This window comes from Peromyscus leucopus, chromosome 1, assembly GCF_004664715.2.
Source record: "Peromyscus leucopus breed LL Stock chromosome 1, UCI_PerLeu_2.1, whole genome shotgun sequence".
Lineage (NCBI taxonomy): Eukaryota > Metazoa > Chordata > Mammalia > Rodentia > Cricetidae > Peromyscus > Peromyscus leucopus.
Window position 1 is genome coordinate 119163672 of NC_051063.1, and position 72089 is coordinate 119235760.

The 72089-nt window shown below is 37.2% G+C and overlaps 1 pseudogene; it reads left to right on the forward strand.

The window, feature by feature from the left end:
• The first annotated feature begins 11989 nt into the window (after positions 1–11989).
• On the forward strand, positions 11990–32958 carry LOC114686831 (annotated as a pseudogene).
• Positions 32959–72089: the final 39131 nt, after the last annotated feature.

Here is a 72089-nt window from a genome sequence, read left to right on the forward strand (position 1 = left end):
AACAACAGACATTGAGGAAATCCAGAGAATCATCAGGTCATATTTCAAAAACCTCTACTCCACAAAACTGGAAAACCTAAAAGAAATGGATAATTTTCTGGATAGGTACCACATACCTAAGTTAATCAAGACCAGATGAACTATATAATAGTCCAATAACCGTTAAGGAAATAGAAACAGTCATTAAAAGTCTCCCAACCAAAAAAGCCCAGGACCAGATGGTTTCAGTGCAGAATTCTACCAGATCTTCAAAGAAGAGTTAATACCAATATTCTCTAAATTGTTCCACATAATAGAAACAGAAGGAACATTACCAAACTCCTTCTATTAGGCTGCAATAACCCTGATTTCCAAACCAAACAGGGATACAACAAAGAAAGAGAACTACAGACCGATCTCCCTCATGAACATTGATGCAAAAATACTCAATAAAATACTGGCAAAAAGACTCCAAGAAAACATCAGAACAATTATCCACCATGATCAAGTAGGCTTCATCCCAGGGATGCAAGGGTGGTTCAACATATGAATGTCCATCAGTGTAATACACCATATAAATAAACTCAAAGAAAAAAACCACATTATCATCTCACTAGATGCAGAAAAGGCATTTGACAAAATCCAACAACCCTTCAAAATAAAAGTTCTTGGAAAGATCAGGAATACAGGGAACATACCTAAACATAATAAAGGCAATTTACAGCAAGCCAACAGCCAACATCAAATTAAATGGAGAGAAACTCAAAGCAATTCCACTAAAATCAGGAACGAGGCAAGGCTATCCACTCTCCCCATACTTATTCAATATAGTACTTGAAGTTCTAACCAGAGCAATAAGACAACATAAGGAGATTAAGGGGATACAAATTGGAAAGGAAGAAGTCAAGCTTTCCCTATTTGCAGATGACATGATAGTATACTTGAGTGACCCCAAAGATTCCACACAGGAATTGATAAAGCTTATAAACACCTTCAGCAACATAGCAGGATACAAGATCAACTCAAAAAAAATCAGTAGCCCTCCTATTTACCATGGTCAAAGAAGCTGATAAGGAAATCAGAGATATATCACCCTTTACCATAGCCACAAATGACATAAAATACCTTGGGGTAACACTAACCAAGCAAGTGAAGGACCTATATGACAAGAACTTTAAGTCCCTGAAAAAAGAAATTGAAGAAGATGTCAGAAAATGGAAAGATCTCCCATGCTCATGGATAGGCAGGGTTAACATAGTAAAAATGACAATCTTACCAAAAGCAATTTACAGATTCAATGCAATCCCCATCAAAATACCAACACAATTCTTCACAGACCTGGAAAGAATAATACTCAACTTCATATGGAAAAACAAAAAACCCAGGATAGCCAAAAGAGTCCTGTAAAATAAAACAACCTCTGGAGGCATCACAATCCCTGACTTCAAGCTCCACTGTAGAGCTACAGTAATAAAAACAGCATGGTATTGGCATAAAAACTGACATGTGGACCAATGGAATCGAATTGAAGACCCTGACATTAACCCACACACCTATGGACATATAATTTTTGACAAAGAAGCCAAAAGTGTACAATGGAAGAAAGAAAGCATCTTCAACAAATGGTGCTGGCATAACTGGATATCAGCATGTATAAGGCTGCAAATAGATCCACATCTGTCACCATTCACAAAACTTAAGTCCAAGTGGATCAAGGATCTCAACATAAATCCAGCTACTCTGAACCTGCTAGAAGAGAAAGTAGGAAGGAGTCTTGAACGCATTGGCATAGGAGATCACTTCCTAAATATAATACCAGTAGCACAGACACTGAGAGAAACAATCAATCAATGGGACCTCTTGAAACTGAGAAGCTTTTGTAGAGCAAAGGATACGGTCAACAAGGCAAAGCGACAGCCTGCAGAATGGGAAAAGATCTTCACCAACCCCACTTCTGACAGAGGACTGATATCCAGAATATATAAGGAACTCAAGAAATTAGACATCAAAACGACCAACAGTCCAGATGAGAAATGGGCTATAGAACTAAACAGAATTCTCAACAGAGGAAACTCAAATGGCTGAAAGACATTTAAGGAATTGTTCAACATCCCTAATCATCAGGGAAATGCAAATCAAAACAACTATGAGATACCACCTTACACCTGTCAGAATGGCTAAGATCATAAACACTGAGGACACTTTATGCTGGGGAGGATGTGGAACTCAGGGTACTCTCTTCCACTGCTGGTGGGAATGCTAGCTTGTACAACCACTTTGGAAATCAATATGGCACTTTCTTAGAAAATTGGGAATCAGTCTCCCCCCCCCCCCCCGATCCAGCTATACCACTCTTGGGCATATACCCAAGAAATGCTCAATCATACCACAAGAGCACTTGCTCAGCTATGTTTATATCAGCATTGTTTGTAATAGCCAAAACCTGGAAACAACCTAGATGCCCTTCAACTGAAGAATGGATAAATAAATTGTGGCACATATACACAATAGAATACTACTCAGCAGAGGAAAACAATGACATCATACAGTTTGCAGGCAAATGGATGGATCTAGAAAAAATCATCCTGAGTGAGGTAACCCAGACTCAGAAAGACAAACATGGTATGTACTCACTCATAGGAGGATACTAGCTGTGGAAAAAGGATGATTGGACTGCTACTCACATCACCAGGGAGGCTACCTGGAAAACAGGACCCCAAGAAAGTCACGGGGATAGCCCAATGATGGAGAAATGGATGAGATCTACATGAACAGCCTGGACATGAGTGGGAGCAATGAAGGGCAAGGGTAGAGGGAAAGAGAGAAGGAGATCCCAGCTGGATCAAGAACAGAGAAGGAGAACAAGGAATAGGAGACCATGGTAAATGAAGACAACATGAAAAAGGAAGAAACAAAGTGCTAGAGACGCCCACAGAAATCCACAAAGATACCCCCACAAAAGACTGCTGGCAATGGTCGAGAGACACCTGGGACTGACCTACTCTGGTGATGGGATGGCCAAACACCCTAATAGTTGGGCCAGAAACCCCATCCAAGTACTGAGGAATCTGGATGCAGACATCCATGGCTAGGCCCTGGGTGGAGAGCTGGGAGACTAATTAGCGAGAAAGGGGAGGGTTTATATAAGAGAGAATGTTGAAACCAAGGTTGGATAAAGCACAGGGACAAACAGCCAAAAGAATGGAAACACATGAACTATGAACCAAAGGCTGAGGGGCCCCCAACTGGATCAAGCACTCTGAATAGGATAGACAGTTGATTGGCTTGATCTGTTTGGGAGGCATCTAGGCAGTGGTACCAGGTCCTGGACTTGCTGCATGAGATAGCTGTTTGAAACCTGGGACTTATACAGGGATGCTAGGCTCAATCTGGAAGGAGGGGACTGGACCTGCCTGGACTGAGTCTATCAGGTCATTCTCAGTCCTCGGGGGTGGCGTTGATCTGGAGGTGGTGGGAAAGGGGGGTTGGTAGGAAGGGGGAGAACAAGGAAATCTGTGGCTGTTATGTAGAACTGAATAGTATTATAAAATAAGATAAATAAAATAAAAAAAGAAACAAGTGGGTTTAGCCACCCTGATATCCAGCAAAATAGTCTACAACCTAAAATCAATCAAAAGAGATCAAAACAGGCATTACATACTCATCACAGGAAAGATCCACCAAGATGAAGTTTTAATTCTGAACATTTATTCCCAAAACACAAGGGCCCCCACATGTGTAAATGAAACATTACTAAAGCATAAATCACATATTAAACCCTACACATTAATACTGGGAGACTCAAACACTCCACTTTCACCACTGGACAGATCTCCCAAATCAAAACTTAACAGAGAAATAAAGGATTTAACTGATGTCATGACTCAAATGGACTTAATTTATATCTACAAAACATTCCATCCTAACAAAAAGAATATACCTTATTCTCAGAAACCCATTGAACTTTCTCTAAAATTGACCACATACTTGGCCACAAAGCCAATCTCAACAGATACAAAACAATGGAATAACCTCCTATGTTCCATCAGACCACCATGGTTTAAAGTTAGATTTCAACAACAACAAAAACTACAGAAAACCTACAATCTCATGGAAACTGACTAATGCTCAACTGAATCACCAATGGGTTAAGGAAGAAATAAAGAAAGAAATTAAAGACTTCCTAGAGATCAACGAAAATGAAGACACCACATACACAAACTTACGGGACACTATGAAAGCTAAGATGGAAATTCATAGCACTAAATGCACACATAAAGAAGTTGGAGAAATCTCACCCTAGTGACTTAACAGCACACCTGAAAGCTCTAGAACAAGAAGAAGCAAAGTCTCCCAGGAAGAATAGATGCCAGGAAATTATCAAAGTGAGAGGTGAAATCAATAAAATAGAAACAAAGAGAACAATACAAAAAATTAATGAAACAAAGAGATGGTTCTTTGAGAAAATTAACAACATAGACATGCCCTTATCAAAACTAACCAAAAGACAGAGAGAGAGCATCCAAATTAACAAATTCAGAAATGAAAAGGGGGACATAACAACAGACATTAAGGAAATCCAGAGAATCATCAGGTCATATTTCAAAAACCTCTACTCCACAAAACTTGAAAACCTAAAAAAAATGGATAATTTTCTATATAAGTACCACATACCTAAGTTAAATCAAGACCAGAAAAACTATTTAAATAGTCCAATAACCCCTAAGGAAATAGAAACAGTCATTAAAAGTCTCCCAACCAAAAAAAGCCCAGGACCAGATGGTTTCAGCGCAGAATTCTACCAGATCTTCAAAGAAGAGTTAATACCAATACTCTCTAAATTGTTCCACACAATAGAAACAGAAGGAACATTACCAAACTCATTCTATGAGGCTACAATTACCTTGATTCCTAAACCAAACAAGGATACAACAAAGAAAGAGAACTACAGACTGATCTCCCTCATGAACATTGATGCAAAAATACTCAATAAAAATACTCAATAAAATACTGGCAAACTCCAAGAACACATCAAAACAATTGTCCACAATGATCAAGTAGGCTTCATTCCAGGGATGCAAGGTTGGTTCAACATACGAAAGTCTCTCAATGTAATACACCATATAAACAAACTCAAAGAAAAAAACCACATGGTCATCTCACTAGATACAGAAAAGCCATTTGACAAAATCCAACACCTCTTCATGATAAAAGTCTTGGAGTGATCAGGAATAAGGAAACATACCTAAACATAATAAAGGAGATTACAGCAAGCCAACAGCCAACATCAAATTAAATGGAGAGAAACTCAAACAATTCCACTAAAATCAGGAACAAGGCAAGGCTGTCTTCTCTCACCATACTTACTCATTATAGTACTTGAAGTTCTAGCCAAAGCAATAAGACAATATAAGGAGATTAAGGGGATACAAATTGGAAAAAAGAAGTCAAGCTTTCCCCATTTGGAGATAACATGAGTGACCCAAAAAAATTCAACCAAGGAACTGATACAACTTATAAACACCTTCAGCAACATAGCAGGATACAAGATCAACTAAAAAAAATAGCGGTAGCCCTCCTATATACAATTGACAAATAGGCTGAGAAGGAAACCTCACCCTTTACAATAGTCACAAATGATATAAAATACCTTGTGGTAACTCTAAGTAAGCAAGTAAAGGACCTATATGACAAGAACTTTAAGGCCCTGAAAAAAGAAATTGAAGAAGATGTCAGAAAATGGAAAGTTCATCAATGCTCATGGATAGACAGGACTAACATAGTTAAAATGGCAACTTTGCCAAAAGCAATCTACAAATTCAATGCAATCTCCATCAAAATACCAACACAATTTTTCAAAGACCTGGAAAGAATAATACTCAACCTCAAATGGAAAAACAAGAAACCCAGGATAGCCAAAAGAATCCTGTACAATAAAACAACCTCTTTAGGCATCATGATCCCTGACCTCAAGCTCTACTATAGAGCTACAGTAATAAAAAACAGCTTGGTACTGGCATAAAAACTTACATATGGACCAATGGAATCAAATTGAAGACCCTGACATTAATCCACACACCTATGAACATATAATTTTTGACAAAGAAGCCAAAAGTGTACAATGGAAAAAAAAAGCATTTTCAACAAATTGTGCTGGCATAACTGGATGTCAACACGTAGAAGGCTGCAAATAGATCCATATCTGTCACTGTGCACAAAACTTAAGTCCAAGTGCATCAAAACTTCAACAAAAACACAGTTACTCTGAACCTGATAAAAGAGAAAGTAGGAAGTAGTCTTGAACCCATTGGGATAGAATAGCACTTCCTAAATATAACACCAGTAGGACAGACACTGAGAGAAACAATCAATCAATGGGACCTCTTGAAACTGAGAAGCTTTTGTAGCGCAAAGGACATGGTTAGCAAGACAAAGAGACAACCTACAGAATGGGAAAAGGTCTTCACCAACCCCACATCTGACAGAGGGATGATATCCAGAATATATAAAGAACTCAAGAAATTAGACATCAAAATGCCCAACAATCTAATTAAAAAATGGGCTATAGAACTAAACAGAGAATTATCAACAGAGGAAGCTCAAATGGCTGAAAGACATTTAAGGAATTGCTCAACATCCCTAATCATCAAGGAAATGCAAATCAAAACGACTCTGAGTACCACCTTAAACCTGTGAGAAGGGCTAAGATCAAAATCACTGAAGACATCTTATGCTGGGGAGGATGTGGAGCAAGGGGAAGTCACCTCCACTTCTGGTAAGAATGCAAGCTTGTACAGCCACTTTTGAATTCAATGTGGTGCTTTTTTAGAAAATTGAGAATCAATCTCCCCCAAGATCCAGGTATACCACTCTTGGGCATATACCCAAGAAATCATACCACAAGGGCACTTGCTCAGCTATGTTCATATCAGCATTGTTTGTAATAGCCAGAACCTGGAAACAACCTAGATGCCCTTCAACTGAAGAATGGATAAATAAAATGTGGTACATATACACAATAGAGTACTACTCAGCAGAGAAAAACAAAGAGGAGAATACTAGATGTAAAACAAAGGATGACTAGACTGCTACTCACAACTCCAGGGATGCTACCTAAATAACAGAACCCTAAGAAAGACTGGGATTGCACAATGACAAAAAATGGATGAAATCTACATGAGCAAACTGGACATGAGGCAGAGGGTAATGAAGGGCAAGTGTCGAGGCAAAGAGAGCTTATAGAATTGGGAGATCCCAGGTGCCTCAAGAACAGAGAGGGAGAACAAGGAATAAGAGACCATGATAAATGAAGACCCCATGGGAATAGGAAGAAGCCAGGTACTAAAGAGGTCCACAGAAATCCATAAAGATACCTCCACAATAGACTACTGGCAATGGTCTACAGAAAGCCCTACCTGACCTACTTTGGTGATAGGATGGCCAAACACCCTTACTGTCATGCTCGAATCTTATCCAATCTTATCCAGTGACTGAGGGAAGCAGATGCAAAGATCCATGGCCAAGCCCCAGATGGAACTCCAGGAGTCCGTTGGCAAGAAAGAGGAGGGATTGTATGAGCGAGAATTGCTGAGACCAAGCTTGGAAAAAACACAGGGACAAATAGCCAAACTAATGGAGACACAGGAACTATGAACCAATAGCTGAGGAGCCCCCAACTGGATCAGGCTCTCTGGATAAGTGAGACAGTTGATTAGCTTGAACTGTTTGGGAGGCACCCAGGCAGTGGGACTGGGACCTGTCCTTAGTGTATGAGCTGGCTGTTTGGAACCTGGGTCTTACGCAGGGACACTTAGCTCAGCCTGAGAGGAGGGGACTGGACCTGCCTGGACTGATTCTACCAGGGTGAGCTGAATCCCCAGAGGTGTCTTAGCCCTGGAGAAGATGGGAATAGGGGGTGTGCTGGGAGGAAATCAGGGGGGAGGTGACAGGAGGAGGGAGGACAGGGGAATTAGTGGCTGATATGTAAACTTAAATTAAGTTGTAAAATAAAATAAAAAAAGAAAATTTTTTTTAAAAAAAGATGTGTTTAACAATTTTAACTGACATACTTTCCCTAAATAATTGTATCATTGTATGCTACCATTGGAAAGTTACAGTGTGTCTACCTACTCTTCAAATTTTAATGTGTTGTTTGTTTGTTTGTTTGTTTTGCACTTTGAGTTTTGTTATGTACCCCAGGTTGACCTTGAAATAAAAAAAAAAATCTCCTGAAAAAAAAGAGTATTGGAATTAACTCTTCTATGAAGATCTGGTAGAATTCTGCATTGAAGCCATCTGATACTGGGTGTTTTTGGTTGGGAGACTTTTAATGACCATTTCTATTTCCTTAGGGGTTATTGGTATATTTAAATAGTTTATTTTGTCTTGATTTTACTTAGGAATGTGCTACCTATTCAGAAAACTGTCCGTTTCTTTTAGATTTTCCAGTTTTGTGGAGTACATGTTTTTGAATTATGACCTGATGATTGTCTGTATTTCCTTTTAGTCAGTTGTTATCTCCCTTTTCATTTCTGATTTTGTTGATATAGATGCTCTCTCTCTGCCTTTTGGTTAGTCTGGATAAGGGCTTGTCTATCTTGTTGATTTTCTCAAACAACCAACTTTTTATTTCATTGATTCTTTGTATTGTTCTCTTTGTTTCTATTTTACTGATTTCAGCTCTCACTTTGATTATTTCCAGGTGCCTATTCCTCTTGAGTGACTTTGCTTCTTCTTCTTCTAGAACTTTCAGTTGTGTTTTTAAGTCACTAATGTGAGATTGTTCCAACTTCTTTGTGTGGGCATTTAGTGCTATGAATTTCCCACTTAGCACTGCTTTCACAGTGTCTCATAAGTTTGGGTATGTAGTACATTCATTTTTGTTGATCTCTAGGAATTCTTTAACTTATTTTTTTATTTCTTCCTTGACCCATTGCTGAATAAGTTGGGCATTATTCAGTTTCCATGAGATTGAAGGCTTTCTGTAAATTTTGTTGTTGTTGAAATCTAACTTTAAACCATGGTGGTATGGTAGAATACAGGAGGCTATTCCAATTTTTGGTATCTGTTGATATTTGCTTTGTGACCCAGTATGTGGTAGAGAATTTTCCATGGGGTGCTGAGAAGAAAGTATATTCTTTTTGTTAGGATAGAACATCTGTAGATATCAAGGAAGATCATTTAATGCATAACATCAGTTTAGTCCCTTATTTCTCTGTTAAGTTTTGATCTGGCAGATCTGGCCAGTGGACATATTGGGTCTCTTACTATTAATGTGTGGGGTTTGATGTGTGATTTAAGCTTTAGTAATGTATCTTTTACATAAGTGGGTGCCCTTGTATTTGGAGCATAAATGTTCAGAACTGAAACTTCATCATGGTGGTCTTTCCTGTGATGAGTATATAATGTCCTTCTCAATGTCTTTTGATTGATTTTAGTTAGATGTCTATTTTGTTGGATATTAGGTCATATACCCATGGAATCTCAATCATACCACAAGGACACATGCTCAATTAAATTCATAGAAGCACTATTCATAATAGCGAGAACCTGTAAGCAACCTAGATGCCCCTCAACTGAAGAATGGGTAAAGAATATGTGGTACATATGCACAATGGTGTACTACTCAGCAGAGAAAAACAATGACATCATGAGGTTTGCAGGAAGTAGAGGGAACTAGAAAAAAATTATCCTGAGTGAGGTAACCCAGACTCAGAAAGACAAACATGGTATGTACTCACTCGTGAGTGGATACTAGATGGAAAGTAAAGGATAACCAGACTGCAACCTATACCTCCAGAGAGACTAGCTGGGTGTTTCAAGATCTCTCACCTTTTTTATAGTGTATGGTGGAGGATCTCACTATTTGTACCCATCTGCTGTAGGAGGAACCTTTGCTGATGACAAGGGAAGAGACACTAGTTTTTATGTATAGGCGATTATCATTAGGAGTCATCTTATCACTAACTTTCTTTTCATAATTCTGTATGACTTAATTTAATCCCATGTCTCTGTGTTATCTAGACTCAGGGTCTTGAGCATATGAACAGTGTAGAGTAAGTTTTATCTTGTGGTGTGTGCCTTAGTCACATCAGTTATCTGTTCATTACTAGCTTTTTGTCACCATTGCCCCAGCATATCTTTCAGGTTAGTACAATATTGTGTGTATAAGGTTTGTAGCTGGAAAAGTGTTTACATTTCTCTTTTGTGAGCTTACAGAGTAGTTCCTATAACAAATACACTGGAACAGGGTAGAAAAGACTCTATGTAGGAGGTAGCTTGATGTCCCCATCTTCAATGAGTTCTGTAGGTGCCCTCTTAAGCAATGGAACCTTGCTGTCAGTGTGTGGAGAGCAATCTTTACTCTTAGCAACATCCTGGGTTTATTCTCTGGATCCCTGTGGGTCACTTTTGGCCAAAACCTCAATCACATGTAACCCAATCTGGGTACTAAAAAAATTCATTTGGTGAAAAAGATAAGCATTTGGGACCCTGTATACCATAATATTGGCAACTTTATTAAAATACATTTATGTACATATATATTTGAGGAAGTTTAAACTGAAATAGGGATCTATACTACCCTTCGAATGGCCTTAAATTTCAGATATTTCTCTCCATATTCTTTCCCATAACCTCCTCTCCCCTTCTTTTCCCCACTGGATCCTCCCATTCTAGCCCTCCACCCTTAGCCATCCCTAACTGTCTATTCAATATTACTTTCCTAATGAGATCAACTATTCCCCCCAGTCCCTCATCCTATACCTACTCTCTGTGGTTCCATCAATTGTAGCTTTGTTATCAATGACTTCACAGCTAATATAGATATATAAATAGACAATATATGCAATATTTATCTCTCTGATTCTAGAATACCTCACTTGGTATGATTTTGTTCTCATTCTACCTATTTTCCTTGCAAATTTCCTGATATCACTATTTTATCAGCTGAATAATACTCCATTGTAGAAATGTTCCACATTTTCTTTATCTATTCTTATGTTTAGGAGAATCTATGTTGGTTTTTAAATTCTCACTATTATTAAGGGAGTAACAAAGAACATAAATGAGCAAATGTCTTAGCAGTAGAATAAACATCCTTTGGATATTCGGTTTAGCATGGTTTGGCTAGATCTTGAGGTGGATTCATTGCTGTCTTCTAGACAAACGGCCACACTGATTTTCATAGTGACTCTGTGGTTTTGTACTATCTGCAACGTACAAGTGTTCTTACTTCACATTCCTGCCAGCTCTACTTCCCCTTGTGTTGTGGATCTTTGCCATTTTGACAGTTGTAAGATGAACACTCAGTGTAGACTGGATTTGTAATGATATGACTGCTAATGAAGGTGAACTTTTCTTTGTTTCTCAGCCATTTGAGTTTCCTCTTTCCCATTCTGAAGGCTACTGCACTGTCTGAATGGCATTGTCCTTTGCCACGCACAAGCTTCTCAGATAGACAGACAAAACAGCATTCAAGCAGGCAAAGAACATTCTCATACAACAGACAGTAAAGATACTACTTTCTATCATGAACATTACTGCTCATATTTCCTGTATGTCTGTAATAAGCTCTGTCTACAAAGACTTATTTTTGACACAAAATTCATTTGAGATGTCTGATGTGACCCAAGTCAACTACTACAAATGGTAATCAGAGCTTGTTAGGAAATTTGCCCAGGAGGAATTGTTTTTGCGAACTTCATGTCCAATGACAAGTATGTAATTATAAGGGATATTGAGGGGAATGAAATTAGTATCCCTTAATTGTCACCTGGATTTAGAATTTCAGATGCAGAGCCCTAGGCCAGAGATTAATTATGAAATCTCCAGAGGCAAATAGCACACTGAAAACAAAGTACTGAGATTCCTAAAATATTTTGAATTCCTTAGCAATGACTTTAATAATAAAAAGAGACACATGGATGGGTTCATGCATAATTGATACATGACTTTCTCCCCGACACTTCATGCTGCACTTTGCTCAGGCTCTCTTCTCAGCTACATTACAAAGATGTTGTCTTTGATCTTTGTCTTCCTGGTCCTGAAGCCTCCCTTACTTCTCTGCAGTTTGACTGACCCTGTGTGCTTTTTCAGAATGAAAGACAAGAAAAACCCAGAAGGAGATAAAGAAAAAGACTGTTTCTTTTCCATTTATACAGAGCATAGAAAGATGAAAAATGAATATTTCAGTGGAAATCTAGATAAGCAGTAAGTACCTCTTTCATTTTTAAATCCTTGTTTATCATGGTATATGATGCATTCTAGCACTGCTGAGTGGTAGAACATTATTCTATATGTCTTCTTTCTGCCTTTTATTCCTACCTCTAGGACATTACCCAAATATATTTCATATTTACAGAAGGTTATTGTAATATTTATGATGGTTTAGGGGTTAGCTTGCTTATTTTTTTCAAGTCACAAATTTCAGTCTGGAAACTGAATGAATGATCCATGATATCAACTTTGCTTCTAGAGACCATCCTTAAATATGACAATTCCCAACTGCTGTCATGTGATGTCCCTAACAAACATAGTACTAAGCACTGCTTTTAGTTTATTTCATAGAGGTTACAATAAAGTGGTCTTTCTTTCATCTGCTAGTACTTTTTTGCTCACCAGCATATAATGCCCAATTCCCACAGAGAAGGCCTTGGTTTATCTGCCCGGACTTTTAATTAGACATAACAAAAGGTACTGAGATTTTTGTTCAAATAATCTATCTGTCATAATTTCACAGCTGTTGTGTTCTTTGATTCCACAGCTGAAATCAGGTGTAGAAAACAACAGTGTGAAATTGAACAGTGTCTGTTCACTATGAGAATTTTATGCCATCCTTACCTTTACATTCAGTTTCATGTGCACAGTTACTTTTTTGTGGAATAAACAATGTCAGAACTTTTTTTCAAAGTTCTAGATTAGCAACACATGAAGCATCGAATTAAAATACCTCAGTAGACAATTTATCCATTTTTTAGAATAGAGGCTGCCTCTGCAAGCAATGAGTTCCTGTTTCCCTTTTACAGTGTTAGAATAAATGTACCACAGTGTTGCCTGTGGTACCTGCTAACAGTTGAGAGAGGAGTAATAAGGCTACAAATTCATCCAAGTTACCCCAGGCTGAAGTCAATTTATTGACTTAAAAATTGTCTCATTTTTACTGTATGCTTTCATTTATTACATTTATTATACTTTTAAATCTCTTTCTCCTCTTTCCCTAATTATATAAAATAAATTTTTTATTGTGAGGATGAGTGTACTACACAATCTTAGATTTATATGTTTGACCACAATTTTCATATCCCTGTACAACTGAGGTTACTTGTTGAGATTTCAGCTGAGAAAATTGTTACAATGTCTCTTAGAGTTTGATAGGGAAAATGTCAAAAATAATATTCTAAATTTGTGTAAGAACACATTTCTAAGTGTGGCACTGTATATGTGTGAGAATCATCACAGTGAAGTTTTCAGTTTTAGACAAAGGTTTTGTTCAGTTTTTAATACCATATCTCAGTAGGACATTCAAAATATAGGTGAAAGTTTATGACTGTATTATATAAGCAAAATCTCAGAAGAATTGAAAAGCTGCACTAGAAGTGAAACAATATCCTATGTGTTGAATACTCATCTGTTTATTAAAAATATCACTAGGTTTGAAGGAGAGTGTGAAAAAAGGGCAAGTAATCATATAATAGCTATAAATGTAATATTCATGGTAATATGTAATATGGAGATGACACAGACCTCCAAATGATCAGATATAAATGAGGAAGAATGAAGGGGTATTTGATTAAAGTTTGAACAAAAAATACTCACCAATATATATGCTTATGATTATCTACACATTTTAGGCAAGCCGTGCCCTGAGAGTCAAGGAAAGGAGGTTTTTAACTCATTCATTTTCAAATTTAACCAGCTAATCAGTCAATGTTCCTCAGTGATGTGATCTCCTATTTTAAGATTATGAGGAGTTTTATATCTAAAATTCTGGCACTTGAAATCACAGGATCTTTCTATATCTATACTTATATATTTACATGACACAAGATGATAGAGGTCCAGAGAAATGCTTTTATTTCTCCTAACTTATGAGTATTAAAGAAAACGGCATGGCAAATGTTTCCTACCTAGACCCCTTTCTTTGCATTTTTACCAATACAAATAATCGATTAGTATAGAAACTGTCTCATGGAGGCATAAATGCCTCATTTGAAAAAAGCACAGTCCTGATTAGTTCCTGAATTTTCTTCATATACATGTATGTTCATTACAGACTGGGATTTTTCTATCTAAATTCCTATTAAGCCTTTTATATTACATAGCAAAGATGTTTCAAATTAGTATATGTTTCTCTTTCTGTTTGTGACTAAACAGCAGTTTTTGCTTTATGGCCATTCGATATTATTTTCTGAGCAATGTTTGGATGATTCTAGCATAATTAAAAACCTGATACCACAATTGATAAGGCAAATGAAGTTGTAGAGAAACATACTGAAATTTCAAAAACAAAATTTCAGTTATTCCAACTCCTCTCTTGACATACATAATCAGAATTTCTCTGTAGCTGAGAAAAGGATTCTTCTTGTGGCATTCATTATTCTGCATAAGTTGGAATTTGGTTGACAGATGAAAGAAAAGTTACCATTTTATATGTATTTACTCTCTACATTTCCAAAATGTTGTAGATTAAATGTAAGGGATACACAAATGCTTGTACTGTATATTGTTTATCATGTCAGAATTGTCTATTTATAGTGCAATAAACAGGAAATTAAGTAAATTGATATGTGTACCCTCCATTGGAATTGAGTACCCAATTTTGTCTATAATTTTCTACTATTTGTCCAAACCATGTTGAAAATATTCTAGTCATACATGTTTCCCATATGGATGTATAGTGATGAGAGGGAACCAAAGTAATCAATCTCTATTTGGATCAAGTCTATTCTCCAAACTGTGAGCCTACCTGAACAATGTAGGAAGGATTCACTTATTTTTTTATATAACTACACCAGCTTGTATTGTCTATTTAAATTTTATTACTCATTTGAAGATTTCATAGAGTGCATTATTATAATATTTACATAGTACCAAAAACTTCCCCAGATCCATGCCTCTTTCCCAATCACCCTACTTTGTTTCATCTTTTTTTAATGTGTCAAGGCCAATTTGTACTGTCCACATGCTCTTGAATATATGCCCTTCCACTGGACAATGGTTAAGCCACCAAAATGCTGTATTTAAAAAAAAGTGTAAACTGGCTCTCCATCTTTCAGTATCTATCAATTGTCAATATTAGTCTAGTTTGTTGAGAAAACTTTTCTCCATTCTAAATATAGTGATTTTACATAGAATGATAAGAGGCTTGTGACTAAATGAAGCCTTCTAATTTGAAAGTTTATAATGTCACTTTACTTTCACAGATGGAAGCAGAAGATAATGTGTTGTATCCCAGAGACAAACTTCACCCGATAAACTCTAGGTTTTCTACAGATTAAAAACAATAACCATGACTGATAAGTATAGGCTTCCCAAGGACATGAAAAAATGTAGCATCATTAATGATGGCATAAATTAACAATGGATAATCTTTGAAATATAAAGCAGTAAACTATTGAAGATTTTATATAGAAAACTTCCAACACTAAAGGGAAAAGTGCAAATCTAAAACGACTAATTTGTTTGTTTTGGTAGTTTGTTTCTGTTTCTGTTAACTTACATTTTGGTCTGCTTATTTAAAAGAATGAATGTTAACACAGAGAAATGATTGCATCTATCATCACAGCCAAGTTCATATATTTATAACATTCACTAGGAATTGTGATAATATATTCTTCAGCTCTCATCTTTTATTCCCTCATTCCTGCCTATTCCTAAATCTACATTCTATCACATACAGCTCCATTGGGGCATTTTATATGAATGAGATAAAACTATTTTTTGCTCATTTATGCTATTCTTATCTAATATAATATTTTCCCAGGACCATGTACATTATCACACATAAAACTTATATCCCTGCATTTTTATTGAAAACTTATTCTTCACACATTATATTTGATTACAGTTTTCACTCCCCCACACCTCTGAGATCCTGTGCACTTTCCCTCCAATCTGAACTAACACCATTTCTTCCTCTTGATGGGAAAAAGACTCTTCTAAATGATAGTTAGAAAATAAGATAAAACAAAAACAAACAAATCAGAATAGGACAACATAATCAACCAAACAGAAGAAATAAAAAATTAAAAATACATATAGATAATAAGACACACACATTCTTATGCATAGGAATCCCACAAAACCACAAATGCAATAATGCAAATTCGGGACCCAGGCTTAAAATAACTTTTAAAGCCTTGAAAAAATATTATGATATAATTAACCTTCAAACACGATTGACTTTAATTTTTTTGGCCATCTACTGCCGAGCATCATGCTGGCCCTAAATGGTGGTCGATGTCCCCAGTGAAACTCTGTTGGCAAGAACTAAATTTTTGTTTGCAGTAGATACTGATGGGAAATATCTCCTGAGTTTAGGATAGGAACTTTTATCCACTTCTCCACTGAGCCAATGAACTGCATGTGGCACAGATGTGTGCAGGTCCTGTGTATACTGCCTCAACCTCTCTGAGTTCATATATGCATTAGTCCTGTGCACAGATGTCCTTATTTCTTTTATTCTCTCCATTCACTCTGGATCTTACAAATCTTTCCACATCTTCTGTCATGGAGTTCCTTGAGCCCTGTGTGGAATGTTGTTGCATTTGTTGGAGACACCACATTTAAAAATGGTGCAAGGTTTCTCACTGTCTGCACATTGATCAGCTGTGGGTCTCTGTATTTGTCTACATATACTGGAGGAAGAAACTTTACTGATGATGTCTAAGCAAGGAACAGATCTATTAATAAAGCAGAATGATATTAAGAGACATTTTATGGCTTTGTTCCTTTATTAGAGCAGTAGTCTTTGGTTTTCCCCTAGGTCCCAGGCCTATCTATTGTCATGTTCTTGGCCAGCAATGTGGTATCAAACATGTATTCAATCTCTTGGAATGGACCTAAACCATATCATTTATTATTTGGTTACTCCCACCAGCTTCGTGCCACTGTTTCACTAGCACATCTTGCAGGCAGTCACCACTGTAGATGTTTAGGTTTGTGTTTACCTTGCTTGTTTTTCAGAGAACTTTGAGTACTATGAGCAGTAGTTAGCAGGCATAAATTTTCTAGGTAGGCAAGAGCTTAATTTCTTCATCCTCACTATGCTGTGTAGGTTTCATCTTCAGCCAGAGGGCCTTATCATCCATTTATAGAGAGGATTGTAGCTGGAGGTTTCTCCAGACTTTCCTCACAGCCCTACAGACCCCACAGTCACTTATAAAATAATCACTCAGTATCTTATATTAATTAAAACTGCTCAGCCATAGCTCAGGCCTACCACTGACTAGCTCTTACATTTAAACACAGCCAATCTCTGTTGATCTAAATGTTGTCATGTTTTCTGTGGCTTTACCTGTGTGCCATTACATGCTGTTTCATTGATGGTGGACTTTCATCTGCTGACTCAGCACATTCAGTAGGATAGTATCTCCATGATATTGGCTGTGGGTAGGTCTGTGGGGCATTTTCTTAATTAGTGATTGATGGGGGAAGGCCCAGTCCATTATGCATGGTGCCATCCCTAGACTTGTGGTCCTGGGATTTATAAGAAAGCAGGCTAAACAAACCATGAAAAGAAATCCAGTAAGCACCACTCTTCCGAGGCCTTTTCAACACCTCCTTTCTCCAGGTTCTTGCTCTGTTTATGTTCCTGTCCTGATTTCTTCTATCATGAACAGAGATATGGAAGTGTGTGGCAAATATACTCTTTCCCCCTTAACTTGCTTTTGGGGTGTGATTCATTGCAGCATTAGAAGCCCAAACTAAGACAATTCAGATATCTGGATCTTGAAGTAGATCTATACCAAGCTTCCAAAGGAACTACTGCACTGATCTTCATAGTGGAAGTTTACAATCCTATAAGCAATGCATGAGTCTTCCCATTAGAGTACATTCTTGTACCATAAGCTATCATTTTTTATTGATGTTGTCCATGCTGAATGTAATTGGATAAAATTTCAAAGTACATTTGATTTATAATACTCTGATGACTAAGGATCTTTTCCCATTTTCCAGCCTGCCACTATGCCCCAATGATGGTGTTCTTTACCATACAAAAGCTTTTCAGTTTCATGAGATCTCATTTACTTCCTGTTGTTTTGGTACGTTCCCTTTCAGTGTTCTATTCAGAAAAAGAAACCTTTACCAAAACCATGAGTTCAAGATTATACCCCAGTTTTCTCTTTTAAGAGATCCAGCGTATCTAGTCTTACAGTGTTGTTCAGCCAGAGTTGGGTTTTGTGCTGATTGACAGATATGGATAAATATGTGTTCCTTTCCATGTATCTATTCAGTTTAGACGGCACCAGTTGTTAAAGATGTTTAGCTTTTCCACTGTGGATTTCTGGCTTCATTACCATAAAGTGGATGTACATAGGTATGTGGACTTAGTCTGAGGCTCCAATTCCTTTCTATTTATCAACATGTCTGCTTTTGTGACAAGTTCATTCTGTTTATATTACTACAGCCATGTAGTATATTGTGATACCATAGTGATATTACCAGTAATTATTTCATTATTTAGAATTGTTTCAGCTATCCTGGGTATTTCTATATTCCATATAAAGATTAAAGGCTCCTTTCAAGTTCAAAAATATCTAAATTGTATATTATGGTCTAGTCTATGTCATATGACATATTAACAATTCATAGAAAAGTAATTACAATGAACGAATGGGAGAATTCAATTTTAACAACGAATATCCATCTCCAGTAAAGAATGGCAAGGGCCTAGACAATGTGGCATAACTTGGGGTCTTTCTGAGAAAGAGTTAATTAAAATAAAAGAATAAGACACTGCCAAAAAAAACTGATTCAAACATGAGCATTAAAATTTTATGGGATATGTAAATGGTTCAATCAATTCCATAGCAGCTTCACAACCACAAGTTATGTCTAGTGATATAAATATGTATTTAGTTACAAAGCAATACAGAAAATATGGATGAGGCTAACACTGCCTGGGAGTCCAGCTCCTAGAATTGCTCTAGAATGCCTTCAAAGTAGTGGGATTTTAGGAATCTTTCTTATTTAAGGGTCTTTAGGAATAAGTTTCTATCTAAGGGAATCACACTCACATACAGGATGTGATGGCCATGCTTTTTACTTCTCTGCAGCTTCAGCTTTCTCTCAAGTTCCAATTTTCTTGCTCCCATTGTCCTACACAGCCACATACACATTTAACAGGAGGCTTTTTGCAATAAAAAGAAAAGTTACAAAAGCTGCATCTAAATGTCATAGCACACTCCTTGAGTAGATGATGAGCAGCAGAGCCATATTCCAAGGCAACGCATAGGTGGGGCATGGTGGCATTGAAAGTTTCCTAAACCTAAAAATATATTTTCCTATCCTGCTTGTAAGCAGAGATCAAAAGGAAGGGAACTTGTACCCCCTATATTCAAGATTGTGAGCCCAGACCAACTCTTCTGTAGCCCTGGCTAATTGCGAAATTTTTTCCACATAAATCTGTTTCTCTCTGGACTTGGTTATTTGATTATTTGTTATTTGGGACCTAAATAATGAACAGTTAGTTAACTGTTCCTTGAGTTTTATATCATAGATTGAGGTTGGAAGTTTGTACAGACTGTTAATTGCAAAAGAATTTAGTAGGGATTGGGACTGGTCTCTGTTATCAGCCAAGTCTGGCTAGAGAAACTGGCATAGTAATTTAAGTTGCTTTGTAACTAATAACCTTAGTTAGACATGTCTAACTCTGTCCTTGTCCATATCTGTAAAGTTTTGACTTATGATATATTTATAGAGACATTCAGTCTAGATTGCATTTGTTCTGAGGCCCAAATCAACCAATAGTATATGGATTGTCTTAGAACTGAGAAGAAATTGCTGTTTTGTTTATGCCAGTCTGACTAGTGATTTAAAAAAAATCACTGCCTATGTGTCTTACATTCCTCATGGAAAAATAGATGTAGTTATTAAGCATATCCTGGTATATCTTACATATATTAAAATTACGCAGTTTAATGAGAAGTCTTCTTCCTCACCATCCTCAGGTATATGTGCCCAAAAGATTGAGATGTAATCATGAGATTACATGTACACATCAGATGAAATTACACATTACAGTTCAGATATTAGGAAGATACCATAGCTGTTCATACACATGTGAAATTACAAAGAGATGCAACCATGTCCAAGTCTGTGGCCCCATGAATCTTACCTGTAAGAGTTCCTCCATCAGAGAATTATTTATCTGGGTTGACACCTCACCTATCCATTGCCATCTGCTCTATATTCTTGGGCCCCAAGTAAAGTCATTGCTACCAGCAGCTGTCAGCATAAAGCAATACCTAAAAGACACATAAGCAACACACTTAAATAAGATGTTATTGTTGAATAGGCGTAAAACCTATAAAACTATATCAAAAGTGTTACATCCAATCAAAAGACCTTAAATGAAAGAGAGAAGCAGAAGTAAATCTATTACACACGACATATTAGGACAAATCTCAACCACACCAATTTGAAAACAGGGTCAGTTCTGTATTACAAAGCAAAGAATATAGGTTGAAAGGCATCAGTACAGCATGAGGGTCCATATGAAGAGAAGGGAGCTCATTCCTCACTGGAAGCAGGTATAATAATAGCCAACCTTATATCACTAAACATTGAACATCATCAAATACAATATGAAAGCAAGAAAGTATGTGAAAGGAAAGATGGAGGATAAGAAGCATTATGCTATTTTAATTACCTGTGAATCCCTCCGGCTTTTCAAAGCATTTGACACAGGCAGATTTGGTTACCTAGTCTTCATACCCTCAGCAAAATCATTGCTTTGTCCAGTTCTGCCTCTGTATAAAAGTATAGCATTATAGATAGCAAATAATACAAATGCATTTAACAAATATGTTAAATGTTAGAAGTATACAATGAAGGCATGAGAAGATTCAACATTAACCAGTACAAACTTTTCTAGTGTCTGAAGGGCATGCATATATTTTACAAAGTTTGCAGATAATAGGATGGAACTGTAAGAAACATCAAAGTTAAAAGGCAATCTCATTGGTATGAAATCCACTGCCCCCAAAGAAAATCCTTTGTGAATCTTAATATTCTCCCACGGGACTCACATTCTCATACATCAAATAAATAGGACTTGTGTCATTATAGCAATGGGTCCAAAAAATAAGAATTCAGTGCTATTCTCCCATTGAGTGTAATACAAAATTGTCATGTTTGGAACCTAATCTCTCATGAATAGTGTGCTCTGTTTTCAGGTTGACACCTAAGAACATCCACCTGATTTTCTCTCTTTATTTTGCCATGGAAGAAATCAATAGGAATCCTCATATTTTACCAAACATTTCTCTGCTAGTTGACATCAAATGTAATCTGTTGGCTGACAAGAGGAATTCTGGTTATACTGCAAAAACAAGTGAAAATTTTCCTAACTACTACTGTAAAAATCAGAAAAAATATTTAATAGTATTTACAGGACCCATGTGGGAAGTTTCTGCAACACTTGGACCACTCTTGTACATATCCAGAACTCCAGAGGTAAGTAAGAATGGGATAATTTAATGAAATACTGTCTCCTCCTTAAAGTAGATTCTGAAAAGATTAACAGGTAGAGACTTGGTTTTTATCTATTCTGTTCCATCAAGAATAAATGCTCAGATACTTTCTGAAGCAAACATAACAACGTTATCACAAATAAGAAAGAAAGGCACAGAAGTGTGAAACATTTTACCAGAAAAGATAGTTCACTTGTAGTTTTGGAACAACCACAAGAAATTGGATATGATCTTAATAATGAAGTGAAGAATTCACACTTTCTAACACCCCTAGTATTTTTTTACTACACTTAGGTCTTAAACCAATCATTAGTCCTTCTATGTTACTCATACTCATTCTATGTCCTCCAGCTCTACTATGGTGATTTTCAACCTCTCCTGAATGCCCATGAACAATTTCCTCATCTCTACCAGATGTCTCCCAAGGACACATCTCTGCCACTAGACATGGTGTCCCTCCTGGTTCACTTTGGATGGAACTGGGTGGGGGTGATCATTTCAAATGAAGACCATGGAATTCAATTTCTTTCTGAATTGAGAGAAGAGATGCAAAGGAACATGGTCTGTTTAGCATTTGTGAGTTTTATTACAGATGATAATATTTCATACTTTACAAAGGCTAACCAGTATAATGAGCAGATTATGAAATCATCAGCAAAAGTTGTGATAGTTTATGGAAACAAAGACTCTGCTCTACAAATACACTTTACAGCATGGAAAATTTTTAACATTAATAGAATCTGGGTCAGTACATCACAATTTGACAGGATCACTGTTATAGGACATTTCTTGCTTGACTCCTCCCATGGTACTCTCTTTTTTTCACATCATAATTCTGAGATGTCTGATTTTAAACAATTTATGCAGACAGTGCATCCTTCAAATTACAGTAATGAAATTTCATTTGTTAGACTATGGTGGATTTATTTTAAGTGTTCTTTGTCATCATCTAATTGTAAGAAACTGAAGAATTGTTCTGCTTCAAATTTATTGAAGTGGTTATTTAGACATCAGTTTGGAATGTCCATGAGTGATTCAAGTTATAACTTATACAATGCTGTGTATGCTGTAGCCCACTCACTCCATGAGATGCTTCTGCGACAAACAGACACACGGTCAGAGAATCATGGGAAAGGGCTGGAATTTGACTCCTGGCAGGTAATTAGTCATTCATTGAATGGCCTGTAAGTTATAGATATGACATTCTTAAAGGTATCCATAGTTTTCTAAATCCATGGAAACTACACGCCTTTCTCCAAGGTGTGTGTGTATATATATATATATCTGGAATTTTTCACTGCATATGATGATTTATTATGTTAGCATCATCAATTATGATACAGCTATTACAGGCATACAATTTAGCATTTTACAATCTAAATGAAGAAATTTTGTTCAGAATATTGCAAGCACATACATGAATCTTATGTTTTTAACATTTGGAAGAACAATATTTTTCATGAAATTTTTAAATGACAAAAAGAAAATGACTTTTCTTTTATATGTTCAAAAAGTTGCTCAACATTTTAAAACAGAGATTTCAGATGATAATAGTAGTGCTCCCACTTTTTGATCTATTTAGGAAAGCAATTCCCAAGGTTATGATCAAATAACAATGTTGCCAGGAAGAAATGTAGAATGTGTCTCTACTCTAAAAGCTTATAATTTAGGTGGTGTGTTTTAGAGCATCAATACCAGTGATAAAATTTTAACTTTAAAGTGTAGTGAAAATTTATGTCTATATATAATTTCTTTTATTTACTATTGAGTACTTTTAATACAGTTGTTTTTTAGAGGAGGCTAATGAAAATTGTGAGCATTATATATTGTATATTTTCTGTCCTAGTGTGTAGGCATATTTGAAACTGAAATGACAAATGTGTTTTAGATGTTTTCTTTACTGAAGAACATACAATTTGTAAATCCTGCTGGAGACCTAGTGACCATAAACCGGGAGGCAAAACAGGGTGCAGAATATGACATTTTCTATGTCACAGATTTTAAACAGTCCTGTGGATTTAAAGTAAAAATAGGAAAGTTTTCTGGACATTCTCCAAATGATCCACAATTGTACATATCTGATGAAATGACAGAGTGGGCCACCGATTTTAGACAGGTAATTTGGTCTTAACTCAAATGATTTACATGTAGCACAAAATAGCATGCTGCATCATTGGGTAACACATTTTAACAATTACTCATTTTGACTCACATCCACTCTTCTCTCTCTCTCTCTCTCTCTCTCTCTCTCTCTCTCTCTCTCTCTCTCTCTCTCTCTCTCTCTTTCTCTCTCTCTCTCCCTCCCCTCTCCCTCACGCTTTTCTCTTCTCCCCTCTCCTCTATTGTGTGTGTTCCACAATTTATAAATCACCATAAATTCATAATACTTATCTTAAAAACAGTGGAATTTTACTTTATGAAACATGACTTTAATAGAACTTTTCAGTGGCTCCTCGTTGTGAATTACTGCAGCTTTTGGAACTTATATTAAATCATTGTATTTAAAATGTATCTGATTTTCCTCAGACTCCACCCTCCATATGCAGTAGGCCCTGCAGTCCTGGACACAGAAAATCCCCTCAGGAGGGAAAAGCTATCTGCTGTTTTGATTGTAACCCCTGTGCAGAAAATGAAATTTCCAACATGACAAGTAAGGATATGATTTACCAAAATAATCAACAGATTGTTTATTTTCTCACATATTTATATAATTCTCAAAGAGTCCTTTGAAGAAAAACAAAGGATAAATTTTATTATGAAGTTGAATGCATAGATAACATTGCTATTTGTAATACTACATTCTCTGTTTTTTAATTACATTTTTATCTGATCAGTCTAAATACTATGAACAAAATACTTTCTCCTGGATATAACTTTAAAGTAATAATCATTACTACTGCAACTTATAATCATCCTAATATTCAGAATTTTTAATAGTCGTATCTGGTTTTAGTTTATTTAAGCCTTATATGCTAAGCATCCTCTTACTCCCAGTAACCCCAAGTTTCTATCAAGGAGTGAATGTTCAGGGTTGTTGTAGAAATGTTCATTTTTGTACTGTGAGCTATAGTAGATCAAGTCTATCATTGGTAGTTTGTATTTCAAGTCCTACTCTATTTCACAGCTTAGTTTATATTCAATCATTTTGAACTCTGTATTAAATATTTTATTATAATGTCCACAACAAATAATTCAGAGAGTTTTTAAATAGGTAAGTAGTGGTATCTACATTGATGTACAGAAACTTTGAAAACTATATTTTCATAGTATACCAAGTTCTGAAGGATCGAATTACTTAATGTTGTAGTGAGAAGAAATAGCTAAAAAAATTAACTAGCATTTTAGTTTAGAGCCTGAAATAGGTAAACATAGTTCTGAATGATTTGAACATGGGATTGTGAAGAAACAGTAGAGGTTTTTAAAAAATATACTAAAATTATAAGTGTATTTGATTATAACACACAATGACTAATGTTAGAATATAAACCACTTTAATAGGATAATGCACAAAAATTGTATTGATTCAAATGAGACCATCACATATATATTAAATCAAAACTTAAACTTATTGACTTTTGTGCCAGTTGAGCACAAAGACACCACACTCAATTTTATTAAATTTCCTTTGCTCCTACTTAAAAAAGCATGGGAGGAATGGAGGAAAGAGAAGCTGTGGTCAGGGTATATTATATCAGAAAAGAATATATTTTTGATAAAAATAAATAAATATGACACATTCATAACTAATTTAAAATAAATATTAAAAATTGAAGCATTTTTTATTATTTTTTTTATTTTACAACACAATTCAGTTCCACATAATAGCCACAGATTCCCCTGTTCTCCCCCTCTCGCCCCCCCTCCCCCTCCCCCCAGCCCACCCCCCATTCCCACCTCCTCCACTCACCAGTTTGCTTAACAAAATCAGAGAGGATTGAACAACTAAAATGGAATGTAAATTCTCTGATGGATAGACTCAATACTGGAATGGAATCATCATCATCATCATCATCACTTTTGAATTTGGGCTGTTGGGTCAATTCATTTAAAAGAAAAGTAAATATACTATGGTATAAATTACAAAGATACAAATGGAAGGAAGTTCTCAGACTTATCCAGAACTATGCTTTGCAATTATGTCCTTGCGTTATAGAATTTGATTTTTATGTTTTAACAGTAAATACTGCAACCTTGGGAGCATTGAATTCTCAAATCTTATAGAAATTAGTAAAATTTGAGGATAATGTGCCCAAGCAAAGATCAAGCAGTGCAACATAAAAATATATGTGATATTTTGTCATGTAGAGAGTGTAGGGAATAATTTGTTCATGTGTCTATACTTTCCTAGGCATTATGAGTGCTGGCTTTTTTGTTGTTGTTTTCTTTTCTTTTTTTCTCTTTTTTTCATATAAATGAATGCTGCCTTTTCTTTTTTTCTTTTTTTCTTTTATAATTTAATATAATTTTAAGTATCAGCCACAGATTCACCTGTACTCCCTCAACCACTCCCTGCCACACACTGCCCCCAAACCACCCCCCATTCCCATCTCCTCCAGGGCAAGGACTCACCTTTGGATTCAGCTCAGCCAGGTAGATTCAATTGAGGCAGGTCCAGGCTCCTCCTCCCTTCACACAGGCTGAGCAAAGAGTCCCTGCATAGGCTCCAGGCTCCAAACAGCCATCTCATGCACTAAAGACCATCCTGGTTCCACAGCCTGGGGGCCTCCCAAACAGTTCAAGCTAATCCACTGTCTCACTTATCCAGAGGGTCTGATCCAGCTGGGGGATCCTCAGCTATTGGGTCATAGTTCATGTGTTTCCACTAGTTTGGCTATTTGTCCTTGTACTTTTTCCAATCATGGTCTCAAAAATTCTCGCTCATAAAATCCCTCCTCTTTCTCACTGAATGGACTCCAGCAATTACACCTGGGGCCTGGCCATGGATCTCTGAATCCACTTCCATCATTCATTGGATGGAAGTTCTACCACAACAGTTAGGGTGTTTGGCCACTGGATCACCAGAGTAATTCAGTTTGGGCTTTCTCTTGACCATTTCCAGTAGCCTCTTGTGGAGGTATCTTTGTGGATTTCTGGGGACCTCTCTAGCACTTTGCTTCTTCCTATTCCCATGGGGTCTTCATTTATCATGGTCTTTCTTTCCTTGTCCTCCCTCTCTTTTCTTGATTCACATGGGATCTCCCCCTTCCCTAAGCTCCCTTTCCCTCAACCCTCGGCCTTCATTACCCGCCCCCTCCATGTCCAGTTTACTCATGTAGATCTCATCCATTTCTCTGTCATTGGGCAATCCCTGTGTCTTTCTTGGGGTCCTCTTTACTAGGTAGCCTCCCTGGAGTTCTGAGTAGCAGTCTAGTCATGCTTTGTTTACATCTAGTATCTACCTATGAGTGAGAACATACCATGTTTGTCTTTCTGAGTCTGGGTTACCTCACTCAGGATGATTTTTTCTAGATACATACATTTGCCTGCAAACCTCATGATGTCATTGGTTTTCTCTGCTGAGTAGTATTCCATTGTGTATATGTACCACATTTTATTTATCCATTCTTCAGTTGAAGGGCATCTAGGTTATTTTCAGGTTCTGGCTATTAAAAATAATGCTGCTATGAACATAGTTGAACATGTGTCCTTGTGATATGATTGAGTATTCCTTAGAAATATGCCCAAGAGTGGGATATCTGGTTCTAGGGGGAGATTGATTCTCAATTTTATAAGAAAGCACCATATTGATTTCCAAAGCTTGTATTCCCACCAACAGTGGAGGAGAGTTTCCCTAGCTCCACATCCTCTCTAGCATAAGCTGTCTTCAGTGTTTTTGATCTTAGTCATTCTGACAGATGTAAGGTGGTAGTTCAGAGTCATTTTGATTTGCATTTCCCTGATAATTAGGAATGGTGAGCAATTCCTCAAATGTCTTTCAGCCATTTGAACTTCCTCTATTGAGAATTCTCTGTTTAGCCATATAGCCCTTTTCTTAATTGGACTGTTGGGCATTTTGATGTCTAATTTCTTGAGTTCTTTATATATTCTGGATATCATCCCTCTGTCAGATGTGGGGTTGGTGGAGATCTTTTCCCATTCAGTAGGCTGTCGCTTTGCCCTGTTGACCATAACCTTTGCTCTACAAAAGCTTCTCAGTTTCAAGAGGTCCCATTGATTGATTGTTTGTCTCAGTGTCTGTGCTACTGGTGTTGTATTTAGGAAGTAATCTCCAGTGCCAATGTGTTCAAGACAAGTCCCTACTTTCTCTTCTATCAGGTTCAGAGTAACTGGATTTATGTTGAGGTCTTTGATCCACTTGGATTAAAGTTTTGTGCATGGTGACAGATATGGATCTATTTGCAGCCTTCTACACGTTGATATCCAGTTATGCCAGCACCATTTGTTGAAGAAGCTTTCTTTTTTCTATTGTACCCTTTTGGCTTCTTTGTCAAAAATTATATGTTCATAGGTGTGTGGATTAATGTCAGGGACTTCAATTCAATTCCATTGGTCTACATGTCAGTTTGTAATCCTGTACCAAGCTTTTTTATTGCTGTAGCTCTATAGTAGAGCTTGAGGTCATGATGGCCCCAGAGGTTGTTTTATTGTACAGGATTCTTTTGGCTATCCTGGGTTTTTTGTTTTTCCATGTGAAGTTGAATATTGTTCTATCGGAGGTTTGTGAATAATTGTGTTGGGATTTTGATGGGGATTGCATTGAATCTGTAGATTGCTTTGGTAAGATTGCCATTTTTACTATGTTAATCCTGCCTATCTATGAGGATGGGAGAGCTTTCCATTTTCTGACATCTTCTTCAATTTCTTTCTTCAAGGACTTAAAGCTCTTGTCATATAGGTCCTTCACTTGATTAATTAGAGTTACCCCAAGATATTTTATATTGTTTGTGGCAATTCTAAAAGGTGATGTATCTCTGATTTCCTTCTCAGCGTGGTTGTCAATTGTATATAGGAGGGTTACTGGTTTTTTTGAGTTTATCCTGCTACATTGCTGAAGGTGTTTATAAGCTATATGAGTTTCTTAGTTGATTTTTGGGGATCACTCATGTATACTATCATATCATCTACAAATAGGTAAAGCTTGATTTCTTCCTTTCCAATTTGTATCCCCTTGATCTCCTTATGTGGTCTTATTGCTCTGGCTAGAACTTCAAGTACTATATTGAATAAGTATGGGGAGAGCAGACAGCCTTGCCTTGTTCCTGATTTTAGTGGAATTGCTTTGAGTTTCTCTCAAATCAACCACATACTTGGCCACAGAGCAAATCTCAACAGATACAAAACAATTGGAATAAACTCCTGTGTTATATCAGACCACCATGGTTTAAAGTTAGATTCAGCAACTACAAAACTAAAGAAAGCCTACAATCTCATGGAAACTGAATAATGCTCAGTTGAATCACCAATGGTTTAAAGATGAAAGAAAGAAAGAAATTAAAGACTTCCTAAAGAGCAATGAAAATGAATGTACCACATACCCAAACTTATGGAACACTCTGAGAGCTGTGCTAAGAGCAAAATTCATAGCACTAAATGCCCATATAAAGAATTTGGAGAAAGCCAGGCGGTGGTGGCGCACACCTTTAATCCCAGCAGTCGGGAGGCAGAGCCAGGCGGATCTCTGTGAGTTCGAGGCCAGCCTGGGCTACCAAGTGAGTTCCAGGAAAGGCGCAAAGCTACACAGAGAAACCCTGTCTCAAAAAAACCAAAAAAAAAAAAAAGAATTTGGAGAAATCTCACACTAGTGATTTAATAGCACACCTCAAAGCTCTAGAACAAGAAGAAGCAAAGTCACCCAGGAAGAATAGAAGCCAGGAAATAATCAAATTGAGAACATTTTTTTCTTATTTTTCAGATTATGAAACAGTTACATCATTTCTGCTTTTTTAAACACTCTTTTTATTTTTTCCTTTTATTTTATTTTACAATACCATTCAGTTCTATATATCAGCCATGGATTCCCTTGTTCTCCCCACTCCTTCCCTCCTCCACTTCCCCTCAGCACACGCCCCATTCCCACCCCCTCCAGATCAAGGTCTCCCCCAAGGACTGGGATTGACCTGATAGACTCAGTCCAGGCAGGTCCATCCCTGTCCTCCCAGCCAAGCCAAGTGACCCTGCATAAGCCCCAGGGTTCAAACAGCCAACTCATGCAATGAACACAGGACCTGGTACCACTGCCTTGATGCCTTCCAAAGAGATCAAGCCAATCAAATGTCTCACCTATTCAGAGGGCCTGATCCAGTTGGGGGCCTCTCAGCCTTTGGTTCATAGTTCATGTGTTTCCATTCATTTGGATATTTGTCCCTGTGCTTTATCCAACCTTGGTTTCAACAATTCTCGTTCATATGCTCAATCATACCACAAGAGCACGTGCTCAGCTATGTTCATATCAGCATTGTTTGTAATAGCCAGAACCTGGAAACACCCTAGATGCCCTTCAACTGAAGAATGGATAAATAAATTGTGGTACATATACACAATGGAATACTACTCAGCAGAGAAAATCAATGGCATCATGAGGTTTGCAGGCAAATGGATGGATCTAGAAAAAATCATCCTGAGTGAGGTAACCCAGACTCAAAAAAACAAATATGGTATGTACTCACTCATAGGAGGATACTAGATGTGGAACAAGGATGACTGTACTGCTACTCACATCCCCAGGGAGGCTACCTGGAAAACAGGACCCCAAGAAAGACACAGGGCTTGCCAAAGGACAGAGAAGCAGATAAAATCTACATGAACAACCTGAACATGAGTAGGAGTAATGAAGGGTGAGGGTCGAGGGAAAGAGAGACTGTGGGAGTGCGAGATCCCAGCTGGATCAAGAACAAAGAGGGAGAACAAGGAATAGGAGACCATGGTAGATGAAGACCACATGAGAAAAGGAAGAAACAAAGTGCTAAAGAGGCCCACAGAAGTCCACAAAGATACCCCCACAATAGATTGCTGGCAATGGTCGAGAGACAGCCGGGACTGACCAACTCTGGTGATGGAATGGCCAAACATCCTAATAGTCATGCCAGAAACCCCATCCAACGACTGAGGGATCTGTATGCAGAGATCCACAGGTAGACCCCAGGTGTAGCTCTGGCAGTCTAATTAGGGAGAAAGAGAAGGGTCTATATGAACAAGAATTGTTGAAACCAAGGTTGGATAAAGCACAGTTACATCATTTCGTCTTTCCCCACCATTTCTCCAAATCCTCCCACATATCCCTTTTTGTTCTTTTTTTCAAATTTATTGCCACTTTTCTCATTAACTGTTGGCATGTACATACATTTTATGTATATACATAAATACTTCTAAATACAAACTGTTCAGTCTTTACAGTATTATTTGTATGTTTTTAAGATCAGCCATTTTGTTATCCAATGATAATCAGTTGCTGTGCCATACTTTGGGAAAGACAATTTCTCATATAATCAACAGACCTTAGGTGTCTGTTGTTCTCTGTGTAGAGTTGGGGTCTGATTGTGTATCCCCAATTCACTTTTACCAAGTCTATTTTTTGTCCTTGTTTAACTAATGTTTAAACAGTCATGATAGTGAGACTTTGTGGCTGTAGCTTGTGATATTTCTCTGAGACAACTACTCACATCAAGTGATCCCATAGCTATTACAATATTTTCATCCCGCTTTTCTGCAACATTTCCAGAGATACAGCTGAGGGAATATTATTATAAATGTGTTCATTAGACTGAGCTCCACAACTCTAAATTTTCACTGGTTGTGATTTTTCTGTAGCGGTCTCTGTCTCAAAGACAAGTTTCTTTGACAAGGAGAGACTCTTTTACTAATATGCATTAGCAAATATTTTGAACATTGTTAGCAATTGTACTGGATTGATAATGTGGTGGAATGGGTTCCTTCCATGATATGGAGTGGATAAGGCTTCTATGTTAAAGGAGACACATTAGAACATTTTTTGTGTGGGACCTAATTGCTGCTGATACACAGATCATAATATGCAAGGAAGTAGCTCATTCTCAGTTATTATTTGGCATAGTTCTCAAAACTATGAGTAACTGCTGTGTTTCCATTAATTACCCATCCAAGTAGGTTTCTGTAGCTACCTTAACATCATGTGGAAGTACATCATTGTTTTTGAAAAATACTAACAAGCTTTGGGGTAAATGAGATAAATATAAACAAAACCTTTTCATTATGATGAAAGGCATAGGAAGTAAGAATTAAATACTGTTCATCAAACATATTTAATTTTCATATACCACAAAAGGTAAATAAAAATTGGATATGACTTCCTAAAACATTACTGTAGCTCTCATGTATCATAAACACTAGGGAAAAATTAAATCTGAAAATGCTACCTTTCCTACTAGACATGAATCATTGTGTGAAGTGTCCAGATGACCAGTATGCCAACACAAAACGAACTCACTGCCTCAAAAAGGTTGTCACATTTCTGGCTTTTGAGGATCCCCTGGGAATATCTCTGGCTGGCTTGGCTCTGTGTTTCTCTTCTCTTACAGCTGTTGTACTCACTATCTTTTGAAGCATCAAGATACCCCCATAGTCAAGGCCAATAACCAAGTTCTCAGCTATGTCCTACTCATTTCCCTCATATTTTGTTTTCTCTGTCCCTTGCTCTATATTGGCCATCCACATATGGCCACCTGTATCTTGCAGCAGACAACATTTGCAATTTTCTTCACCATGGCAACATCTTCTGTTCTTGGCTAAGACAATTACTGTGGTACTAGCATTCAAGATCACTGTTCCAGATAGAAGAAAGAGATGGCTGCTGGCATCAGGTGCACCTAACATTGTCATTCCCATCTGTACTATGATCCAACTGATTCTCTGTGGAATCTGGCTGGCAACTTCTCCTCCATTTGTTGATGCTGACCTACACACTGAACATGGCCATATTTTGATTGTCTGCAACAAAGGTTCAGTTATTGCCTTCTACTGTGTCCTGGGATATTTGGGCTCCCTTTCCCTGGCAAGCTTCACTGTAGCTTTCCTGGCCAGAAATCTGCCTGACACATTCAATGAAGCCAAGTTCCTGACATTTAGCATGCTGGTGGTCTGCAGTGTCTGGATCACCTTCCTTCCTGTCTACCAAAGCACCAAGGGCAAAGGTACAGTAACTGTGGAGATTTTCTGTATTTTGGCCTCAAGTGCAGGGCTGCTCTTTTGCATCTTTGCCCCAAAGTGCTACATTATTTTGTTCAAACCACAGATAAATTCTTTTCATAAGATCAGGAAAAGACATTCTAAAATTGAAAATATCCATTAAATATTACAAATTTATTTCCTACACCAGGCATGTGTATAATATCACAAGCATCTCTTCTACTAACCAAATATTATGTCAAAGTAAGAAGTTTAATCTTATGAAAAATGTACAAAATCAACTGCATAATTAAGTTTGAATACAAATTCTGGATTCAATTCTCTTGGATGTAACATTATAATAAGCCATTTTTATTTATGTAATTCTGCTTTTTGTCATTGTTTATTTTTGAATTGTGTGTTATCTGGGAATGGCATGGAAAATATTACATTATTTCATTTGACTTCAGTTTTCCACTACAAATTATGTGTTATTTTTAAATTCCAAAAATATTGACATGTAGAGTATTTATGCAAAAATGATTTAATTATGAAATCCTTCATATTGATCTAGGACTGTAAAGAAAACTACAAAATATAATTAAATTATGTTCTATATAAGGGTATAGACCAAAACACAGGATAATACAAATAATGATGCTAGGAGGTATATGATTCTAAATGCTTTCTGACTTCTTTTGAAGCTTGAACAATAGGAAGATATTTCATGTCTTAATTTATAAGGCTGTTAAATATCTAATGGCTGAGGATGGAATATTGCCCATAGTATTACACTTTATTGTTAGTTTGCTAAGTGATCATAGTATCAAATGACTTTTTTAATATTTATGCTTATATCTAGAGACATAGCCTGCTCTCAACCTTGGTCATAAAAGCTTATTTATGTAATAGAAAGAAGTCAAGAGAGAAATGCATAATAGTTTGAATTCCTGAAAAGAACAGACTAAGTGTTCTGACCTAAGGAGGACATCTAACCAAATCCTCTCATCGTCATGTCTTAGGGAACATCTTGAAATAGGTGCCAGCAGATAAGTAGTTCTGGAAATGTCATCTTTACAGCCAGATATTTCTATTGTATTTTTGGTTACTTGACAAAATCTCCACAAGAACAAACAAGTGAAAATACTGGCAAAGAAACAGTAGATCTTCATTAGGAACCCACCCCAACACCTTGGTGAGTTATAGGCAGTTGATAGTACCTATGGGAGGAAAGCTTTTTGTGAGGTTCTGTTTTCTGTTAGAATTCTAATAAATGGCCCTAAATTCATGTACATGTTACCAACAATACTTGAGCTTATTATGTTTATTATGTTATGAAAATCATAAGCCAAAAATTTGGGAGAAGGGTCTTTTTGATGAGTAGAACATTGAATGTAGAAGCAAAAAGTAGGCATGGTTCTGTTATATTGATTAATGTCATTCTCAAAAAAATTTTGAAATGTTCTGTAAAAGATTATTCATCTTTCATTGTGAATTGAAGATGACCATTCCCAGTAATAAGCTTAAGGGTCAGTGGGCCTAAAATTAACCTGTGCCCTAAAATGTTCTTGGGCTTTATAAAAATTTATAAGGTCAGATGTCCTAGGGCCTAGATGATGCAGTAAGTGAACTAAATAGAGAGTTCCTACTTCTTGAATGTTAACAGAACCTAGAAATAGTCATAGAGAACAGGCAAAGGAATTCTGATTAGAACTTGAAAATTGGTGGTGTTTTTGTCACCTTTTTTGATACAATTTTATTTATTTTTTGGGGTTTTTTTTTTTTAATTTTAAAATACCATTCAGTTCTACATAATAGCCACAGATCTACTTGTTCTCTCCCTTCCGCCCCCCTCCCCTTCCCCCCAGCCCATCCCCATTCCCACTCCTCCAGATCAAGGTCTCCCCCGAGGACTGGGATGACCTGATAGACTCAGTCCAGGCAGGTCCAGTCCCCTCCTCCCAGATTGAGCCAAGCGTCCCTGTAAAGTCCCAGGTTTCAAACAGCTAACTCATGCAACGAGCCCAGGACCTGGTACCACTGCCTAGATGCCTCCCAAACAGATCAAGCCAATCGACTGTCTCACCTATTCAGAGGGCCTGATCCAGTTGGGGGCCCTCAGCCTTTGGTTCATAGTTCATGTGTTTCCATTCATTTGGTTATTTGTCCCTGTGCTTTATACAACCTTGGTTTCAACAATTCTCGCTCATATAAACCCTCCTCTTTCTCACTAATTAGACTCCCAGCTCTCCACCAGGGGCCTAGCCGTGGATGTCTGCATCCAGATTCCTCAGTCCTTGGATGGGGTTTGGCACAACTATTAGGGTGTTTGGCCATCCCATCACCAGATTAGGTCAGTCCCGGCTGTCTCTCACCATTGCCAGCAGTATTTTGTGGGGGTTATTTTTGTAGATTTCTGTGGGCCTCTTTAGATCTTTGTTTCTTCCTTTTCTCATGTGGTCTTCATTTACCATGGTCTCCTATTCCTTGTTCTCCCTCTCTTTTCTTGATCCAGCTAGGATCTCCCACTCTCTTTCCCTCGACCCTCGCCCTTCATTGCTCCCACTCATGTCCAGGCTGTTCATGTAGATCTCCCATTTCTCCCTGTCTTTCTTGGAGTCCCGTTTTCCAGGTAGCCTCACTGGTGATGTGAGTAGCAGTCCAGTCATCCTTGTTCCACATCTAGTATCTTCCTATGAGTGAGTACATACCATATTTGTCTTTCTGAGTCTGGGTTACCTCACTCAGGATGATTTTTTCTAGATCCATCCATTTGCCTGCAAACCTATGATGTCATTGTTTTTCTCTGCTGAGTAGTATTCCATTGTGTATATGTGCCACAATTTATTTATCCATTCTTCAGTTGAAGGGCATCTAGGTTGTTTCCAGGTTTTGGCTATTACAAACAATGCTGATATGAACATAGCTGAGCAAGTGCTCTTGTGGTATGATTGAGCATTTCTTGGGTATATGCCCAAGAGTGGTATAGCTGGATCTTGGGGGAGATTGATTCCCAATTTTCTAAGAAAGCGCCATATTGATTTCCAAAGTGGTTGTACAAGCTTGCATTCCCACCAGCAGTGGAGGAGAGTTCCCCTAGTTCCACATCCTCTCCAGCATAAAGTGTCTTCAGTGTTTTTGATCTTAGCCATTCTGACAGGCATAAGGTGGTATCTCAGAGTTGTTTTGATTTGCATTTCCCTGATGATTAGGGATGTTGAGCAATTCCTTAAATGTCTTTCAGCCATTTGAGTTTCCTCTGTTGAGAATTCTCTGTTTAGTTCTAAAGCCCATTTCTCAATTGGACTGTTGGTCGTTTTGATGTCTAATTTCTTGAGTTCCTTATATATTCTGGATATCAGTCCTCTGTCAGATGTGGGGTTGGTGAAGATCTTTTCCCATTCTGTAGGCTGTCGCTTTGCCTTGTTGACCGTATCCTTTGCTCTACAAAAGCTTCTCAGTTTCAAGAGGTCCCATTGATTGATTGTTTGTCTCAGTGTCTGTGCTACTGGTGTTATATTTAGGAAGTGATCTCCTATGCCAATGCGTTCAAGACTACTTCCTACTTTCTCTTCTAGCAGGTTCAGAGTAGCTGGATTTATGTTGAGGTCCTTGATCCACTTGGACTTAAGTTTTGTGCACGGTGACAGATATGGATCTATTTGCAGCCTTCTACACGTTGATATCCAGTTATGCCAGCACCATTTGTTGAAGATGCTTTCTTTTTTCCATTGTACACTTTTGGCTTCTTTGTCAAAAATTATATGTTCATAGGTGTGTGGGTTAATGTCAGGGTCTTCAATTCGATTCCATTGGTCCACATGTCGGTTTTTATGCCAATACCAAGCTGTTTTTATTACTGTAGCTCTATAGTAGAGCTTGAAGTCAGGGATTGTGATGCCTCCAGAGGTTGTTTTATTGTACAGGATTCTTTTGGCTATCCTGGGTTTTTTTTTTTCCATATGAAGTTGAGTATTATTCTTTCCAGGTCTGTGAAGAATTGTGTTGGTATTTTGATGGGGATTGCATTGAATCTGTAGATTGCTTTTGGTAAGATTGCCATTTTTACTATGTTAACCCTGCCTATCCATGAGCATGGGAGATCTTTCCATTTTCTGACATCTTCTTCAATTTCTTTTTTCAGGGACTTAAAGTTCTTGTCATATAGGTCCTTCACTTGCTTGGTTAGTGTTACCCCAAGGTATTTTATGTCATTTTGGCTATTGTAAAGGGTGATGTATCTCTATTTGCCTTCTCAGCTTCTTTGTCCATTGTATATAGGAGGGGACATGTGTTTCCTGTATGCAGCAGAAAGACAGGTCCTGCTTTTGTATCCATTCTGTAAGCCTCTTTCTTTTTATAGGTGAAATAAGTCCGTTGACATTAAGGGATATTAATGACCAGTGATTGTTCATCCCTGTTATTTTTGGTGGTAGTGTGAGTGTGTACTTCTCTTCTTTGGGGTTTACTGCTGTGGTGTTATCTATTGCCTGTGTTTTCGAGTGTATATCAGACTTCCTTCGGTTGGAATTTTCCTTCTAGTGCTTTCTATCAGGCTGGATTTGTGGACAGGTATTGTTTAAATCTGGCTCTGCCTTGGAATGTCTTGTTCCTTTCATCTATGATGATTGAAATTTTTGCTGGGTATATTAGTCTGGACTGACATCCATGGTCTCTTAGTGTCTGCATTACATCTGTCCAGGTCCTTCTGGCTTTCAAAGTCTCCATTGAGAAATCGGTCTCATTCTGATGGGTTTACCTTTATAGGTCACTTGGCCTTTTTCCTTGGCTGCTCTTAATATTCTTTCTTTATTCTGTACATTTATTTGTTTAATTATTAAGTGTCGAGGGGACTTTTTTGGGGGTCTAGTCTGTTTGGTGTTCTGTAGGCTTCTTGTATCTTCATAGGCATTTCCTTCTTTAAGTTGGGAAAGTTTTCTTCTATAATTTTGTTGAATATATTTTCTGTGCCTTTGAGTTGGTATTCTTCACCTTCTTCTATCCCTATAATTTGTAGGTTTGGTCTTTTCATGGTGTCCCAAATTTCTTGGACATTTTGGTTCATGACTTTGTTGGCTTTAGTGTTTCCTTCGACTGATGAAACTATTTCTTCTACTGTATCTTCAATGCCAGCGATCCTCTCTTCCATCTCTTGCATTCTGTTGGTTATACTTGCATCTGAAGTTTGTCATCTTTAAAAACCTGGAGTTCTTAGAACTACAGTATTGACTGGGACCACATATCCTTTATAACCCTCTAGCTCTGGCTTTTTCTGTAATATTTTTTCACATTTTCATGGACAAGAAATGGCTTGGTCATAAGGTATTTCATATGTGTAGTGGCTAATGGCCAATAATTTAGAAACAGTTTGCTAATCTTTCCTTAATTCATGATTTTAAGGTTTTTGTCATTTTCAGGAAGATCATTGGTTTCTTTAAAGGACATTGTGTCAGGAATATATCCTAGGGAAATTCCAGATCTAGTGACATCCCTTTGTAAATAATACTTTGAGGTAACATGTTGGACAATGTATGTCTGTATTAGAATTTATAAGAAAGACAGATGTGTATCACCTGGAACCTCTCCAAGTAGAAGGTATAATGATAAGAATTTGAATGGGAATTGAAGTCTCAAAAAATTTACATGGCCTGAGTTTTCTTCTGAGGCAAAACTTTCCTTGAAAGATACTGCAAACATGCCTACTCATCCCACATAGGGAACTCACAACATACCAAAGTACCACTAAATCCAATTTGGTATACTAATAATGTTATTGGCTTGCTTAGAGGAATATGAGTGAAAGGTTAGTATAAGAGCAGGAATGACTTATCAAATCTCATATCTTCATGGGAAACAGCTCACAAAACTGGGAACCCACAGCATAATCAACAAAGAGCTCCAAAGGTTGGAGAATAAGGGTCATTTTAATATGACTCTAGTATAAACCTCTTTCAGGCAGTTCCTCTGGTTTATGCTTCATCCATGGATCTGGTCTGGTCTCAGAGTCTTCTTTGTGGCACTGATCCTCTGAGAGGATTTTTGCAGCTTGGCTTAATTTTATCTGAGAAAGACTCTCATCTTTCATTGCTCACAGTGTCAGGGAGGGATCCAATGAACCTTGTACGTATCAATGATTCCATGAAGCCATTTTGAGTTGTTTGTCTTCCCTCTTAGGAGCTCTGAGTATGTTGGAAGTTTTAATTGCAGAGGAAACTGTTACACAGCACTCCACTCCCCACTACATCTCTTATACTCTTTCTGTACCCTCTTCTGCAGTGATCCATGAGCTTTAGCATCAGTGACTACAGATGTCCACAAATAATTAATAGCCATGTTCTCGGAGATTCATTAGTAATTATGAGTTGAGGATGACAATAAATGTTGTCTATGGGTAAAAGCACACCTGTTCAGAAGGCAATTTGACAGGCCCATAATGTCTATCAAATAAAACTATAAAAAAATGCTTCTTCAGACAAAGATTTTTGCTCTGACTTACATTACCAGGCTTGAACTTTCTCTTGTCTAGTTGGCATTAAATCTAATTGGAAGACTGCTGTACTCACCCTGATAACTGAGCAACAATGCAGAAGAAATCATATTTTTCCTCGAATGTTGTTGGTATAGGAAGCAAAGTCCATACACAAACAGGAATGTTGGTGACAATTCTCCACTGGCAGCTTCACATCGCCCCTCTGACATCCATAAGGCAGCTAATATGGTGATAGGTTCCATTCTAGTCCCAGGTTAATTTCTCGGTGTCCTGCAGTCAAAGTATGTATATTCAGTGTCTTTAGCCATAGATAATACCATCCATTCCTGGCATAAAATCAAGAGCATAATCAATGACTTCTATAATTTGTGGGCCTCATTGTCTTTCCTAGACTAAAACACATAGGAACATACCACTATTAGCACCAAAGTTTTCATTTAATAAACTTTATGGCCTCATTTGGTATCCTTTTACAACCACGAAGCATGTCTTTGGCTTTTGTTTTGTTTTGTTTTGTTTTTAATTACCCCAACCCCTGTAGGGTTGCAAAAGAGTTCAAATATCATTGTAACAGGTTGTCTCTCCAATGACTTTCTATATCTACAAAGCACTTATTGCTTGGAATTTTATCATCAATATAATAAATAATTATTCAGGGACATAAAGTACAGAGAAACACTCAAAAACACAGTGTGTTTTAGTCATGTACAGTGCCTTTACAGGTCTGAACTAGATGGAGTCGTAGAGCTGAAGGAGAAGTGGACACATACAACCATGCCTAATCTAAAAGCAATTTCTAAATGATAACAATTTGGAAATGAAAATTTAGTTCCCTCCAAGGGTGTTTCATTAGAGAAACAAACTGTTCTTAAAGATGGAATGCTTGGCCAGCAGGAGATAGCCAACAGAAACAAACTCAGGGGCATCTTTGGAGATTCCTTTTCTCACAATGCATGTCAGGAATTTCCAACCTTAGTTTAAATATTATTTTATTAGGTATATTTCTATTTTATTCATTTATTATTTATTTATTTATTTATTTATTTATTATTTTTATTTTTTTGTTTTTTTTTGAGACAGTTTTCTCTGTGTAGCTTTGTGGCTTTCCTGGAACTCACTTGGTAGCCTAGGTTGGCCTTGAACTCACAGAGATCTGTCTGCTCTGCTTCCAGAACTGTGATTAAAGGTGTGTTGCTACCACCGCCGAGCCTATTTTATTTTTATTAAGAAATGTTTTATTCATTTTACATACAAACACAGATCCCCCTCTGCCCTTCCTAACCACCCTCCAGCCTTCCCCACAACTCACCCCCCATTCCCTCCTACAAGAAGTAAGCTCCATGGGAGTCAGCAGAGCGTGCACATTCAGTGGAGACAGTACAAGCCCCTCCCTGCCCCAAGGTTGTATGAGGTGTTCTACCAAGGTATCAGGCTCCAAAAAGCCTGCTCATATACCAGGATGTATCCTGATCCTACTGCCAGGGGCCCCTTAAGCAGATCAAGCTACACAACTGTCTTACTTATGAAGAGGCCTAGACCAGTCCCATTGAGCTCCACCAGTATTGGTCTAAATTTCATGGTTCAAACTAGTTTGGTTTGTTGATTCTGTATGTTTCCCAGTCATGATCTTGTTACCCCTTGCTCATATAATCCTCTTCTCTATCTTCACTGGACTCCTGTGAGCTTGGCTGGTGTTTGCCTGCTGATTTCTGAATCTGCTTCATCAGTTACTGGAGAAAAGTACAGATGTGGGATGTGGAATTGGTTGGGAGATAGGGCTGGAGTGGGAGGAGGGAGATCTGTGGGTGTTATGTAGAATGAGTAAAAATATTCTTAATAAAGAAAAATGAAAAATTGGAGTCAATTTCAGGTAATAACTACTTAAACACAAGAATAAGTACTGGGCAAACCAATATATATCTGATCACAAGATATATGTCATGGAAGTGAAGTCCAGGTCATGAATAGAACTCTAATATGAAACTCGGTGTCTACCTTGATATTGAGATACTGATGGCTATTTCTGGATTCAGATTGATGAATGGTTCTCTATCTAATCTCTGCTAATTTGGGAAAATTTGTGTGGTAACTGGTAATCCAGGTGTGTGTGAGTGAAATGGGGCAGAGACAGAGTAGAGAAGCAAAGAGTATGAATGTTCTCTGGATGTCTAGACACAAATATGTTACATATTATAGGTATTCATGAACATAATACCTGTATGTCTATACTAAGCTCTGTCTAGGATGTCTTGTTTATTATACTTCCACCTCAAGCTTGCTTTGGAATGTCTGACGGAATCTGATTCAACTAGTTCACATGGCAATCAAAGAAGTGGTTTGATGAACTGGCTTATTAGCCAATATTTTCAAGAGGATTCTGGTCTGGGTCCTTCATGTTCACTAACATGATATATTCATCTGGAATGTGGAGAGAAGGATGATCCTGAAACTAAGTTACCAGTTGTTACTTGTACCTAGACATGAGAACAGATAATCAGAGACTGAGGAATGTAAATGCTTAAGAATTCTCCACAAAAGCAAGCTGTGAAGAAACATATTGGGAAAACTCAATGCACTTCTGAGTTACTACAATAATAAAAGAGACATATGTATGTGTATAGGCGTATTGACAAATGGATTCCTATGAAGCTTTACTGTTGCAGTTTTAATAAATGCTCCCACTTGTTGATATGATAAAGATGTTCTCTTTCATATTTTTGTTCTTTTTCTTAATGTTTTCCTTTGTTTCTTCAGTTTGATGAATCCCAGGTGCTTTTTGGGATTAAGACAAAAAAACATGTTGTGGAGATAAAGAAATAGTTTTTTTCTATTTACACAGTGCATGGGCATGTTAAAATAGAACATTTCATTAATAATCTATATAAAAAGTACATCCTTCTCATTTATTTTTATTGATCCTTAGTGTAAAGATATATAGTATGGCTATACATTGTCAGACCACCATTATTCTGTTCAATTTATCTTTCCTTATTACCTAGGAAATAACCAAATTTTATATTATTTTACTGGTGATTAATTCCTGTTTATATTGTTTAGATGGTACCTTGTATGTTGTTTTAGAGTCATTTTTTTCAGTTGGATACTGATTGATGCATACTGTCTACCTTTCTTCTATAGGATACTGAGTGAGACTGTAAGACTATTCATTAGATTACAACTGTTATTTATAAGGTCAATCCACCAGAAATGTATATTCTGATGGAGGACAAACTCACATACAGGGAGGTGAGGATTACTGCTTATTGAATAAGATGGCTGTCTCTTACAGTAAATTTCTTGTGGGATGCCATAACCTTTCCCCTCATATCAGCTATGGACTAGTCTTAGCAGTGTATTCATTATTAGTCAGTCACAATTTTTCCTATATACTGGTAGTAGGGCAACTTCACCGCTCTATATAATTCTGGTGAGAAATACAAGGCACACAGTCAAAACTTTTGTTCACACAGTCAGATCTTTATTCCATTTCCCAGTAAAAACTTAGAAGTCTGTTCCTTGCAATTATCTTTATGGCAGGACAATTTTGTCAGGTGTCTATGCAAAAAAGTCACAAATGGGGCTTTCTCAGACATGCATAAGGACAGAATTACAGCATGGCTGGATTTTTTTGATTAAGAGCCCTCAAAGACAAAAAGAGCCAGGTGCCCTTAACTTACTGCATTTGTTGATAATGGGAAGCACAGCTCAGCTCTCCCTGCTTTCACTTCAGAAGATTATTAACACTTTCATCTCTGTTTATTGATGCAAAATTATAGTTTGGGAGCTAAAGTGTTTATTTTTTAATTCTGAGATCTGTGAGTCAAGAGAAAAAGGTGATTAAGCATTTGACCATCTCAGGAGAGAAGCAATCTTTTCTCATAGGCACTGTGGGAATGAATGTCACAGATGGCCAGAGTGGCTGGGGGGGTGCCAGGTCTCAGATTTTATATAATATAGCTACAGGTCCCTCTTTGTTTTAACAACTTAGATAAAAGATGTACTTTTTATCTATGAAAGGTTCTTTTTATCCAACTAACATTTGGCGAATGTGCTGATGAGAACCAAATGCTGCATCTCTCCCTGCATTTTACTCAGGTTGCCATTGGTTACTTGCTGAGACAGATACACCCACTGCATGCTGAGAGAGAAACGGTGCACTGAGAGAGATGTGTAATCTGCTGTGACTTGCCCTTCTCTCGTTCTATTCATTATAAACTTTTAGTTTATATATTGTAGTCACACCTAGGAATGTAGAATACCACGTGCATTCCCTTTTCCTTTTTCTTAGATTTCTCTATTGGTTTAGCTTCCCTCATTTATGACCCTTTCCCTTTAAGACTTGCCTAGACCCCTTTCACTAGCCACACCTGCCCCCAGCCATGACAGTGACTGCTTTGTGTAGCTCTTACCTGTTTCATAACCCTGAAAAAGTACAGCCTAGTGGCCTTGCTATTGCCAGAGAATTGCTGTTGTATGTGTATATAAACTGAAACTTCAGATACACGTGGCAGTACAATAAAGCACATGGAATAAAGAGCATTGGCTTATGTGTGTGAAGTTATTACAGAAATCTTCCTTCCTCATTCCTGCTAAGATTTTCCCTGAGGAACTCTGGGTAGGAGCTGGGAACTGGTCTATTGGTCTCTACAGGATATACTTGATGGTAGAAGTTCCCACTGCATTGTGTCAAGTGATGTCCCTAAAAAGCATAATCCAAAACACTGCCATGCATTCATATCTTACAGACTGAGTAAAGTTTTCTTTCAATGGTCTGCTAGTATTTCTATCATGGTGATGGAATTTTTAATTCCTGTGGAGAGAGGTGCTGTGGGATATCGTTCTGTATTCTGTGAATATGTGTTGTTCTGATTAATTGATAAATAAAATGCTGATTGGCCAGTAGCCAGGCAGGAAGTATAGGGCGGGTCAGCAGACTAAAGGAATGCTGGAAGAGGAAAAGCAGAGTCAGGAGTTGCTAGCCAGAAACAGAGGAAGCAAGATGACAAGGCAGAACTGAAAAAAGGTACCAAGCCACATGCATGAACATAAATAAGAATTATGGATTAGTTTAAGTGTAAGAGTTTAATCAGTAATAAACCTGAGCGAAATGGCCAGTTATAATTAATATAAGCCTCTGTGTGCTTACTTGGGGACGAGAGTGGAAGAGATTTGTCCTGACTCCTGCCTGGGACACAGGAAAACTTCCACTACAGAGAGGTGTTTCATATTTTTGCCTTGTTTCATAGGTACATTTCTTAAGATAATACTGTATTTTTATAAAAAAGGATATTTACCAATTGGGTGTCATTTGTATTTAAGCACTAAAAATTTGTTCATGTGATTATTGTTTGTCATAATAATAGTTGAATGTGGCATGTTTATGGTAGTAATGTTATATTTTAGAGAAAACAAAATATCATCAAATTTTTCCTGATTCTTTTCCCAAACATCCTATGCCATCACAGTTCACCTGGTTTAGTAGATATGTGATAATCTTAGGCATTTCTTGTTCTTCACAGGCCTTGTAGAAAATCAGGAATTTTTTGACAAATTATTTAAAGGCAACATACAATATGAATTCATTTTAATCTTGAGTTTATCCAATGCACCATACCAATATTCCGCAAATGCAGGTTTTCACAAATGCAATTCTTCAAAAGGATTTTGTTTTATCTACTTTCTGGCCAGTCATTATACTTCTAGCACTTCTTGGTTTATGCTTTACCAAATTAGATTTCCACATATGATAACTCCTCTGATGACTTATGTAATCAGAATTTCTGTGTATGATCAAACATTTTTTCTTCTAGATTCAGTTATTAACTATAACGTGTAATTTGAATAATAGAAGAAAGAAAGTGAAACTTGTTATATATATTCCATTTATTTACATTTCAGGAATTACTATAGATTGTATTTGAGGTCACTAAAGTGCTGGCATCAATGAATGGCTGAGCTTCAGTTTGGAACTGTCATTGTGAGGTACACTTTATAGTGAGTTAAGTTGTTCACGGTGTACTTATTTTGACATTGGGATTATGGAATCCCATTTTTTCTGGCATGGTTTCTTCTTTATTAAATACATAATCTAACTGTTTTTGGCTCCTGTTCTTTACCACCTAGATGCAAAGTGGGGTCAGGAAAACCAAGCAATCAATGAAACCCCATGCAGATTAAATAGAATTTCCAAGCTTATGAGACTACTGAAATCTGTCCTGCATTAGAGCTGATTGCCTTGGGTACATTTTTATTACTAATTTAGTAGTTTTATACAATGTATTTTGATGTCATTTGCTCTCCTGCAACTTTTTTTTAGACCACCAAGTTAAATTTGTGCTGCTGATATGCTCTTGGATATAAAGTCTTTCATTGGTTCATGTTTGACCCTCTAGATTCCACCACCTTAAGGAAAACTTAGTCTCCTTCTTCCAATATTTGATAAATAATGTATTTTACTCATTTTTTTAATGGAGAGGGATATTTGGGTCTAGTTTCTTTTTTCTATTTATAGATAGCAGGTTTTCACAGCACAGCAAATTCTTAAGTTTGAATAATGCAAGAAAAAATACAAATGAATTCAAGTAAATAAGAAATCTGAACAATAAATTCTTTTGACCATTGCTTTCTCCCACCTAGATGCAAAGTGCTATCAGGAAAACCAAGCAATTAATCAAACCCCATTCACATTAAGTCAAATTTCCAAGATTATGATACTACTAAAACATGTCCTGCTTTAGAGCTGATTGCCTTGGGTACATTTTTCTTACTTACTTAATAGTTTTGTGCAATGTATTTTCATGACATTGGCTCTCCTGCAATTTTTTTATCCCATTAAGTTTAATTTGTGCTGCAGATATGCTCTTGGTTACGTGGCCTCTCACTGGTCCATATTTGACTCTCTAGAATCCACAGCCTTCAAGAAAACTGAATCTCCTTCTTCCAGCATTTATCAAATGCCAATATCTGATAAATATTGTATTTAATAATTGTCTTGTGTGAAGAGGGAGATTTGGTTCTGTTTCTTTTTTCTATTTATAGACAGTGGGTTTGCACAGCAAATTCATAAGTTTAAGTAAAACAAGAAAAATACAAATGGATTCAAGAAAAAAGAAATTGGAATGATCCAGTTGGTGGTCACTAATAGAAATCATGACATTATTGAATTTTTGTTTAGGTTATAAACAAGCAGTGACAAGAAAATTTTGGCTTAAAAAATATCAGGGCCTTTTAATTTGAAAATGTCATGTCCCTTCCATGCTTGGGAGAAGACAATATGGTACCTTAAAGAGAACAAAATCTTCAGTTAAATATCTGCTTTTCCACAGATTAAAATAAAAACCCAAAACTGATGAGTGAAGGTTTATTGAAAAGATGAGGAAATATGGAAATAGTGATGATATTACAAGAAAATAAAGATTTTTTTAAAATATAAACACTAAACAATCAAAGACTTAGAATCCTTAAATACAAAATGGGGAAATACTAAGAGTTTATGGAAATTGAAAGTATGACTCCATAAGAAGAACAAACACAAGTTCTTAAACTTTATTTGGAGACAAATATCTATGTAATTTGAGATATTAACTTCACAGGACAGTAGCATCACTATTTTAAGTAAAGATTTCAAATTTAAAACTGGAGAAAACATACGTCAATGAAATGCATCACAAAATAACAAGGCACTAGAAACCAATGTGAATTTGGGTATTGCTGAATAAGAAAGAAACAATTAGGAAATAGACGAATAACAAAACATTGCACAAAGAAGTTATTCAAGCATAAGTAGGACAATTATAGGACACATAAATTGTTCTGTCTACTGGATACTAGCTGCACAGCAACAGTCTGGGCTAGTGCACTGGACTATGTTAACATGGCCATAAAGCAATAGCATACACAAGAGAGGAAGCAAAAACTGAAAGACTCAATAAAAAACAGTAAAAATGATACAGATTATTCTTAAATCTGATTGCCAAATTGAGAAAAATATATCAAATGATCTATATGGAGATTAAAACTGCTTCGGAGCAGAAGACATTGGGTATATTATGGAGAACATAATCTTCAACTAAACTCTAGCTTTCCATAGATTAAAATGAAAACCCAGGGACTGATAAGTAAAGGTTCACCAAATAGATCTAAATAGATGAACCTTTAGAGAAGAAACCATTATAGAAGAAATCTATAATTCTAGACTAACCAGAAGAAAATCAGAGGAACTGAAGGCCATGACTATGATATTCACTTCAGTGAATATAAATAAACTGCATTATTAGCAATCTAAGAGCACATGTGAACAGGCCTCACTCCTCATAAGAAACAGTCATTGTCATAATCAATTGTAGTGCGTAGCCATTCCAGCTTTGATCTAGAAGTTCCAACCCCCATTGATGCTTCAGTAACTGTCACGCCGACAAGGTGGGGCTGAGAGAGGACCCTGAAGACCCGAGATCCGAATGTGTTGGCTCTCTTAGTTCTTGGACCCTGGACGCTGGAGGTAAAGCAAGCAGAGTTCTCCAGAGAATACTGCCAGACTGTGCTACACCTTTCCCATACCCTGTTACCTATCCCTTCATTTGTGAGTTACCCCACAAAATAAATCTCCCTTTTAACTACATGGAGTTGATTTAATAATTTCACCAATAATCAATAGCATATCACCAAAGATTAAACAATATCAAATGGAAAAGGAAAATTGTGCATAAAGTGGAGAGAAAGATTGAGGATATTTTTCTTATTTGCATTATCTATAAATCCAAAATATTTCTCAGAGCTGGTGACACAAAGTGAGAGAATTGGCTATCTATTCCTTGTACTTACAACTAAGTAATGTACTTGCCAAGTGATGCTTCTGTGTAAAAAAAATCACATTCTAAGTAGCAGATAATACCCATTTATTTTCCATGTATATTAAATATGAGAATTCAAAGATTAAAAAGAAAGCATGAGCAGGTTCAGTGCCTTCTATGAACTGCTTCTGACCATTTTCCCAAACTGCATAAAACCGTATAAAAATTCAAAATCACAGTACCACATTTGAGTGAAATTCACCCAAAAGCCTTTCAAAATCTTTACATACTTCCCCAGATCTCACATTCTCATACACCACAGTTACAGAACTTATGTCAACATAGCAAATGGTCAAGAAAATAATCACTCATTACATTAACAATACTAACGTGATTTAATATTATCATGTTTGTGGCTTAATCTCTATTGATATCTGTGCTTTCTCTTCAGATTAACAGCTAAGAATATCTATCCACTTGATGTTGTCTATTTTTCCTTTGAAGTAATTAATAAGCAACCACATATTTTACACAAAATTTCCCCAAGTAAAAGTCAAATATATCCTACTGGATATTTGGAGAATAAACAGATTTTTTTTTGCAGAAAGAGGTGAGTTTCTTCCTAAATACTGCTGGATAAATTAGAGAAGTTACTTAATCGTACTTCCAAAGCCAATGTCTTTATCATCCTCCATACTTAGACCACTCCTTTACATTTCTGAGAGATCAGATGTCAGTTTGGGTGAGTTGCTTTTAATGAAACATTGGCTACCTTAATTCTGATTTTCTGATAGCAAGGCAAATTGAAAGAAAAGAAATGGCTTAATGTCTATGTTGATGCATATAATTCAAAATATGCAAGCAATCTATCAATGGTTCACAACCTGTCGGTTATGACCCTTTTATGGGTGAGCAACTCTTTCACAAAGAGTACCTAATACTGTTGGAAAACACAGATATTTACAGCACAATTAATAACAGTAGCAAAATTAGAGTTTGAAGTAGCAACAAAGATAATCTTATGATTAGGGGTCAGCACAACTTGAGGAACTGGATTAAAGGGTCGCAGCATTCAGAAATTTGAGAACCACTTCTTTAGAGGCCTATACCACTACTTCAACACAAATAGACCTGAAGAACAGCAAGAATCTTAAGTGTATTCCTAGCAGAAATAATTTATTTGTATGTATTAAGATGTTCACAAGTTATTAGATATGATTTTAATAATGAGTTGAAAAGTTCATACTTTCTAACACAGGTTTTGTTTAGCACACTTAAGTTTAGACTGAACATTATATAGCCCATCTTTTTCAAGTAAGTGCTTATGTATTATGGCTTTCAGCTTTACTCTGGGCCATTTCATCCTCTTCTGACCAGTCATGAACAATATCCACATCTGTAACACATGGTTCCTAATGGCATGTCTCTGAGCCTGGCTGTGGTGTCCATGGTAGTCTGTATCTGGTGACACTCAGTGGGATCAATCACTTTGAATGATGACCAAGGTATTCATTTCTCTTGGAATTGAGAAGAGAGATGAAAAGAAACTGTCTATTTAGCTGTTGTGAATATCAAGTGAATTATCATGGAGTACAAATATTATTTTTTAAAATTTTAAGAAAATTGGTTTTATGATGACAATTAGGGTAGTCACCAATCTGAGTACAGGGGATGGCTACTTCAGGCACTCTCTCCACTATTGCAGTGAGTCCTAGCGGGGGACATCCTTGTAGGTTTCTTGGGGATTTCCCTAGCATCAGATTTCTCCCTAACCCCATAATGGCTTACTCTGTCAAGATGTCTCTTTCATTGCTCTCCCTCTCTGTCCCTCCCCCAAGCCCAACTTGGCCATCTCAAACCATCTTGTTCCCACTCCAGATCTCCTTCCCCTCTATGCCCCCCTCCTAGTTTACCCAAGAGTTCTTAACCCTTTACCTTACAGTGACTGATGGAAGCAGATACAAATACCCATAGGCAAGCACTTGACCAAGCACCTGGAAATCAGTTGAAGAGAGAAGAGGGATTATAGGAGTAAGGTGAGGGCAAGATCATGATAGGAAAAACCACAGAGACAGCTGACCCAAGCTAGTGGGAGCTCAGGGACTCTGGACTGACAGCTGGGGATCCTGCAGGGAACCACTAGGCCCTCTGAAAGAAAGTCACAGATTTATGGCTTTATCTGTTTGTGGGTCCCCTGGAAACAGAACCAAGACTCATCCTGGGTACATGAACTGGCGTTTGAGATTCCATTCCCTATGAAAGGATGCCTTACTCAGCCTTGATGTAATGGGGAGGGGTTTGGACCTGCCCCAACTTGGTGTGTCAGCCTGTGTTGAATACCCAAGGGAGGCCTTGCCCTATGAGGAGTGAATAAGGGTGGGATAGGGGAGGTAGGAGGGAGCAGGAAAAGGGGAGGGAGGAGGAACAGTGATTGGTATGTAAAATGAAAAGATTTAAATAAATAAAAAATGATAAAATAAAAAATTTAAGAAAATAAAATTAATTTCTTAAAATACATTATAACCAGATCATGATGTCATCAGCAAATTAGTATTATATATGGAGACAAAGACTGTCATGTACTGTAGCATGAATTTGAATTTATCTTAATAATAAAAACTCAGAGTCAGATATTGGGGTAATTGCTGAAAGATTAGAGAAGCAGAGCAGCCAGCCAGAGAGTTCTTACCTCTAGAACTCCTTTGACTGTAAAGGGCTGAGCTCCTGCCTCCTCCCACTTTATAGTTCTCTCTCTGCCCAGCCATATCACTTCCTGTCTCCACCTCCCTATTGATAAGATGAAAGGCATGAAATCCCAAGCTCTAGGATCAAAGGTGTTTTCCACCACTGCTTGGCCTCTATGATTAACAAGGTGCTAGCTCCACACTCTGATCTCCAGGTAAGCTTTGTTTGTTAGAGCACAAACAAAATATCAGCACAATGTACAACTGAACATTAGACAATATCTTAGTAGACTTTCAAATAATGTGAGTTCACTACATCACAATGGAATATGATTATTCATAATGATGTTTTTCTTGGTTTCTTTTATTGGACTTTCCCTTTTTCTTATCTCCACAATGAATTATCTTGTTTTAAAACATTTATCTAGACAGCACACAATTCAAATTTCAGTAACTATAGTTCCCTCACAAGGTTAATGTAGATGTACTTTAATTTTTCTCTATGATCATCTAACACTAAGAATCAGAAGACTTATTCAATCATAACACCACTGACCTGGTTATGACCTATACAATGCTGTGTATTCTGTGTCCCATGCATTCTATGAGATGCTTTTGCAACAAGTAGATACATGGTTGAAGAATGGAAGGAAAAACTAGAATTAGACTCTTAACAGGTAATGTGCATACCAGTGACTGTCATGCAGTGTCATAGAGATGATCTTCCTAATGGATACCATGGATTCTATCAAAGCATTCTTATATCATTTCTCTCAAGCACTTCAACTACTATATTTGAGGGTGTATCATGTGAACATTATTGTTTATATCGATCTAACCCAGCCAACACTGACACACAGTCAGATTTTCATAATCTATGCCAATAATGTTTACCATAATATTTCCACTACATATGCATCTCATGTACTTTATATTTGAAACAAAAATGTAATGTTTTCTTGTGAAATCCTTAATGGTAACAAGAAGTTGACTGGCCTTTTAGGTGATCAAAATGAGTGATCAATGTAATGAATAGATTTCAAATAACAACATGTAATTCTGCTTCATTTTTTAATGCTTTGAGGCCCTTAATTGCCAAGCTGCTTATTATGTAACACTACACAGGAAATAAGGTTGGGAATGTCTTAATACTCTCCAGGTATACTATTCAGGTGTACACTTCTTACAGAATTAAATGTAGTGAGAAACAGTTATTTCCAAAATATAATTTTATTTTAACCTCTATATGATTTTTGTCTTTCTGATATATAAATACATGTAAACTTGTCACATTTTCAGGACAGATTAATGAAGATTAGAGGCAATCTTAACTTTGTATATTCTCTTTTAATCTGTAGACATAATTGAAACTAAAATAATAAATGTTTCAGATGATCCCTATCCTGGAGAACATCCAGTTTATAAATCCTACTAGAGAACAAGTGAACCTGAATCAGAAAGAAAGGCTGGAAACAGAGTATGACATTCACTACACTGTGAATTTTGTTCAAAACACTGGGCTTAAGAAAAAATAGGAAAGCATTTCCAATATTTGACACATGGGCAAAATTATACGTGTCTAAATATATGATAAATTGGAACACAGACCACAAACAGGTGTGTTGGACTTATTTGTAAAATTCTATAAGCAAAAGTGTACCCCAAACCTCAAGATTGACTACTTGAGCATTGTCATGGGATACAGAATTTTCAAATTTAGTCACTAACCTATTTCCCACATTCCTAGTCTTGCATTGAACATGTTTTTTAAGTAGGTTATATATACAAACACACACACATACAAATTCACACACATATATAAAACTATTGACAATTAAAAAAGTTTTTTCTTTATAATCCATTTGTGAATTTCCTCAGAATACAACCTCAAAATCCAGTATTTCATCTCTGCAGGCAAAGGCTGTCTGCTGTATTGATTGTACCTCTTGCCCAGAGAATGAAATTTCCAATGTGATAGGTAAGTACATGACTTACCAAAAGTTTTATTAGATTAATTAATTTATACAATTTTTACATAATTCTCAATAAGATCTTATGGGAAATGAAAAAAATAACTCTCATCATAACAATAAAACAATCAGTAATTCTCCCCTTGAAATATCTCACTCCTGGGTCCTCAACTTCTGGGAGTCAAATGACTTCTTTGGGGGATAAGGCCTGAGAATAGCATGAATGAACAAATTCTCCTTGTGGCAAGGCCCTGAAGATCCTGACCCATTTTGACAAGGTTGATGGGAAGTTTGATGCATAATTCTGGGCATGACCCAGAAGTACCCACCTACTCTCCTTGCTGTCTTTATGCAAATCATATTGCTGGTTGCCTCTATCTAGTTTTACTTTCTTATAGCTACAGATAAAATAGCTATTACAAAAGGAAAACTTCCTCCTGATGACTTTCCTTTCAGTGAGCCACAGGGGATATTTTTGTTAAAAATATACAGTGGATCTAATTCAGCTTCTAAAGCCTTTGATATTTCAAGTGTGACAATGAATTCAGGATTCTCAAAAACAGGATGTCACCTTTTCAGTGTTGTACCATGAATCCTAATTGGTCTTAATAATAAAAACTCAGTCAGATATCAGAGTGAAGGCTGAAAGATCAGAAAAGAAGAATAGCCAGCCACTAGTTCTTACCTCTATCAAATCCTCAGCCTGAAAGATGCCTGAGACCCTGTCTCTTCCCATCTTATATTCCTCTCTCCATCCAGCCATACACCTTCCTGTCTCCACCTTCCTAGTACTGAGATTAAAGACATGAGATCCCAAGAGCTGGGATCAAAGGTGTATGCCACCACTGCCTGGCTCTGTTTCTCTTTTAGATTGGATTAATCTTGTGTAGCCCAGGGCAACCTTGAACTCACAGAGATCCTTGTGCATCTGCCTTCTGAGTGCTGGGATTAAAGATGTGTGCCACCACCGACTGGCCTTTATGGCTAACTAGTGGCTTAGCACCACACTCTGATCTTTAATCAAGCTTTATTTGTTAGATCACAAACAAAATATCACCGCATAAGTACCTTGTGATTGGCCTGAAAGAGTCATAGTAGTTCATGACATTACAAATTTGCATAATTGTTCTGGGGAGATTCTAACTACAAGAGTCTAGGAGAAATTAAAATAGGTGATATCAAGAGTTAATGGGAACAGTCTAATAACAGGGAATCAAGCAGAATCATAGAAACCCACAATACCCTCATTTCTAAAAGCTGTGTTAATATTATAGGAAGTTGAGAGGAAGGAGGCATGAAAACAAGGGTGCTGTGGGATGTAGTTCTGTATGCTGTGAATATATGTTGCTCTGATTGGTTGATAAATAAAACACTGATTGGCCAGTAGCCAGGCAGGAAGTATAGGTGGGGCAAGCAGACAAGGAGAATTCTGGGAGGAGGAAGGCTGAATCAGGAGTCACCTGCCAGACACAGAGGAAGCAAGATGACAAGGTAGAACTGAGAAAAGGTACCAAGCCACATGGCTAAATATAGATAAGAACTATGGGTTAATTTAAGTGTAAGAGCTACTCAGTAATAAGCCTGAGCTAATGGCCAAACAGTTATAATTAATATAAGCTTCTAAGTGATTGTTTTATAAGCAGCTGTGATACCATGGGCCAGCAGGACCAGAGAGAAAATTCCAACTACATTTGGTGCCCAACATGGAGTGCCAGGTATCAGAAATTTGAGGTCCAACCTCTTAATTGTCTTCCCAGGGGCCCAGGAGAGGTGCTACCAACAACAGGGAAGTGAATCTAGATCCACGGAGCTTTTTCATGCAACTCATTTATTTGTCTGCCACCATAATTCTTAATGTTCTCAGGATCCCCATAAGACTACTATTGCCCCCTATCAACAGGAAATAGACTACAAAAACTATGCCCTTATTCCCAAAAACTGGATTATGGAAATTTGTCTTGATTTAGGTTGTCGGTTACAAATTGTTATTGGTCCTGGTCGATTTCTTTCTAAAAGAAGAAAGAAGGGTATGAAACAGAAATATAGAATATAGATATGATAGGATGAAAGGGTAGATTATTGAACCTACTTTTAAAGAGCAACAACTTGTTTAAGAATGTTATACATTGCTATAGATTTTAGTTTATTTATACAAATTTAAAGTTAATTTTTTAATGTATGTATATTTCTACTCTTGTTTAAAGTATTTTGTGCAACTCATTTGAAATTGTAGTATATGGTTGAGAAATATAGATTAATAATTAGTCATCTATGATAATCAAGCTTATAGTCATGTTAACTATGTTTTCTAGGTATAGATAGATATATTTAAATTTGGTAGGTAATCTTCAAACACTTCAAAGACCTACAAATATAGCATTTAAAATGTTTTAAAAACTTAGACTTTACTGAAAAATGAGACATGTCTGCTCCCGGCAGCACCAATTTACTTCAAAGAGAAAGATGGGCATTGAAGATACTCTCTATGGAGTTTATCTTCTTCTTGGCACAAAACGGCCATTTGGGTAAGAAATTGCTCTTGCTGGACTGATTGACAGGATGTTATATAAACTGGACATGCAGGACTCATAGGAATGTGACCAGTGAACTTTACAAGGCAAAATGGTTCTTCAGGTTCCTGCTTCACAGAAGAAACTGCCAGACATTCTACAGGACACAGAAAGAAGCAACTGAGAAACTCTAGGCCTATAGACTAAAAATAGATGCCCCAAAGTTGCAGAGGAACAAGCAGACAGCTGTCTCTGTCATTTCCAGTATTGTGAAAGTAGCTTACAATGCATTTCCTGTTTACTTAGGTAATATTATTTCCTTCTGAGGTCTTTGATTTAGTTGAACACTAGGTAGTTATAATTATAATTTTCCTTGGTTATGATAAAAGATAAGTTAGATATGAAACTTTAGACTCACAAATATAGGATAGATGATAGAATATTTTCTTAATTTTGCAAAATATAGACTAGATATTGTAACTGTAATTCTTGCTTGATAACTATTTTGTTATATGTAATTTTACTATGTTAAAGTTAAAACCTTCCTTTTTGATTAGACAGAAAAGGAGAAGTGCTGAGGGATGGTATTCTGTATGCTGTGAATCCATGTTGCTCTAATTGATTAATAAACAAAACACTTATTAGTCAGTAGCCAGGCAGAAAGTATAGACAGGGAAAACAGACAAAGGGAATTCGGGGAAGAAGAAGACTGAGTCAAGAGTCACCAGCCAGACACAGAGGAAGCAAGATGACAAGGCAGAACTGAGAAAAGGTACCAAGCCACACGGCTAAATATAGATAAGAATTATGAGTTTATTTAAGCGCAAGAACTAGGCAGTAATTAGCCTGAGCTAATGGTCAACTAATTATAATTTATATAAGCTTCTAAGTGATTATTTTATAAGTGGTTATGGGACCATGGGCAGATGGAATCAGAGAGAAACTTTTAACTACACAAGGGATAAGCAATGCCAACTATTAAGAGTAAGATTTTAAGTTATATAGTTTACAGGATGACAGGAAAAAACCTGTTATATGCCCCATGGGAGATAGAATAGTATAGAATGAAGAATGAATTGATTCAGCCTTAGTTGATGAGTTAATTGTGAGACATAGATTTGACTGGAGGTAAATATTAACCACTAAAGACAAAACTCTCTTTCACTTTGCGTGGCACTGTAACCACAAATGCTGCAACTCGGCACACTGTTCTACCTGTATGTGTGTCTAGTTAGAAAAACTTCCATTGTCACTTGCAATACTGCTTATGCTTCTAACATTGGAGCTATGAGTCAAGTAGGTAGTGGTTACTGATGGGAAAGTTGGGAGGAGGAAGGGGAATGAGGTACAAAGGAACAAACTGGTAATTATAACCGTTATTAGAAACCTAAGGAATCAAATTTGATTATAAAACTGTTCATGGAAACCATTTGAATTGTATAAATACAAATGGCTGAAGCTATCCAGGGTCACTTGTTTGAAACAGATAGTCATAGTTTCTTCACTGGGCTTCATACATCTGTTGCAGGTCATTGAACCCATCTGGAATTAGGATTCCATCACTAAACTACATTTTTTGACTTATTATTCTAGAACCATTGTGCATAACAGTTTCTTTTGGAAACTGCTTTGGAGTACTAAACAGTGATGTAACATTTATCTTCTGCCTGGAATTCAGCACTACATAAACCATACATCTAATTTTCCTCTTTGCTAAGGTATGGGAGCTGCACATATTTATCATTGCCCACTGAGTTTTGTGAGAAGGTGTAGATGTTTAGAGATGCTGCAGCCTGCTTGAGAGGCATGTATTTTGTGGCTTCCTTTGGTAGATCATGCTGTCACTAGGTAGGGTGTATTTTCCATTGTACTCTAGTCCACAGTTGAGTTTGGAAGTCAGTTCATAGAATCCCAAATCAAAACTTTTACTGTAATATTTAAAACAAGTAAGCCTGTAAACTTCTCAGATTGAATATGTGGTGATACCCTATTTCTGACTTGGTTCACATGGAATATTTCATCATGATATTATTGGTAATGTATTTGGTTATTGAAAATAGAATTAATTTCATTCAGAATTATAGCACATGCCTAATAAAACTATAACTTAGTATTCAGATTGTTATGCAAGATGTCCCATATATTTTAAGTATGAGCAATGTGGAGATATATGTAGAGTTCAGAGGTGAAAATCCATTGAAATATTAAACATATTTTGTAGAGTATCAAGTGAATAATGGGAAAAATGTTACATGGAATATGATACAGAAGATAAACTAATGGAAATTACGTGTTAAATATATTGACTTTAGAGTAATTAAACACAAGTGCTCAATTATGTGATTTTTTGGTATGTTGAGAACTCTGCCACTTACTAAGAATGATGATGTTTCCATAATTAAGATAGAATGTGCTTGATTCCTTGTGAATAGGACAGGATTAACAGGCAAGAATAAAGTTTGTTTAAATAACAATTAAAGGTAAACTGTTTCATCTTTTTTGGGGGGGGGGACTGTACTGTTGATTGATAGCATACTTTTCAAAGGAAAAATATATGATTTCACAGGTAAAAATTTGTACATGTACATTTGCCTGTATGCATATATGTACTTCCTGTAGAAGCAAAAAGTCAATGTTGAATGTGTTCTTCAGTTGTTATTCACATTATCTTTTATAACATGATCTCTCTCTGAACTTGAAGCTTTGTGATTAGGATAGGATGTGTGGAAAAAGACCTCCAAGGTTTTTCCAGTCTCTGCCCCACTACAGCTGAGTTTACAGAGCACTTTAGTGTATCTGTCACTTTAAAAAATATTTTAATTGATTCTATGAAATTTTGGTGCATTGTATTTTGATCATATTCACCCTCTTATAATTCTTCCAAGAACTTCCCACTTCTATTACCCACCTCACTTTCTGTCATCATTTTTTAACACATGAAGTCCATTGTGTGTTTCATATGTACTCTTGTGTTCTGACTACCCAGCTGAACATGATGGACCAACCAAGTGATATCCTTAAAGAAAGCTTATTCTTTATCTCCCTGCAGTTATCAGTTAGCAATGAGACTCACCTAGGGATGGATTTGTGCCCACTTCACCCTCCATGCTTAGATTTTGCATTCCTTAAGCTCTTAGGTCTTGTGCATTCTGTCAGAACTACTGTGACTCCATATGTATCAATGCCCTGTTATGACCCAATAATGTATTCATTGTAGTCATTCTACCACTGGTTCTTTCAATCTTTCTCCAACATCTACTCCGATAATCCCTGAGCTTTGTTAAGAGGAGAAATGATGTAAGTGGCCTATTTAGGATGAGAACTCTAAAGTCTCATTCTTTGAACTCTGACTGATTTGGCATCTTTGAATTAATTGTCACCTGAAGCATGAATAACCTTCATTTTGTACCTGGCATTTGCATGTATTCTAAAGAGGAAAACTCATGGAGCCATGCTGGTGTTGTGATAATTTTAATGGATGAGCCATGATCTCAGCCCTGATGGGTAATTTTATCTGAAGTTCTGCTCATGTTTCTATTTACTAACTGTAAGGTAGCATGGACAAAAAAAGATTCAACGTTTACTTGGCCCTATCCAATTTATTAATGCATAAAACTCTCTACAATGGTGACTTTGATGCCTCAAAAGATTAATGCCATTTTTAGGTTTTTTTTCTTTTAATTTATATATATTTTATTTACCTGTAAATTTTTGAGACAGGGTTTCTCTGTGTATAACCCTGGGCGTCTTGAAACTTGCTCTGTAGTCCAGGCTCACTTTGATCTCATGAAGATCTGCCTGCCTCTTCCTCTTGAGTGCTGGTGTGTGCCACCACCACTGGAAATGCATTTTTTTTACAATTTCAACCTACTAGGTTAATGTTTAGACTACAGCCACCTTTTATGGAAGCCAACCTGCTTACAAGACTTGTTCTAACTTTCCAATATCACAATGTATCAATTCATGAAAGAACTGCCCCACATGAAATATTGATGTAACCACAGTTCTTAGCAGCTAAAGGCTCAAAAACTAATGGAAACTGTTGGAACCTAATGAGATGGCTCAGTTCTGAATTGCTTATCTTACAAGCTTAAGAACTTAGGTTCAACACCATCTAGCCAAGTATGTTGGCATACATCATTCACCCAATACTGGGGAGATGTAGAAAGAAGGTTTCCCTAAGCTCAGTGTCTACTTACTCCAGCCAAATCATTAAGATACAAATTTAGTGAGAGACTATCTATACATATTACCTATAGTATCACTGAGAGACACAAGATACTGAAATATAATCTCAGTATGAATCTACACATACAATCAGTACAAACTGGTGCACAAAATGAATATGGTTAAAAGAGGTTTTATTACATAATAAAGTTCAAATTAATAAACAATAGAGCCTTAGTAAAGAGTATGCATATGCAAAATACATCTGAGGCTCATTCAGCAGTCAGTTAGGATTTAGTTATTCTTAGCAAGCTGAATGTTTTAAATGTATTGCAACAAGACAAATATATTTGGATAACTACTTCAAATACCTTATTTCCTGACTCCCTCATGTCTACTCCTTTCTGTTAAAGCACAAACTCCTTTTTCCCCAAGTCATCATATGTATTTTATCATCTTTTTGTCAGTTATACACAGGCCTCCAAAATCTAACCACTTACTTTGTGCTGGCTTTGGTCAGATTTCATGTAATTCTCAAAAAAAACTTCTCTTTTTACAAAAAGTGTGTGTAACTTTGTATTTATAGCCATCTTCATGGAAAGTCATGTCTTCCAGGAAACGCTGAATTGTTATTAAAAATGTTAGTATTGTACTACCCCTGTTTTTTGTTTCTACTACCTGTTTTTTGTTTCAAGTGCTATATGTTATCTTATGTAAATGGATAAACAAACACAGTTTCTTCTTTACCACACTAAAGTGGTTATAATAAAGTGGAATCTATCTTTGCAAACCTGGAGAACAGATGACTCACAGTACAGTGGTTTGCTGAAGGAAAATGATTCAGAATTCAGACATTCTTTAAACCAGTTCTCAATATCGAGGGAAAAAGTATCCTGCCCCTATGGAAGTAATTACTACAGAAAACTCATGGATTATCAGAAGATGTTGGAACAAGTTTGACTTCAGACATCAGATGGAGGTGGTGCTAACAAACTGAACAGAAGATTGTTACCTACAAGGCTACAAAATTTTGAGGACCTTAAATTAATGCCTCAATTGTAATGTGTACTTCAGATATTGGAGATTTGGCATTGTACCTTTAATCCAAGTACTTGGGAGGCAAAGAAAAGCAGTTATCTGAGTTCAAGGATAGCCTGGTCTACAGAGCAAGTTCCAGAACAGCCAAGCTTAGTTAGTTAAGTAAACCATCAAAACAGAAAGCTAATGAAAATAAAATTGAACAAGGGAGCATGTTCCAGCCCCAGCAAAGAGCAGAACTTGGTAACTTTGTCTAGGTGGTTCTGAGTTGAGTCAAGGAACCAAACAGGGATTTATGGAACTTCCCTCTGTGACTAAAGAAAGCCACTGAGGCTAGCTGTGTGGCAGGTATGTCACTGAATGAACACCCAGAGAGGCCTGTGTGTCAAGCTCTGAAGGTGAAGCCTGGATTTCATTGGAGACCCAAAGATGTTGGAGATGCCAGAGCTGTGGGATTCCTGCCAAGGAAAGCAGCTAACAGGGAATGGAGCCAGCCCAAGAGAAAGAAGTGTGTTATGGACAACAAAGCTAAATGGAGTTTGGCATCTGAATATTGCTTTGACATCAGACATGGAGATGCAGTGTTTGGTGTTTGCACAGCTGGTCTTCATTCTTGCTTTGGTCCAGCACTTCCTCACTATGCTCCCTCTCCTCCCTTTTGGAACTGTAATGTATAACTGTGCTATTATTTTTGGAAACATATAATCTGTTTTTATTATTATTATTATCATCATCATCATCATCATCATCATCATTATTATGTTACAGGGTTTAGAGCTAAGAGATTGTCTTAAGTCTCTGAAGAAACTTTGAACTTAGGACTTTTAAACAGTGTTCAGACTGTTACATACTATGGGGACATTTGGAGTTTGACCAAATTCATTTTTACATTCTGATATGGCTAAAAGCTTACAAAGGCCGAGGAGTGAAATATGGTGGTTTGAATGAAAACAGGCTCCTAAATTCATAAAGAGGTGCAAAATTATTTGTGACCTTGTTTGAGTAGATGTGGTCTTGGTGGAGGAAGTATGTCACAGTGTGAGCTTTGACATTGCAGAAGCTCAAAGCCCAGCCCAGTATCTTTCTTCCTGCTGCCTGTGGGTTGGGATTGGAGGGGAGGTGGGAAAGAAATTAGAGGACTAATAAAAGGGGAAACCTTAAACAAATATATATTGCACAAGAAAAGATGCTATTTTCAAGAAGAGGGAAAAAGTAAAACCAGGAACAATACTCCAAAAAAGGAAAAAAAAAGAAACCCATATTAGTTTCTGTATTGATATGGAGATACTAGTTAGCATTTCTTATTTTGTAATAATGATTATTTCTCTACCTAGTACATGCAACTGTGGGAGATTTTGTTCAATATCAGGTCATGTGAGTGCATGTGTGCATTTGTGTGTCTCTGTCTGTGTGTGTATGTCTGTGTGTGTGTTTGCATGTGTATAAGAGAGAGAGAGTGTGTGCACTGTGTTTGTGTGTAAGAGAAAAAAGAGGGTGAGAGAGAGCACATTATGTCGATGTCTGGACACCAAATATGTAATGATACATTTCATATCACAGATATTCATGGACATGATATGGAATGTATCATGTAGTCTGTAGTAAGCTCTGTCTAGGAGTGGTTGTTTCTGAGGCTTCCACCTTAAACTTGTTTCAAATGTCTGATGCAATCTGCTTCAAGTATTTCAAATTGTGATCAGAGAAGGAGTTTTGTGACCTAACTTATTACATGAGCATATTACTTATTACATTAAGCATATCACTCAGGAAGAATCTTGCCTGTGACCTTCAGCTTGACTGATATTTAAAGAATTATAAATAATGTGAGAGGAAGAATGATCCTTAAACAAAGTTACTGAATGTCCTTACACTTGGACATAAGAACTCAGATGCAGAGCCTGAGGCCTGAGAATGCCTAAGTTACTCAGAGAAGAAGTTGAGAGGAAAAGCATTGGGAAGCATAAATGCACTCACTAGTGACTACAGTAATAAAAAGAGACACATATATGTCTACAGGCATATTTGACAACTTGTTTTCTATGCAAATTGCTTGTTACACTTTTACCAACCTTTAGTCTTGGTGACATGATAAAGATGCTTTCTTTGATGATTGTCTTCTTGGTCCTGAAGCTTTCCTTTCTTTTCTGCAGTTCAATTGAACCCAGGTGTTTTTGGAGATTAAAAACCAAGAAAACTTGAGAAGGAGACAAAGAGATTGATTGTTTCTTCTCTATTTATACAAAGCTTGGTCATGTGAAGAATGAACACTTCAGTGGGAATCTAGATAAGTGGTAACTACCTTGCATTTATTTATTCTTGATTGATAATCAATGTAAATAATACATGGCAGGGATATACACAGACAGACCCTAATACCCCATATCTTCTGCCTGTTTTGCTCTCCCTCAATACCTAAGACATAACTAAGATTTATTTTGTTTTACTGCTGGTTATTTCCTGATTTCTCATAGTTTAAAGTGTATCTGGTTCAGCTTTTGAGAGAAAACACAGACTATCTACTTTTTTCCTATAGAGTGTTCCTTAATAGTGGTAGTTCCCATTGCACAGTGTCAAGTGATGTCCCTGATAAATGTAAGTCACAGCATTGTAGTGAGTTAATTTCCTAGAGACTTACTAAAGTTTTTTTTTATTAGTTTGCTAGTGTTTCTTCTGTGAGCATGGAATGCCCAATTCCATGAGGCCTTTAATATGTCCGCCCTTCTTCATGAGTATATTTCTTAAGAGAATACTGAATTTATATAAAGAGGTTGTTTTTGTCAATTCATATCTGTTATGCTTTTGGAATTCTGACCCTGAAATTAAGTACAGAAAAAGAACGTCTATTAACTATGAGAATTTAGTGCTTTCTGTTAAATTTTGTTTCAATTGAACACATGCATAGCCACATGTCTTTTTATTGACAATGCAAGGTCTCTATTCAAAGTTCTAAGTTTTAAATGTATAATAGCAGCCATTTATAAAATTCCAGAAGAATGCTTGTGCACTTTTTAGAAGAGTATCTTAAGGTTATAAACCAATTATGGCCACAAAATTTGGGGCTTAAAAATGAATAGTGCCCTCAAGTTGGAAAATTCCATGTCATTTTCATGCTTTGGAGGAGAAGACAATATGATATATTAAAAAGGAAATAAATTCTAGCTAAATTTGAGTTTACCATATGTTAAAATAAAAAGGGAAAGTTTCCAGGGTATACTCCACTGTGTCCCACTTCCTCTAAGTTGCACCTTCTACAGTGCCCAGCAGTTTTAAACAGTATGGTCATCTCTGGGCCTATCAATGGATTAATGCTTTGATGAGACCAGAGCTTTCATGATCTAGTCATGTCTCATACACCTCTGAACTCTGCTGTATGAGACACCATGCTTCTGGAAGAATACTTCAGATCCAACCATCTCACCATCCATGGGGTTTATATTTGTGGCACAGAAAATTCAAGAATAAAGCAATTCCTATGCCTGTATGAAAAGGAAATTTGTCTCCTCAACACAGTCTATTCTTAGCACCCAGCATTCATGACACTCTGACCCATGCATGTTTGGAACACATGCAGAAATACTTGTTTATTGGCTGGGTGGATGCAAGGTTGAGTCATAAGTGGGCATGGCATTTCTGTCATGTTTCAGAGGGAAAGTCTCTCTCTTTTGGAGTAACTAATTAAAAACTGTTTTTTAACAACTAAATGCTTACACAAGAATTGAGACCATTGGCACATGGGAAATGACATAGTAAGTATTTCCTTTACAAGCTTGAGGATGTTGTTTCAACACCTGCTAGCCAAGAATATTGACACATATTAGTTACTCCAATACTGGGGAGACATAGACAAAAGGTTTCCCTAAACACAATGACTAGCTACTCTAGCCAAATCAATGACCTGCTGACTCTGTGTGAGACCATGTCTATAAATATAACCTGTATAATCACTGAAGGAAACAATAGATATTAATATATAATCTCATAATGAATGTGCACACACAATGATATACATACAGATGCACAGAATGGATATAGTCACAAGTTTCTTACACAATGATAAAGAATTAATGTAATATAAAGCCTTACTTGAGTGTGCGATGACTCAGCCCTAACAGACTTGAGGGCCAGCTGGCCCAAACCAGTAATAAGATACTTCCTGAGAGTCAACTTGGGTCTGCCTAAGGGCCTTAGAAACAGCAGCTGATACATGGTCTGAGATAAACTGGACCAATGAGAGGCAGCCATGCCACACCAGCAGATGCATATCCATCAGACCCTCCCCCAGGGTGGGGTAGAGGATATATAAGGCTTGCCTCTTCCTGAATATACTGAGTTTGTTGCTTCAACATCCTTCCAGAGTCTGTGTCTTGACTCTACACATATTTACCCCCTCTCCCAAAGGGAATAACAGCAGGACCCTGCCACACTTGAGGTAATGCATGTGCAATATACTTCTAAGCTTCATCAGTCAGTCAAGCATTATTTTCCTTACAAAAATGACTGTTTTAGATGTATTGCAACAGAAAAATATGTATAGATAACTATTGCAGATATCTTCTTTTCTGACTTTTCACATATCTATTCCTTTGCATAAAAGCACAAGCTCCTTTTTTTCTACAGCCATAATATGTAAAATGGAAGAAATGGAGTTCATTTTTCTTGTTGCATTAAATCAGAATGTTGCTATGGAATTCAGTTGCAGTGGTTGTTTGACATTTCTTTCCAGATGTTTAACTATTGAAAACCTTAGTTATTAGTTTAACCATGTGGAAATGTTGATAACATAAAGAAATAAAATATAGTTTAAGGATATCACATGTTGCACCACTCACTCTGGATTTCATTTTCACAATGTTCTCTCTCCTTGTCAATTATATTTCTATCACCCTGATGATCTTGTTCCTGGGGTTGTATAACTGGGTCACTTAAACAAGGCAGAGTAAAAGACAACTTAAATTTCATGCTACAATAGTTTATCCATGTAAAACTATTTCTTTCATATAGTTTCCACAAGAAATGTTTCATTATATGTTGAAATATATTTGTTTATATAATGCCACTGTGTAAAAATGCTAAATAGCTTCTGTTCTTATCTTTCTACAGTGACTACTCAGTCTACCATATGTTCTTGCCTCTATATGTTGGGCCAGGGAAATATCCATACAAATATGGTGCCACAATGCATACATCTAGCCACACTCACCCCTGCTGGAGTGACATTCACTTACTTATACCTAACCAGGGATCGAAGTCTCCAACCAATTCAACTCTACCAGTCCTGCCAAATCATCTATTTTCCACTCACTTCTTTAGGTGAACACCAAACTTCTGAAGGCAAACACATTCATCTTCTCAACTACAGAACTACTTCTCAGGAAAGGACACTAGACTCATACATGCATATCTTCTCATACTCAAATTTGCCAGGAAACCATGTAACCCACACTTGCAGTCTTCCCCCACATTCTGGCCCTCTTCATCAGATCCAATTCCCCACTTATACCAACAGTACCAGCATTAGTTTTACTTGAGAAAAACGCTAAATTTACCTAATGTCTGTATTTAGACTTAGAAACCTCACTAGGCTTGAACTTAGCAAGGTATCCTTATGGAACTTCCTTAGATTATAAACACAGACTATCCAAAACACTGGAACCTAAGCCACTTTTTAACTTGAAGTAACATGAAACAGAGCTTCAAAAACCAATTCAACACAACTGATTCAAGACTTAGACACCCAAAAAAGAACTTACTACTAACTCCAGCTTCCTAGGTCCCATCATGAAAACATAAATGAGAACAAACAAGAGTAAGTATCCACAGAAAAGTTTTACTAACAGTAATACCTACTAGAAAGGTGATTATGAAACTTAAAGGAAAATGATTTCACAATAACAATAGTAGGCATGATCAAACAACTCATACAGAATATGAATAAGTGAAAAAATGAAGACAACAAAAATAAAAACAATTGAATAAAATAATGAAAATAATTTTAAAAGAATTTAATAAAGAGATGGAATATCAGGATAAGAAGGCCAAAGTAAAATAAAACTTGAAATGAATAATTAAGAAATTCAAATAAAATCACAGGGAAGCTTAATCAATATATTATACTGAGTGGAAGAGAAAATATCAGGTCTTAAATTTGAGGTAGTGAAGAATTGGATCACAGAATCAAAGTAAATTTCAAATAAAAAAATAAAGCATAAAACTCAGTGTGGCATTAATCCTAAATGGTATAATAAAAATCCAGAGCATTTTGGGTAAGTGCTGAAAGATCAGAGAAACCAAGCTACAACCACTTCTCACTTCGCCAACTCTTCTGTAGCAGTATTTGCTCTACCCATGACCTTGGGCTATGTGACCCAAAGGAGGTGGTGCTTCCTGTTGTGATACTTGACCTCTTATAAAGAGTTGGAGAAGGGTAACAAACATGCCCCTTCTACCTGCTCCTGCCTGCAGAGAAATAAGTTATTCTTATCAGTCTGCCTTTATATGTTATTTGGCCTTTTTCCTTTGCAGCTCTTAATATTTTTTCTTTATTCTGTATGTTTAGTGGTTTGATTATTATGTGGCAAGGGGACCTTTTTGGGGATCCAGTCTATTTGATGTTTAGTAACCTTCTTGTATCTTTGTAGGCATTTCCTTTAAGTTGGGAGAGTTTTCTTCTATGATTTTGTTGAATATATTTTCTGTGCCTTTGAGTTGGTAATCTTCTCCTACTTCTGTCCCTATTGTTCTTAGGTTTGGTCTTTTCATGGTGTCCCAAATTTCCTGGACATTTTGGGTCATGACTTTGTTGAGTTTAGTGTTTTCTTTGACTGGTGATTCCATTTCCTCTACTGTATCTTCAATGTCAGAGATCCACTCTTGCATCTCTTGCATTCTGTTGGTTATTCTTGCATCTGTAGTTCCCGTTCATTTACTCAGATTTTCCACTTCCAGCATTCCCTCAATTTGTGTTTTCTTTATTGTGTCAATTTCAGTTTTTAAGTCTTGAACTCTTTCCCTCACTTTTCTAATTGCTTTCTCTTGGCTTTCAAGGGGTTTACTTATTTCTTCCCATTTTTTTTTACTTTTCCTCAAATTCTTTAAGGGAATTTTTCATTTCCTCTTTAAAGATCTCTATCATCTTCTTAAGGTCATTTTTAAGGTTGATTTCTTCTGTGTTGGGATGTTCAGGTCTTGCCATTGTAGGTTCTGATGGTGCCATATTGATTTTTATGTTGTTGGCTGTATTTTTGCACTGGTGTCTACCCATCTCTTTCTCCACTTGGTGCCAGCAGTGTCTGTGTCTGAGGGAGGCTCTCTTGGTCTGATCGATATTCTTGGTCCAGTGGGAGCTCTTGGTCTAGTGGATGCTGATGGACTCTGTCTCAGGGAGCAGCTCTTAGTTCAATTGGTGCTCCTGGGCTTTGTCTCAGGGAGTAGCTGCAATCTTGGCATGTGGGTGGGTTAGAAGGCGTGGGGCTTGTGGGTACAGGGTCTGGTGGGGGATGGTGGTAATCTGACCTGTCTGCAGTAGGTCTGCCTACAACTGGCCTGAAACTGGGACTACAATGATGGTGGTGTAGGGGTGTAGGGTTGTGCCCATGGGTCCAAAGCCGAGGGGCTGGGATGTTGGGGTATGAGGATAAAGACTCACCTCTTAGTCCAATCAGTGCTGTTGGGTTCTGTCTCATGGAACAGTTTCAGTCTCAGAGAGTGGTTGGGATTGCGGGGAGGTGGGGTTTGGCTCACAGGGTCTGATGGGGAATGGTGGTAGTCTGACCTGTCTGCAGGATGTCTGCCTGCCTTAAACTGGGACTGCAATGGGTGGTGGTGTAGAGGCACAGGGTTGTGTCCCTGGGCCCCACCTAGACAAAGACTCACCTCTTAGTCCAATGGGGGAGGGCACACGCCTTTAATCCCAGCCTTTAATCAGGAGGCAGAGACAAGCAGATCTGTGTGAGTTTGAAGCTATCCTGGTCTACAGAGCAAGATCCAGGGCAGGCTCCAAAACTCCACAAAGAAACTCTGTCTCAAAAAAACAACCAAAGAAAAATAACAAAAAAAAAGATCTTGGAAGAAATCAATAAATCCCCTAAAAAAGCGATAAAAGACAAGAAAAAACAATCAAACAGGTGAAGGAAACAGTTCAAGACTTGAAAATTGAAATAGAGGCAATAAAGAAAACCCAAATTGAGGGAATTCTGGAAAAGGAAAATCTGGGTAAATGAACAGGAACTACAGATGCAAGCAAAACCAACAGAATACAAGAGAGAAGAGAAAACTATCAGGCATTGAAGATATGATAGAAAAAAAATTCATCAGTCAAAGAAAATGTTAACTCTAACAAATACTTTTTAAAAATAAAAATATATTTTAATATTTTTAAATATTAAATTTAATTTACTATTTAAATTAATTTATGATAATTTCTGACTTCTGCAACATCAATAAGAAATTTTCCACATAAATGAGATAATGTATTGTAATTAACAACTAATTACAAAGCATCCTACATTTTTTTTCTTGATGATTGTGATTCCTTTCCTTTTTGGCACTAAAATAATTTTTAATTTTATTTTATGTACCAACCACACTTTTGCCTCCCTCTTCTCCTCCCATAGTTCCCCCAACCTCCATTCTACCCACTCATCCAATCCTCCTCCCTCTCCATTCAGATGGGATAATATCTCCCTTGAGAATACAAAAAGCATGGCATATCAAGTTGAGGCAGGATCAAGCTCCTCCCCCTTGCATCAAGGCTGAACCAGGCATCCTACCTTAAAGAATAGGTTGCAAAGAGCCAGCTCGTGCATCAGGGACAGGTCTTGGTCCCACTTCTAGGGACCAAGCTACACAATTGTCACCCAGATGCAGAGGGCCTAAGACAGTCCCATGCCAGCTCCCTTGCTGTCTAGAGTCAATGAGCTCAGGTCAGCTGTCTCTGTGTATTTCCCTGGCATGATCTTGATGTTTCCTTGCTCATATAATCCCTCCACACTTTTTTCAACTGGACTCATAGAGTTCAACCTAGTGCTTCCATCAGTTACTAGATGAAGGTTCTATGATGATAATTAGGGTAGTGACCAATCTGATTTCAGGAGAAGGTCAGTTCAAGAACCCACTCTACTATTGTTAGGAGTCATCCTTGCAGTTTCCTGGGATTTTCAGTGACACCAGGTTTCTCCCTAACCCTTAATGGTCCCCTTTATCAAGATATCTCTTTTATTACTCATCCACTCTGTCTCACCTCCAACATGATCATCCTGATCCCTTATATTCCTTTATCCTATTAGTCATCCTTGAAGTTTCCTGGGATTTTCAGTGACACCAGGTTTCTCCCTAACCCCTTAATGGTCCCCTTTATCAAGATATCTCTTTTATTACTCATCCACTCTGTCTCACCTCCACATGATCATCCTGATCCTTATATTCCCTTTATCCTATTCCCTCTCCCCTACTCCCCTCTGCCCCAGTTTACCCAGGACATTTCATTAACTTCCTCTTCCCAGAAAGATCCATGCATCCCTCTTCAGGTTCCATTGCTACTTAACTTATCTGGGGCTGGGGATTATAGTTTGGATATCCTTTGCTTTACATCTAACATCCACTTATGAGGGAGTACATACCATGTTTGTCTTTCTGAGTCTAAATTATGTCACTAAAGATGATTTTTTCTAGTTCTATCCATTTTCCTACAAACTTTATGATGTCATTTTTTTGCTGAGTAATTCTATATTGTGTACATATACCACATTTTCTTTATCCATTCTTTGGTTCACTTTGTGTTTTCTTTATTCCTTCTATTTCAGTTTTCAAGTCTTGAACCATTTCCTTCACCTGTTTGAGTGTATTATCTTCGCTTTCTTTATTTTCTTTAAAGAATTTGATTTCTTCCATTTTTTTGTTTCATTTTCTCGACTTCTTTTAGGGATTTTTTCATTTCCTCTTTAAGAACCTCTATCCTCTTCATAAAATGATTTTTAAGTTTGCTTTCTTGGGTTTCAGCTACATGGGAATGTTCAGGTTTTGAAGTTGTAGTATAATTGAGTTCCGGTGGTACAATATTGCTCTTTCCCATCCCAAATTCCACCAGCTGTAACACTCAGTAGAGAAAACCCTGCACCTGGTCAGGGCAGCACCATAGAGCCAATCTTGTGAAAACAGGTGTGGGTGAGCCAACCCTGAAACTGTGAGCATGGGAAAGTTTCCTCAATTGACTCTGTCTTGTGGAGACACAGAAGTATGAGAGCTGCCCTATCCAGCAACACAGCACAGGTAGAAAAGCTGGTTCTAGGTCATAAGAGATGGAGAAATACCCCTGACCCCACCAGTTGCAACACTCAGAGGAGCAGGTCTTATACCTCACCAGGGAAACAGAATAGAACCAACCCTATTAATGCCAGTGTGAGTGAGCCATCCCCAAATTTATTAGCATGGGAGAGTTGTCCCCACTACACATCTGTGGTGATATTTACTTTGTGCTTTAAAAGTAAAGCTTGCCTAAATATCAGAGGGTGGAGATAGCCATTAGTTAACCATAGAGGTCTGGAAGTCTGCATAGACAGAAGATAAGAAGTGATATGTCTGGGCAGAGAGAAGAATATAAGGAGATCATCCCTTTTCTGTCAGAGGAGTTGTGGAGGTAAGAAGTGACTTTGGCTGCTCCTTTACTTCTGTGATCTTTCAGCATTTACCTCAATATCTGACTCTGGGTTTTAATATTAAGACAAATTACAATTCATGCAACATCTGGCATCCAGCTTTGGGGCACAAATTCATGAAAAGCCACTACCTGTGGCTTTGCAGCCACTGGCACAGGTCAAAGCCACATGTGTCTACAGTCTTTACCCTGATGGCTAGGTATGGTGATATTTTCTTTGTACTGAAATGTGATTTTAATTGTATGTTAATAAATAAATTTGCCCAGAGGTCAGAGCTATTAGAGCCATAGTGAAAGCTGGGCAGTGGTGGTGCATGCCTTTAATCCAGCACTCGGTAGGCAGAGCTAGTTAGATCTCTGTGCAGTCAAGGATACAGCCAACATTAGAGTCACACCTTTAATCTCAATACCAGCCATAGAAGACATGGAGGTCTGTACAGACAGGCAGTGATGAGGTGGTCATGTAGTTGGGTTTACAACCAATGAAAAGGCAGAACAGAAAGTCTATATAAAGACAAACACACAGGAAGTAGCTCTCTTTTGCTGAAGAGGCTAGCTGCAACAGACGGGTATGGCTCTTAACTCTGATCTCTTGGCTTACTTCTTTGAATTGGTTCTGTGTTTCTTATTTAGTAAGATGGTTGGTTACATCTACATTTGGCACCCAATGTGACAAGAATCCATTAAAAAACTGCTTGGCTTGGCTTGGTAGCAGGTCTGCATTCCAGCCTGAGTGGCCCAGCTCCTAGCTCAGGCCCAGGTCAGCTTGCCCTCGGGACAGTCCCAAGCAGTTGCATGAAGCTGGAGCTACTTGATTAAAGCTGGTGCTACAAACAACTCAGGCCTGCCTGCTGAACAGGGCCCTGCCTGTAAAGCCAACGCATGTGGTCAGAGATTAAGGAAGCCAGAGCCAAGCCTTGACTTGGCTCAAGCAGGAACACGTGGTTGGATTTAAGCTCTTAGCCAGAACTTGTGGCTACGCTTTCTCTCTCCTCCCCCCTCTCTTCACACCTCGG